The sequence below is a fragment of the Prionailurus viverrinus genome, chromosome A2, assembly GCF_022837055.1.
Source record: "Prionailurus viverrinus isolate Anna chromosome A2, UM_Priviv_1.0, whole genome shotgun sequence".
Classification (NCBI taxonomy): domain Eukaryota; kingdom Metazoa; phylum Chordata; class Mammalia; order Carnivora; family Felidae; genus Prionailurus; species Prionailurus viverrinus.
In genome coordinates, this window is record NC_062562.1 from 118,295,700 (window position 1) to 118,367,788 (window position 72,089).

The 72,089-nt window shown below is 44.6% G+C and overlaps 2 long non-coding RNA genes across 3 annotated transcripts; one reads left to right on the forward strand and one right to left on the reverse strand.

Annotated features, from left to right (window-relative positions):
- The first annotated feature begins 13,119 nt into the window (after positions 1 to 13,119).
- Positions 13,120 to 35,100, forward strand: LOC125161046 (uncharacterized). The gene is made up of 4 exons (XR_007150456.1): positions 13,120 to 13,254; positions 21,476 to 21,658; positions 29,795 to 29,892; positions 33,789 to 35,100. It is a non-coding gene; the product is annotated as an uncharacterized LOC125161046 (long non-coding RNA).
- Positions 16,920 to 29,228, reverse strand: LOC125161045 (uncharacterized). 2 transcript variants are annotated; one of them, XR_007150454.1, is made up of 3 exons: positions 28,946 to 29,228; positions 18,895 to 19,079; positions 16,920 to 18,106 (listed from the first exon to the last, which is right to left on the reverse strand). It is a non-coding gene; the product is annotated as an uncharacterized LOC125161045 (long non-coding RNA). The 2 variants fall into 2 exon arrangements; XR_007150455.1 differs by lacking the exons at positions 16,920 to 18,106; positions 18,895 to 19,079 and adding an exon at positions 26,131 to 26,865.
- Positions 35,101 to 72,089: the final 36,989 nt, after the last annotated feature.

Here is a 72,089-nt window from a genome sequence, read left to right on the forward strand (position 1 = left end):
TATAATTAGGAGTACACAACTGAGCAAAATAATGTAATTACGTCAGAAGTTTTGATTAATAATTATCAAACCCAAGAAGGGAAATTTTCCTGGAAACCATTTCTTTAGGAAAGTCAAGGGAAAGTTCTAGGGCCTTGATTAGAGGAAGGAGCCCAGATAACACCTTTTTGCTTGTTGGCTGTCTCTTCCTGCCGAATGAAGCTTCTTGAGGAGAGACTCTTTACTGTCTTTCACTGCTGTACCACATCGTCCAGAACTGCCTGGCGCATAGTAGGCATTTAATCAATGTATGTCATCAAATGAAAGTGCCCCTTTGGCTTCTCAAAGGCTTTTATACCCCAGGCAACATACTTCAGAAAGATTGGGGATGGGCGAAGGTAAGAGAAAGAAAGAGCCTTTCATTTGTAGAGTGAGTGGCAGAAGGATGTTGGAAAAGGATAAACAACCAGAGTCCACATGGTTCTGATGCAGGGCAGTTTTAGAAAATCACCAATAGGGAAGTTGAGAATACAAAATCCATTTTCACATGTCAATGCTCGAGTATCCCCTTTAAGGTCTTCATATACCCTCTGGGATGGGCAGGCCCCAGCCTTAAGATCCCTGGGGCTTTATAAAATTAATCCAAGATGTAATGTTATTGTTTTATTTTTTTTATACTTTAAGTGTTTCTTTATTTATTTTGAGAGGGTGAGAGCCTGATGCCGGGCTCGAACCCACGAATCATGAGATCATGACCTGAGCCGAAGTTGGACGCTTAACCTACTGAACGGCCCAGGCGCCCGGTAATGTTGTTGTTTTAAAAGAGAGCAGTGGGTGTGTCGGCAGCAGGAAGAATAAGGCAAAAAACCTCTTTCAATTGTAATCATTCCAGGCTGGAAACTTCTCGATCCAGGATCAACCTAAAAAGAAATGTTGGAAGAGAAATGTATGCTTTAAACTAATTTCACAGCAGAAAAACTTGGCAAGCATATATGTAGAAGGATATGGTGATCTCACCTTTCATCATGTCAAACATCTCAGAAGCCAACATCAGTGCAAACAAATTGAAATCATATTAACTCTTAAAGATACTTACACACACGTACACACACACACACACACACACACACACACACACACACAGCCTAGGAGCCACAAACCAATTCACACACTTATGGAATGGCCACTATGTGCCAGGAGTAGTGATAGGTGTTGGGTTGTAGCAACAAATCAAGCACATAGGACCCTGCCATGATGGAGCTTAGAACTGAAGCCAGCGTGGTCAATGGTTCTAGGTGTTGTACTACAGGTTATTTTCAATAAATCGTATTTCAGAAACAAAGAAACCTCATGATTTGCATTGGAGAGGAAGAAACAGCATAAGAGAGTAAAAGTTCCCTACAAGAGCCTGTTCTTTCTATCCAAATTCTATTCAAATTTTTCAAGGTAAGTTATCCACAGTTCATTTTATAGCAGTGCACCTCAAATGATGTCAAACTCAGTATTTGGGGGCTAGAAAGATGAACTAAGTTCAATTTTCTGTTTTTACAGGGTACCGATAAATCCTGGTCAACGGTTCACATCACATGGTTTAACAGCCCAAGATGGTCTTGCTTAAGCATCTTTGTTTTCTTTAATCCCCAGACACAACATCATGACACCCTAGCAAACCAATTCTCAATGGCCTTTCAAAAGCTGCATTAGTTGTCTTTCCTCTCCTCCAACACACACACACACACACACACACACACACTATTTCTTTCTCTCTCTCAGCTTAGGAAGATTGAAAAAATTGAAGGCGTATTTTCCATAGCACTTCAGCTCATGGTAATAACTTCAATATAAATGTTGACTCACAGGGAAACGGTAGCCAACTGGAATTGTAGCTTAAGAAACGAAATACAAAGCAAGACCTTATCTGCAGATACCAGTTCTTTTCTGTGCTGTTGCAGGGGTTTATTCTCACCGCTGAAATGGAACACATCTTTTTGACAGCATGCGGCACAATCAGGAAATCAATTCTAAAGGTTCTCCAATTAAGGGTGCCATTTCCACCAGTGTAAATGAACCCAGGTCTCACTCAAGACGTGACAGACACGAGTCCCCTCCCACAAGTGGGAGTGAAAATGGCACCTCCAGCCTCCTCTTGAAAGCCTCCTGAATAAATGTCTACAGTTATCCACATCCTTTCCTACAGACCTCCTCCCCTCAAGCCAGGCATATGTGTAACTGAACCTTTAAGCAGAGACATATGATGATTTTTAACTTTGATTAGGAGCTCTTGAAGATGATTGTCTCTTCCTGCTTTATCTTCTAGCAAGATCTCCCCTTCTTTAGTTTGGTCAAAAGTGGTTTCTTTTTAAAAAGGGCTACTCGACTTTAGGAAAACCTGCAAGAAGAGACTGAGAGTATTCCCACACCACAGAAAATCGGTAGTCAGCTGATATTTCATTGTCCTCTCGTCTCCAACCCTCCCACCATCAAAAAAAGACAAAAGAAACAAAGTTAATCAGAAATCTAAAATCTTATCATCCTTTTGAATTCGTCAGCTCTTGTACAGAAAGCGAAGAGAAAAGCAGGAAGGAGGCAAGGATGTCAGAGGGAGGGTTAACTACTCAGTCCTCCCAACCCCTTTAAAAAAGGTCATTTACAGAGTAAACATCAAAGAGAGCAAGCCTTGGAATGGAACCAGACTCGGGCTCTGCCCTGCCTCTTCTAGTGACAGGGGGTCGCTTTACTTCACTTGTCAAACCTCAGTTTTACCCAAAAAATAAAGACGTGAGGACAATGCCCAGCACTTGGTGGAGTGCTCAGTCAAGGCTGGTCGAAATGTTCTCAATAATAGTTATCAACCCTATCGACAATTAATCATGTACCAGGCACTAAGAATTTTAATCTGCTCAACAGTTCTGTGAGGTAAGTTCGATCATTATCCCTATTTAAAAAAAAAAAAATTCTTTTAATGTTTATTTATTTTTGATAGAGAGAGACAGAGCACGAGCAGGGAAGGGGCAGAGAGAGAGGGAGACACAGAATCCAAGGCAGGATCCAGGCTCCGAGCTGTCAGCACAGAACCCAACACAGGACTCAAACTCACAGACCACAAGATCGTCACCTGAGCCGAAGTCAGACGCTCAACCGACTGAGCCACCCAGGCGCCCCGACCACTATCCCTATTTTAATGCCTAGAAAGGAACAAAGATGTTACATAACTTGCCCAAAGCCACAAGGCTACTAAGAAACAAAGCCCACACTTGAACTCAAGCAGCCGGGCTTAGAGCCACACAGTCCCACAGACCTTTCTGCAGCGAATGATGCGCTCTATAATCTAAGCTATCCAGCACGGTAGCTACCGGCCACAGGTAGCTACCAAGTGCTTGAAGTATGGCTAGTGTGACTGAGGAATCGAACTGCTCGTTTTAATTCATTTTCATTCATCTACGTGTAAATAGTCACATGTGGTTAGTTGCTACAGTATTGGACAGCCCAGCTCAAGAGGATACACTGGTAGCCATCAGAGATTGGCACCTCCAGTGTGGGCATGAGACTCCAAAAAAGACAGTAATAAAATGGGGATTAATTTATTTATATATGTGGCTGCAATGCCGGAGAGGAGTATTATCTCATTATTGTTAAGTAATATACTATTGTCCTGGTCACATTCTATTTGACTTCTTCCCACGTGGCAAATTTACTTTTTCTCTTTAAATCACAAACGTATTGTATTGAACTAACAAAAAGTCAAACAACCAAAAGTGTATAACCTAGGGGCGCCTGGGTGTCTCAGTCTGTTGAGCGCTCGACTTCGGCTCAGGTCACGATCTCGCGGTTTGTGAGTTTGAGCCCCGCATCCGGCTCTTATGCTGACAGCTTGGAGCCTGGAGCCTGCTTCGGATTCTGTGTCTCCCTCTCTCTCTGCCCCTCCCCCCTCTCAAAAATAAATAAACATTAAAAAAAATTTTTCTAAGTGTATAACCTATTGAGTGGAAGTTCCTCTCTCGGCCACCAACCTATCTGAATCCCCTTCAGATCAGAACTCACGAACTCTGTTTTGAGTTTTTGAGTATATGTAGACATGAGTGCACATAAATGGATCAAAATAGGACCAACCTGCCCTTTTGTGTTCTACATTTTCTTTACTGAGAACTATCTCACTCATTTTTCCATGTTGGTTGCATATGTATCTCCCTCACTCTTTCCTAATAACTATTTCATTATATGGCTGTACCGTAACTTATGACCTGCTCTTCTATTGATGGACAGTTTGGTTAATTCTAAACTTTTGCCTTTAAAAATAATACCGCAACGGGGTCGCCTGGGTGGCTCAGTCTGTTAAGCGTCCGACTTCGGCTCAGGTCATGATCTCACGGTCCATGAGTTCAGGCCCCGCGTCGGGCTCTGTGCTGACCGCTCAGAGCCTGGAGCCTGTTCCGGATTCTGTGTCTCCCTCTCTCTCTCTGACCCTCCCCCGTTCATGCTCTGTCTCTCTCTGTCTCAAAAATAAAATAAAACGTTAAAAAATAATAATAAAAAAATAATAATAATAATACCGCAACGAGTGTACAATTGCCATGGAGTTGCAGCTTTGTGAGACTGCTCCCTAAAAGGGGCCAGCAGACACTTCTTTGGCCTACCCAAAAGACACCCCTCCCCTCATCTCTTCCTCGCTAACAGAATTGATTTGGTTCGGGGTGCACCTCAACACCTCCTGAGTCAAACGAGGTTCTGGTTGGAATAGCCAGTCACGTGGCCCCGTTCCCGCTGGTAGTCATTGGTGAATGGACATCCAATTCGATTCTGGAAAATAGCAGAAAGTGGCTGGGGGCCTTGAAAATACAAGGGGCTCAAGGACATTCTTCTGTCACTTCTCGAGTTGCTACAACCTTCGCACAGCCATGAGAGGGGACTTCGCCTGGAAACGAGGCAAAGAAACCGGGGATGGCAGAGGGGAAAGATGGAAACTCCCAGGATCCATAACGCACCGCACCGTTGAGCTGCTGAATTAACCAGCCCCGAAGCCTCCCACCTTCTGGACTTCTTCTAAGTGAGAGAAGTTGTTTTTCCTTTCGGCCAGTTGAGTTTGGGTTTATATTACTTGGTCAAAACTATCCTAACCAATACAAGTGGCATTGCTGGTGGAAAGGGCATGCGTGGGCTTTCCCCTGATAAGCACCCTTATGTCATTTCTGTTTAAACTTTTCATAGCATGAATGCGGGAAGGATCTCAATGGCTTGAATATATCTTCCATTCCCTGGAACAGGGTGTAGCTTTACTGCTACACTAGTCCCAGCATATCCATCAGTCTCCCCTGCCTTCTGATTCATACAGATGACACTATACTAAATATAAAATCAGAAATCTGGCCGGTCTAGAGATTCTTCTAGCCTTTTCATATCATGGTATACAGTAAATGGTAATATTTTAGGGTACATTGGGGTAAATGGGTAATGATACTCCAGGTCAAGGGTTTCCAACCCAAGGATTCCAGCTGCCCTAGGGCTTGCCTATCTCACGGAGAGCAGGGGAGAATGATATTGTGGCCCACCTGAAACCCATTAGTGAAACATCGGTTGTTCAGTGCTACTGTAGAGAGATTCATCCTGTTTCATTGATTCTAAGCACCATATTTTCCCACATTTTAATCTCTCTGCAATTAGGATGCCTCTTACAGCTTCTAATACCTTCTAAATGCTGTCAACCAGACAGCCGGTATCATCTCATTGACATTTTCTATCTGCATGAATTCGATCTGAAAATCTGTTGCCCCTTCTGGTAAGGTCAGGAAAGCCCCAGCATCATGGAGAGTCAATGTTTAAAGGGTACAGAGTTTCAGTTTGGGGTGATGAAGAAGTTCTAGAGATGGATGGTGGTGATAGATTGCACAACAGCATGAACATATTTGATGCTACTGAAGTGCACACTGCAAACATGGTTAAAATGGTACATTTCATGCTATATACATTTTACTACAATTAAAAAAAAAAGGCCCAGCAGCAACCTCGCAGGATGTCAGTGGCTTAGATGCAGAGACAATAGTGGGACACCCTTCTGAGAAACACTGCATCTTGGGGCAGCTGGGGTGGCTCAGTCAGTTAAGCATCTGACTCTTGATTTCAGCTCAAGTCATGATCTCAGGGTTCATGGGATGGAGCCCCGTGGATTGAGCTCTGTGCTGACAGCGTGGAGACTGCTTGGGATTCTCTCTCTCTCTCTCTCTCTCTCTGCCCCTCCCTCCAAAAGAAACACTGCATTCTGACTTGTGTTCTTCTTGGCACAGAGGATAAGACTATGTGAAAAAATTAGACATTGAGGATTCTGAATATGAAGCTCTAGGCATACATCAAGCAATTTGTTTCTCTGATAGTTTTTCTTGTTATGTATGCACAAGAGTGACAGGAGATAAAAACCTCCATTCTGGCAGTTCCCTATTTGACCAGCCATTTGTACCCTCCACCTTTCGCTAGGGAGGCTGATCTCTAGGGACTGTGTTGTGTTGGCTAGGCCCCTTGAGGCTGGGTTCCAATTGGGTTCAGCCAATGGGAAGCAATGACAGCAGCCTGGAGGGCAGAGGAGAGAGGTCAGTGTATTCACTCCCTTGCTCCCTCCCTGCTGGGCAGTGGGTTGTTGGCAAAGGCTGCACTCCTCCACAGGAGGCTATATTCTGTGTGGTCTCCCCCGTTCCTTCCCCGATCAGATGTGCACCACTTGCAGCCTGGGAGCGGTTTCTGCTCCCCACTGTGGCCAGCCCCTGGTGGCACTTCCCTCCTCCCTGCTCACATACTTAGTAAATATTCTCATCATCAAACCTCCTTCAGTGTCCTTACCTTGAAAGGGTGCTCTTTGTTTCCTGCTGGGGTTCTGACTGATTCTTTTCGAAGATTTATTTATTTTTGAGAGACAGAGCACAGAGGCGGGGGAAGGGGGGACACAAGATCCTAAGCGGGCTCTGCGCTGACAGCAGCAAGCCCCAACGAGGGGCTCGAACTCACGAACCATGAGATCATGACCTGAGCCAAAGTCGGATGCTCAACTGACTGAGCCACCCATGTGCCCCCTGACTGATTTTTTAAAATCTATATCCTAATAAATCTAAAAGAGACCTTTAAAAAAACAAAGATACATAAGCACTGTGTCATAGTATAATTGGGAACACTTTTTCTTTCTTAGTGGTACACAAATGATGAGGCATCTCACAGCCATTCGAAATGCCATAGAGGGTTAAAGAGATGGTTCCAATATTACACTCCCAGAATTAACTTGGGATTATAGCCAAGCAAGTTAAATATTTCGAAATATCATACACAATGCAGTTCGGCGCCAATTTTATTCCCTGGGTGAGTACCAGCCGCAAAATGTAAGGGCCTCGGGAGCAGGCTTTCTTGGAGGTTCTTATGTGCTGCCCCAGGTCAGCTGGTCTTCCTGCTCTCCTCCTACGCCCCTCCACACTCCTCCTGTGCGTCCCACTGGCTCTTATGGTATCTCCCTGCCTGACTCCAATGGCTTCATAACTTGCTAGAGTCCATCTCTAAATAATTCACCCTTCCCTTTGTTGCCAGAATCCCATTTCCTGAAAAAGCAGAGCTGGGCAGGCCATTTCCCTGCTCCAGACCTTTTTACTTGCTTCCCTTGGTTTTCAGGATGAAGTTCACATTTTTAAACACACCACCCAAGGCCCTTCATGGTCTACCCCTGCCATTCTCCTTAGCCTCCTTTCCTGTCGCTGACTTACCCGTGATGTTTCTGCCTGCCGCACGTAAGGACTTGCTAATTCCAGACATGCCTGTTTTTGCTGTTCCTTGGAACTAGAAGGCCCTTCCTGCCCTTCAGTCAGCTACCTTCACTCATCTCTCCCTATTCAGCTCAGTTATCACCTCCTCTAGGAAGCCTTCCTATTCTCAGTTGAGTTAGTAGTATCTCCCAGGGCCCCGGATGTCTCACACAACCCCAAACTGCTTACATCCAGGGGCGTTCACATGGTGGGAACGCAGAGGTTGTTGAATGCATTAACACAATTTTGTTCTTTTCTGCTTCTGTTGCTTTGCTTGTACCGTATCAACCAGGACATTTATTGAAGAAACTGCTGTTTTTTTTCTCAGCACTCAATTCTGCCCAGTGGCAAAAGTGACCAGTAGACTGAAAATAGTAAAATAATCCCCAAAGCAGTGTTATCTCAGGGCCCGGTAAACCAACCACACACATTAAAGACAGCCTGATGATTTGCATTCAGCTAAGACCTAATCGTGTTCAGTGCTTTTAATTTTGAACCTGGACTCCAGGCTTTGTACTATGTTGTAACCAATTAAGCAACTGAATGACACCCAGTAAAGTGTGGCTGCTCAGGTCACAGACTAATCCAGACTGCCTGGGTCTGTACCTTGGTTCAGCCATTGACCAGCTGTGTACCTTGGGCAAGTTATTTAGTCTCTTTGTGCCTCAGTTTTCTTCTCTGTAAGATGGGAATATTAACAGTACTGACCTCAGAGTAAATGATTTAACATATGCAAATGCTTATAAAGTGGTTGGCACAAATTAAGTACTGTGTAACTACCAGCTATTTTCAGTCTTTTCCTATTAAAATGGCAGAAAGAAAGGCACATCTGAGGAGCAAATCAGTCATTTCAGGCTTTCTGCTGTAGTGAAGCCATTGTTAGCTCTCCTAGTGCCTATTTAATGAATTCACAGATCACAATCATGAGACCTGTGTCTAATATTGCTAGAAGTCTGTAGAAGAGACATCATCTTCCATCTGGTTCCTCCAAGGCTACCAAAGTGACACGTATTTTTATTTCCTACACATCACATACAGCAGTGTGAACAATGAGTTCTGCCTTTTTCTCTTCCTGCCTACAGCTTTTGTATTTCTAAGGTTTCTCTGTGTCTGTAGTGATTACCCCATGAAAGCTCCCTGTGTGTACTGCCCACGAGGAAGAAAAATTTGAGTCAAATAGCGAGAGTTTAGCAAAACAGTGGTTCCTGAAATCACATGTGGACTGACGGTGGACTCCTCTGTCTCCTGGGTATCCTAAGGAATATGTGCCCCCTGCCCCCACTATTTGAAGAACATTGAGAGCTCCCGGGGCGGGAGGGGGGTGGTGTTCTTTGGAATTAACACTCTTAGAGACACCAGGTTCCCCAGAATCCTACAATTGTTGCTGAAAGATGGGATTTGACATTACATATGTGAGGAAGGGGTCAGTGACCTAATGATCACAGTGATCTAGTGATCTGTGCTTCCCCAGCTTTTCATGGCAGATTTTCTAGCATCCCTCACATTTCCCAATCTTTGCACTTGGAAAAATAAAAAATGCTTTAAAAATAAGTGGAAGACCACCAAGGTTTAGTGATAGATGCTTTCCAATGCACCTATTATTTGGTTTATTCACTTGAAATGTTGAAAATGAAGACAGGAGGGCCTGGGCCATGCAAAGTAGGCGCTGGTGATGGTGTCCTTTGGCCCGGTGACCCAAGTTCTAATAGCACCCAGCCTCCCCACTGCACCCTGTTCTCCCTTTCCTGGCATGCTCCCCACTTTCCTGTATTTGTATTGTCTGCCTCTGGCACAAGAACGACCTCCAAGGGGACCAGGACTTCGGCTTATTTCACTCACCGCTGCATCCTTAACACCTAGAATAGCACCTGATCCTCAGGGGGTGACGATGCACGGGCTGGTGACTGTCTATGAAGCAATGCAAGGTTTACAGTAAGCACTCCTGGACTGCCAATTGTCCCAGTTCCTGTTCATCACCATCAGTGCAGCATAAGCCAGAGCCTTCCTGTCTACCAGTCCTCTTCCTCACCAGTAGTCACAGGTAGGAGACAAAGCAGATTTCTAGGCGCACCACTTAAGCATAAAGTCAAACCAGACAGAATCGTGTCAGGGACTCCAAACCTTACCCTTCTTTGGCAGAGACTCTGACTTCATCTCTTTGCTTGATGACTGTTCTCGCCATCAACCACTCCTCCCTCCCCACACCCTTGGACAGCCACACGCATCCTCTTACAAAGTTGAAGTTTCCTTGGAGGTCGGTATTTTCAGAATACCTCACGGACACATTCAGCCACACCACTCGGTGGAAAGAATCCTTTTTACAAGTAAGCGTATCATACATTTCAAATGAATACAAGAACATGAGTCTGAATCACTTTATTTTACTGCAAAAACATAATTTAGCCATCTTTTGGGCGAAGGATTAAAGAACTAAAGCAAAACGGTCACGGACGGAAAGGTGGGAGAATGGGTAACAGCCACGTAGAAGAGAATACAGGCTGCCTTAGCATCAGGACACATCATTCCTGTGAAAAGCAACTCCTAAGTCCTACCATTAAGCTCTAATATTGAGCAACTGACTTACTCAACTGGTCTTTCCTCCATTAGTACCCCTCTCCCACTGACACGCCAGCTGGAATACAACCAAGTAAAAAGTGGCTTTTTCAAATGATATTTGTGTCACAGAGACACTAACAGCCAACCCCAAGGCTTCTGAAGCATCCTACGAATTACATCAAATGGAAGTCCCTCCTTCACTTGACTGTCAGCAACTTGACACAGGAGCCACTTCCTTTTTTGCTCATCATCCTGTGCCTGCCACCTAGCAGGCACTCTGTGAATATTTGTTGGATAAATGCCTTCGTTAATAAGGAGTTTTTGTGAGTCCCTGGGTTAATCAGCTCCAGCCAAAGGCTCATAAAATCAAAATAAGGCAATGTTGATACAACAGGACTAAAATTTGGTGCCAGTCACTGGCCCGTTGCACAGAGCAAGCTATTGAAAGGAACTCACCAACCAAAACCCACATTCCAGCAAGGATGAGAAGAGCAGTGTCTCTGTGTGAAGTATCCCTACTGCCCCCAAATGTAAATATCCCCCCACTGTCCTCCAAAATGCTTTCTTGGAAACAGTGCTCCCTTTAGATTAATGAAGTCTATTTTAAAAAATAAAAATGAATCAGACCTAAATCAGAAACAGAAGGGAGAACAGATCCCCAAACTCAGTGCTTGCAGGATCTCGCTTATCTAGCAGGTCCCTTGAGTAAAAGGACCACTACCAATGGTTTTTGTACAAATACATTTCCTTCTTCACGGGTAGAGAGTTTCAATTCCTGTAAGGGACTGAACACCCACATGCCAATTAATAAACCTGGGGCTCTCCTCTCCTTCCATAAGTGAGGCCAGTTTTTGGAGTGCCTTTTAAATAAACTTGCAAAGCCCAAAGTTTTGGGCCTTTTTTTAAACCCCAAACTCTGCAGTGAGGAGTCCACCAAGGTAAAATGGGAGGATTTTCATTCTCATTTACATGATTTAACTCCCGGGCTTCAAAAGAGTTGGCTAAGCTCCTGGGCAGCACTTGGACCCCTCTCTGGCCTCGCCCCTCCCCCAAGGGAAAGGCGCAGCGACGTGGCCACCAGGGCTACCCGACCCGGGCGTCCGAAGCCCTAGCGGTGATGGTGTTGGCGACCACAGTCTCTAGAGACAAAGTTCTGTAGTGCACTGACTTCTATCATATTCAGAGTCGGAGTGTCTCAGAACTTTGCCTCAAAAGACCAAACAGGCTGTCTTCCTCCAGAAGTTTCTGCCCGCAGGTGTGCTCCCCACCCCCAACGAAGACAAAGAAGAGTAACTCGTTAAAAGCAATTTAGCTCAGGATGCGACCGATAATGGAACGGGTCATTAATTATGGAAAGTTACTGCCGCAGTCAGCAAGAGCAAATGCCCGACAGAAATGGTGTTTTAACAGCCCGGTTCGACAAATTCTGGTTGCAATGTCACAGCAAACAGGCTGCAGTAATCACACACCCTCCTCCCCCTCCTTCCCACCCAGCCCAGAGTAGAACTCATTTCCCCCCCACCCCGAACCCCACCTCCTCCTCGGTCCTGCTATTTAAACTTTTGCAAGCGGCTAACTCACTCCGTCTAAACTTGTGGCAACTTTTACCTTCCCATCTGGAAAGTTGGTGGGGGAGGGGACCGCACGAGGACGAATTCTCGGAGCTGAAAGAGTTAACGGGGGAGGGGGGGGGAGGGGGGGCGAATACAGGCCCAGGAAATGTCCCACAGATAGGATACTCAGGAAAGCAAGGTTTTGCGGGACCGCCACAGCATCTCGCCTCCCCACCACTTTATTCCCGGTCTTCCCATAGCCCGCGCCCAGCCCCAGAACTCGCGTCCATGCAGTCCTCTCCCCTCCGCTCCACCCACCCACTCTGAGATTCTCCCTGCCCCGTTAGGCAGAAAGCTTCCCGTGGAACTCGTCTGCACACAACCTTTCCCCTTGCACACAGCCCCCTACTTGTAGCCCCCGCCCTGCACTCCCAGCCCCTACAGCATAGGAAACCACCCTCCTTCTTCACCCCGATCACCCCCTCCCCCTACGTACCGCACCTGAACAGCTGTTGCACCCGTGCAACAGGTCTGGAAAGTGTCTTCCCCACCTCCCCCCCCCCAAACCTCCCGCCACCGTCCCCTCCCCTACGTCCCCCCATAGCCCGGGCCGGAGGTGCAGTGGGCTGCGTCCCCTGGGCCGGGGTGCACAGGCGGCTGGTAAAGTGCGGGGCTCCCAGAGGCGCCTGGGGCTAGGGGCGGGTGGTCGCGCTCCGGCCGACGGAGGCCGGGGTGCCCTCCCGTGTGGCCCCTTCGGCGCCCGCCGCAGGCTCCCCAGCCTGCCACTCCAGCGCCGGCCGCCAGGCATTCCGGGCGGGCTCCCCCCTTCGCGCTCCGCTCCGCTCCCTTCCATCTTGACTTTTGCCGACGTGGAAATTTTGGGTTTGGAGACGACCTGCGCTCTTATTGGCTGCCGGCGGGCGGGGTCGGAGGTCACGGCTGCTCTCGCTATTCCGCGCCAAGGGGAGCCGCACAGCGGCTCGTGTCAAGTCAGCAGGTTCCCTCCGCCTCCCCCGAGGTCACGTGCGCCCCGGGCGGGCCCTGGAGCCGCCTCCTTATGCAAATAGAGCGGCCGCACGGGGCTGGGGGGGGGGGGGAGGGGGAGGGGGCGGGGCGGGAGTGGGCGGGGCGCACGGGGTGGGGGCGGAGGACGGGCCGGGGAGGGGCCACGTGGGGCGGGGCGCTCCAGGTGGCCACCTGGCTTGGCGTCCGGCCCCGCCCCCCTGCCCCCCCCCCCCCCTCCGCTACCCTGCTGCTTTTGCCGCCGGCGCTGACTACTGGTCCCTGTCCCCGGCCGATAGCAGTCGGCCTGAGGATCCCGCGTTTTGCAAGGTGCCTCGGAATGCCCGCTTCCTTTGGAGCCCCTTCCACCAGAGCAGACCCGAACCCAAACCCAGGTTGGACCCCGGGTCTTTCCTGGGCTGGGAGGAGGAAGCGGCAACGCTGCCTGCAGGGCAGAGAACGGAATGGAAACCCCGGGGAGGGCAGTTTCCTCCTCTGGCAGGGAGTTACAACTAATAGCGAGATTCCCGGTAAGAGAATTCTAGGACAAAGCAAAATCAAGAATTCATCGAGGTTAAAAGTATTCCCTTTTAATTAACTACCTTCTCCCGCCCCCAAATAAAAAGAGGCCAAAATGCTAACTAAAGTTGCCAGTTCTGGTGGTTGTTTTTTGTTTTTTTGTTTTTTTGTTTTTCTTTTAACATGTCTACAAGAACTAACCGAAAGGCCGGTCCGTCTCCACCCCGCCCTCTGCCTAGTACTGGACACCGGAGAGTGGAACCTGGGACACGTTCTCGTCCCCATATCTGGGTGGAGGTGTGACTCTGGGGAGCTCCAAATTCCCGGAGAAGTCTTGGGGCATGTAAAAAGAAACAGTTCCTGACGTGTTTCCCCAAGCACGCCAAAGGTGCTTTTCTAGAAAGAAAGGGAATCGATGAATGGCCACATGACCGGGATGTCTTCCCTCCCTCCCCCTTCCCCAAGGAAAAGAAAGGAACAGCAATGCAAAGGTAGAGCTCGGATTATAAATGCTGACTCTTTGATGGCTATTGCAAAATCTGCCAGCTTCTAGTCACCAAGAAACAGGAAAGGAGCTCCTTTTTTTTTTTTTAAATATAAAGACTTATCAGGATTGGCCTAGTTTTTTCCCTTTGTGTAAGAAAATATCTGTATCATCTTTATAATTTTTCCATTATAAATCTGACCGAATGATACAGAAAAACAAACAAAAAAAATTCATGGGAAGATTCTTACCTGTAAAATTACTCCCATCCTCTCTTCTTAATTTACTGTCTCCTTCTCCCCATTTCCCCCCAATGGAAGGATAAATCATTGCTCCTTCCAACTGTTTTATCCTCAAGGATCTTTCTCTCCACTCTCCTTTCTCTTCCCTCTCCACACTTTGTTGTTTATCTGACCCCTCCCGGGTTTGCAGGGGCCTCTCCCCGGCATTGTCTCCTCCAGCCCCCCACCCCCTCCTGGGCCAAGGCCTGCCGGCAGTGCTTGCTGGGCCTAGGAGTCGGTCCGGGCTCTGCCGCCTGTTCTGTTGTGTGCACTGGAATATTGATTTTTCAGTGTGTGTGCGCCGGCTCTGTAAAAATCAATATTTCAGTAGCTCGAGCACAGCCCAGGGCAGTGTAATGGAGCCGGCCTGCTGATGTAACGTGCGGGGTCCACCCTCGGCGATTGAGGTCAGTCAGAAAATGGCAGCGTGTTTTCCTATTTCATTGTTTGCTTCAGCGAGAAGGAAGGAGTGTGTATACCGTTGTGTACGTCACCTTCCAGGACAGAGTAACCTTAGTGCTGTTGGGTAACAGGCAAACCTTGTTAGAAAATGATCCACGCTTAGGTAAAAAGGTAATGATGGAAAACCTCTGGTTATCCGCTCTAAAAACTCCTACGTAAAACATTGGGGAGGAGGAAGTTGCTGTCTGCCATCAATCCTACCAAATTTCACAATGAGAAAAGAAAAAAGGGCTACTCTAGGAAAGTGCCAGAAGTTTGTCTTTTCTTACTAAGCATACAGATCATTATTAATCTGGAGCCCCTAAAATATGCTTCTGTTGAATGAGAACAAGATTTCTGGCATGCTCTGAAGGAAAAAAATCAATAATGGTACCAATTTAGGGGCTGTCTTCAAGGAGTCAGTTTACTGCCCCTCTGGAAAGACACTAACTTGGGGTTGGGTCAGGGAGTGCTGGCCAGACATGCCCCACCAAGGGAGCCCTTCCTAGTCTGTTCACCTCTCTGGGCCCCAGGAGCTTTATCTATAAATTACAGGGTTAGTCCAGATATCGCTAAATACTTGCTAGCTAGAAAAAAATGATATAGTAAAACCTTCAAAAACAGAAATGCAATTAAGTCAAGTATACACCACGGATAAGAAAAGTAGATTACTACTAGAAGTGTTGCAGAAATGAGAAGTATGTATTTTCTTGCTCTCGTGTATTATATTTCCTTTAAATTATATTGCAGCGCTATTTTGTGGAGGGTAATTTGGCCATTTTTTTAAAATGCACTTCTTTTGCCCTAGCATTTCTAAGCACTTTTTCTAAAGAAGTTATTAATATCACTAGAAAGATGTTTATCACTGCCAACTTTAAAATATTGAAACATTAGAAACAACCTAAGTATCCAATAATAGGGGATTTAGTAAATAACATATGGTAATGGTATATTTATTCAGTGGAACACAACTATTTAATATGGTAGTGCTGAATGGGTATTAAAGTAATGTAGAAGATTTGCATGTATTGAAATATATGTACTATTTAAATCTCTATCTATGTATGTCTATCTCGTAAAAGATATGGACTCTGGAGCCGGATGGCTTGAGTTCCTATCTCTACCACTAACTAGCTGTGTGTCTTTGGTCAGCTGTGAACGAGGTGTATTTGTTTCCTGTTGCTGGTCTAACAGATTGTCACAGTGACTTAAAACAACACGAATTTATTATCTTACACTTGGTCAACTTTTGACAATTGGTCAAAAGTCCACAATGGGTTTCACTGGGCCAGAATCAAGGCGTGTGTGGGGTTACACCCCCCTACAGAGGTTCAAGGGGAGAATTTGTTAGCTTACCTTTTCTAGAAGCCACCTGCATTCCTTAGCTTGTGGCCCCTTCCTCCATTTTAAGAGCACAGGACTCCAACCTCTGCTTTTTCGGTCTCATCTCCTCTCTGAATCTTACATTTCCACCATTTTTTAAAAAAGGATTCATGTGGTTTATTGGGCCCACCTGGAGAATTCAGGGTACTCTCCCATCTCCAGATTCTTCTTCACATCTGCAAAGTTCCTTTTGCCATATGACCTGACATTCCTAGGTTCCAGAGATTAGGATGTGGACATCTTGGCAGACCATTACTCTGTCTTCTATGTTGGACTAAAATCCAGATGTTGGCAGGGTTGTTCCTTTCTGGAGACTCTATGGGAGACTACCTTCTCCCCTTTTCCAGCTTCTATAGGCTGCCTGCATTCCTTGGCTTATGGTCCCCTTCCTTCAACTTCAAAGCCAGCAATGGTAGATCAAAGCTTCCTCAGATTGTATCACTCCCACACTGACTCTTCTGTCTCCCTTTTACACATTTAAGAACACTTGTGATAACATTGAGCCCACCTGAGTAATCCAGGACACTCTCCCTATTTTAATTAGGATTAAATATAAATTAAAATGATTTAATTATTTTTGTTAGCAACTTTAATTCCATCTGCTACCTCATTTCTCCTTTACCATATAACATAACATATTCATAGGTTCCTGGGATTAGGATATGGACATCTTTAGGAGGCTGTTATTCTGTCTACCGTACTCAGGATAATCAGCATATAATAATGCAGGTGATAATCTGCATCATGAGGTTGTGAAGAAGATCAAAAGAATCAGTGCATGTGGGGGCACCCGAGTGGCTCAGTCGATAAAGCGTCTGACTTTGGCTCAGGTCATGAACTCACAGTTCATGGGTTCGAGCCCCACATCGGGCTCTGTGCTGACAGTTCAGAGCCTGGAGCCTGCTTCAGATCCGGTATCTCCCTCTCTCTCCTCCTCCTCATGCTCTGTCTCTCAAAAATAAATAAATGTTAAAAAACTTAAAAACAAAAAGAATCCATGCATGTAAAGTGTTTAGAACCATGCCTGGCATATAGTGAGCACCCCATTACTAATTAGTCTATGGTAAGCATTCCATAATAAATATCTATCATAGTTACTGTCTGGAAAGGAAATGCAGACTGTGAACAGTAGTTGTATCTAGAAGGTGGGATTAAATTTTTACGGTCTTCCTGTTGCTCGTGTCTGTTTTTCTTTTTTCTACCATTAACATATATTGCTCGGGGCACTTTAAAAATTTTTAAAGGAAACAAGACAAATGAATAAAGGGAGTTTTCATGGTATAATGAGAAAATAATTTTGATTTGGGGCTAAAAGTTTCAGGTGTTCGGGGTGCCTGGGTGGCTCAGTTGGTTAAGCGTCCAACAAGAGTTCAGGTCATGATCTCATGGTTTGTGAGTTTGAGCCCCGCTTCGGGCTCTATGCTGACAGCTCAGAGTTTGGAGCCTGCTTTGGATTCTGTGTCTCCCTCTCTCTCTGCTCTTCCCCTGCTCATGCTGTCCCCCCTCTCTCAAAAATAAAAATAAAATATTAGAAAACATTTTTTCAGGTGCTCCTCTCAGCACGTCTGCTATCACAAATTGATCTTTGGCAAGTTACCTTACCTCTCTGCGTTTGTTTTCCTCATGAGCCATATGAGGGTAGATGAACTGTATATTTTGCAAGCTGCATCCAGTTCTTTGTGTATAAAGAACGCCTACAAAATCAGTAAGAAAAAAAAGCCCTACAGGGGGGAAAAATGGATACAAAGGAAAAGCAGGCATCTCACGGAAAAAAACAAATGGCAAATAAGCATAGGTAAATATGTTAAGCCTCATTAGTAACGAGGAAATGCAATTTAAGTGAGATATTCAGTGAGATACCATTTTATAGCCATTAGATGAGCAAAAATTCAAAAGTCTGACAACATAAGCAATTGGTGATGATATAAATGAATTGCAATGTTTACACAGTGCTGCTGGGAGTATAAATTGGTACAACTACTTTGGAAAACAATTTGGCGTTACCTTGTATCGCTTATCATGTAAAGGTGAACATTCACATGCCTGGTGTCCAGTGTTTCCACCCAGAGAAACTCTTGTACATATGTGCCTCCTGGTGTGTCTGAGAATGATCATAGCACCGCTCATAGCATGGAAACACTGAAAATAGCCACAGCAGAATGGAAAAATTGTGATCTATTCTCACGATGGATTATTCTAGCCATTAAAATGAATGAACTACAGTTCCTCACATGGCTATGAATGAAGCTTAGAAACATGTTAAGTAGGAAAAAAACAAATTCCAGGGGAGTACAAGCATTATGAGGTCATTTTTATAAATCAAGTAAGTACAAGCAAAATCAAACAATGTGCTTTTTCACAGATTCATAATAAGTGATAAAAAAAAAAAGCAAGGAAATGGTAAACAGACAATTCAGGACAGTGATTACTGGTGAGGGGGGCAGAGGGAAGGAGGGTAGGAGGATGTATCTGGTAATGTTCTAGTTCTTAAATTGGACAATGGGCTCCTAAGTGTTCATCTTATTATGCTTCGTAACTTGTACACACGTGAGATATATATGTTTTGTATGTATTAGATTAAAATGATTTTTTGGGGACGCCCGGGTGGCTCAGTCAGTAAAGTGTTTGACTTCAGCTTAGGCCGTGATCTCACGGTTTGTGAGTTCAAGCCCCACATGGGGCTCACTGTTGTCAGCACAGAGCCTGCTTTGGATCCTCCGTCCACCCCTCCACCCCTGCCCCTCCTCTGCTAGCTCGCGTGCACAATCTCTTTCTCAAAAATTAAATAAACATTAAAAATAATAATAATTCGTGGTTGGTGCTACCACTTAGCTTAGATTTCCTTTCAAGCTCTTAAAAGCAAACTCTGTTGCAGATTGGCTATTTGCAATCCTGCTGGTTAAACAGACTTCTTAACAGCCACCTACCTGTATCTGGGTTTGTGCAACAGTTGTTTTCAGTTTACGCTCCATATGAACCTCATATTCTTAGAGATCCATACCCCAACAGGGATTTCATGCCAGCAGAAGCAGTACCTCCAGAAATTTCTTGGAGCTTGTCTTCTGTGTGCCCCGGGAGCCGGCCATATTTTGTGTGCCTTCTGCAACAGGAGCTGAGATAGACAGTCTGTAAATTTCTGGTCCAGCCCAGGTGAATTTGTTACTGCCCTGATTCATTACGCTTTTGATTTCGATGTTGAAGAATCACATTCCCTGTTCCCTTGACCTGCCTCCCATCATTTCATAAGGTTGGTCCATCTAGTCATGGTCTAAAGGGGCTTGGTCTCACCATCCTACAACAATCCTGGCATTGCTGTTATTTTTGACTTCCATCTTTGATGCCACAGCCCCTAAAGAATAAACCAGCTTTGTTGATTTGTTTTTCTGTTTCCTTGAATGAAGCACTGACAAGCACTTATCAGAACTCAGGGGACCTTCAATGTCCGTGTTTCCAATGAGAAGATTGGCTTGCATAGGGTCTGCCGAGTGAAGCTGGTACCAAGTGTGGGTAGGAGGATGGATGTGAGTGGTCTTTGGGGCAGCAGTGATACCTGGCATCCAGATGTCAACACTTCCATCCATCTTTGGGTGTTGGACACCACAGACACATCCGTTGGGTGGAGTACTGGTTTTTAAGATGCACTACCTAATGTGAAGGGGCCCCTGAGTCTTTACATACTACTTTGTGTGAGATCTTCAGTTTGGGAGGCAAAGATTTTTTTTTTTTTTTTTTTGCGTTTTATCATGAAAAATCTCCAAAATATACAAATATACAAATGGGAAAAAAATATAAATATACTCTATAAAATAGATATAAACATTGTATAAAGAGTATAACAAAATCTATTACCCGTCACCAGTTTCAATAATTATTAACTCATGAATACTCTTGTGACATTTGCTCCTCCCACCCCCTTCACGATTATTTTGAAGCAAATCCCTAATATCATGGGGTGTAGATGCTGTGAATGCATCATCATGATAAGCAACCTCAAAGATCCCCAGAGAGTATCATTAATGGTAATAATGAGTTCCATCCTTTTTGTAACATTATCATAAGCTATGTCTTTTAATCAGTTAAGTCATGAGAGGCCAAAGTCCTTCACGCTTAAGACCACCTTTAACTTCCTGGGGAGGGCTCGCTCGGATAAATTCGACATATGGAAAATCACTTTATAGTTGGGACATGGAGGGCGATAGAACAACTTAACTCGGTTAAGATTTCTATTTTTTCAGTCTCACCAACAGCGTACCAAAAGAGTCAATGAAATAACATCAGGTCTATTAACAGTAGTCTTAGCTGACCTCTGTAATCCATGCTACATAAAGTTATCTTTCTAAAGCCCACCTTTGCCTATAATTTTAGTAAATTTGAGTGCCCATTGTGTGCAAATTATTAGGCACAGGAGGGGATTCAAAGACAAATCAGATATGGCTCCTGTTCTATAATGAAGAATTTGTCCGGTCTTTGTCTTTGGGCTCCTGGGAGGGGGTTTCTAAGTCCTTGGAATTTGCCAAGCGATAGGGGTAACTTTGTTATCCACGGTGGGTCTCAAGATGAGAGACACTTGAGTTTATGATAAACAAGATGACTCAGGGTGGCTGGCTGGCCATGATGGAAAGACCAACCGTGTAATTAGAGGGTTGGGTCTTTGATCCAGATGGTATCCACCTGATCTCCAGGGAAGAAAGAAGGACTTGAGATCGAGTTCAATCATGTGATCAATGATTCAATTAATCACACCTGAATAATGAAACCCTAGTAAAAATTTTGGACCCCCAAAACTCGGGTGAAATTTATGGTTGGTGAACCCATTAGTGTGCCCAGGACTTAGTGTCCTGAGTCCACACTAAGAAGACACGGAATCTCTGCGTTTGGGACCCTTACCCTATGTGTCTCTTCATTTGGCTAGTCATGATTTATATCTTTTTTAAAGCTGTGATCATAAGGACAGCACTTTCCTGGTTTTGTGAGTCCTTCTAGTGAATTATCAAACCTCACGGGGGTCATGAGAACCTCTGAATTTGTAGCCAGTTGGTCAGGAGTGCAGGTGGCCTGGGGACCTCTGGCAGGGCTGCTGGTGTCTGAACCTAAAATGGGAATAGTTTTGTTGAGGATTGTGCCCTTCACCTGTGACATCGATGGTAGCTCAGGACTGCACTGCAGTATTGCAGCTCCTACCTTCAAACATTCACAGATTAGTAGAGAAGAGAAGACATAGATGCAAATAAGATTGCAAGTGCCATGCAACAGTTACAGATGTGCTCTGAGAAACAAGAGACAGGAAAAAGAACTCAGAACTGGGGGTACTGGAGGAGGCCTTGGGGAAGAGGATAGCCCTTGCCTGGAGCCTTGAAAGATGAGTCCGATTTAGACGTGTAGAAATTGTAATAAACACTTCTTGAGCACTTACTCTGCATCAAGCTCTGTTCTGCTGCTTCACATATAATAAATTATATAACATACGTAGTCCTGTAAAGTTGCACTAATATTATCTTTCTCTTACAGCACAGTACACTGAAGCACCCGGAGATCAAACACCTTGCCAGAGGTTGCATAGCTAATAAGTGGAGACCTGAGATTTGAACCCAGACAATGAGAGTCTTGAACAACTACTCTTGACTGCCTTTCAAGCAAGAGGAAAGAACATTCCAGGAGGAAGGCATAGCAGAAACAGAGGGGAAAACAGAGGTATGAGCAAAAAAGGAAAAGGAATAATGTCAGATAGGTACTTTGAATGCCAGACTCAGGGCTCTGAACTTGACTCGGAAGCATTGGGACATCAAAGGTTGTTTTTCATGGGATTCTGTGGACTTTTAGGCACTGCAATCATGTAGGGAATTACCATTGAAAGCATGTTGTGCTCCTCCAAAGCAGGAAGCTGCTCTTCCCCTCCTAAAGAACAAATCACTCTCTCCCTGCTGATACTCCAGTTGTGATGTATAGAGTGGAGGCTCCAAGGAAGAGCCCCTTGTTCTCACTTTTTTATTAATTTTTTTAAATGTTTATTTATTTTTGAGAGAGAGAGAGGGAGAAGGAGTGCCGGTACGCACGCGGGTGGGGGAAGGGCAGAGAGAGAGGGAGACACAGAATCCGAAGCAGGCTCCAGGCTCTGAGCTGTCAGCACAGAGCCCGACGAGGGGCTCAAACTCACAAACCGTGAGATCGTGACCTGAGCCAAAGTCGGACGCTTAACCGACTGAGCCACCCAGGTGCCCCACTCGTTCTCATTTTTTAATATCCCATGGCAATTGGCTTAATGTACGCTGTAGGCACACAACGTATTTGCAGAGTGAGTAGATATTGTACTAGATTGTACTATATCAAGTTGCTGATAGTTGACCCATTTTGACCTAGAAGGATGGCAATTATGGTGTCAATTTATTTTAAGACATAGCATTACAATTATACGCAAAGACTGATCAGTGTTAAAATTCAAGTACATTACTGTTGAAGGCATTAAAGTAGGCATTAGAAATTTTATATAAGGGACTATCGTTTGGTTACAGTGTGATGCAGAGCTTAAACTAGAATATGTATATATGTGTGTGTATATGTGTGTGTGTGTATATATGTGTGTGTATACATATATATGGGTACTTATGTGTGTATATATATATATATACATTATACTATGAATATATTCACATATATTCATAGTATATTCATAGTATATATTCATACAATATATTCATGGTATAGTGTGTATATATACACGTAAGTACCTATATATATACTATGAATATACACACACTATATAAAAGTATGTGTATATATATATATATATATATATATACACACACATAAGTACGTAAGTACATAAGCACATATACATACATATATAGTGTATATATACACATAAGTACAAATATCATACATATATGTATGGATATTATACATATATTAGCATATCATAGAATATATGCATGTGTGTATATATATAGTGAGAGGGAGACACACACACATAGGAAGGCCTATCCACAGATTATTCTACAAGGATTGTTATTCATGCAATCTGATCTTGATGTCAGATCAGAAGGGGAAATTCCACTCAAATCAGATTTATAAACGTGAGGTGAAACTCAGTACAGTAGATCAAAAATGAAGTGGGAGAAAGAGAAACAAGAAAATTAGATAAACTTTATCCAATAGTCGATGTTGGATACAGTGTTTCAGAGACAATTCTTTCTCAGTGGGCACGAAGAGGTCATTTTTAGCTGCCTTCCACCAAGAAGTTCGGAAATTTTAAAAGTCAGGTATATATCACGTTGGAGATGATGCCATCAATCAAAGGGGAGAGATGAGCTGGTGTCAGTGACCCTCCTAAAGCGACAGAGACCTGCCCACCTGTGAACCCTCTCACTGAGCTCATGACTGTTTCTGCAGAGGGTCCAGTATGAAAGCTAAACCCCCAAGGGTGGCCTTCGTCTGTGCAGCTTAACCGACAGAAGTGAACTAATGACCCAGATGGCATAAGTAAAGTCTGGATGCAGTCCAGGCTTTGCAGCCACCCCCAAACTTCCAGTGAGGTATACGAGAACCACAATTCAAGGAAAAGGGGAATTAAAGCAGATTTAAAGTAGAATCAAAGTAGAAATCCCAGTCAAGATCCTGCCCAGCAAGTCTGTCTGTATTCAGCGTGTTTGTTTAATTGAACGGGAGATTGTAGAAGGCCATTTATTCCTGAAAGCAGGTCAGTCCTGCTTGTTGCTTGCTGTGCTGACTCTCCTAAAACAAATCTACCGGTGGGAAAGATTTTTCCTAAAGATTCTCTGCAAAACAAAGTGCTCTAAACTAAATATTCAATAGAGATCATTATGTCCAAGCCAGCGGAAGTAGAAAAGCTGGGCTAGGTATGTAATCATCTGACTTTCGATTTGCACACAAAGGTGCTTGCTCATAGCATCTGAAAGTATGGCCAAATTGAAGTGCAAATGTTCCCCTCCCCCCAGTTAAAAAATATTGATCAAATGGCATCAGGTGAATCTTACATTTACAAATCACTGGGAAATTCTGTCTCAAATCTCAAGCTATTTAATTTCTCTAACACCATAGTCAGAAAAACCCAGCTTCTAATCTTTTTTTTTTTTTTTTTTTTAATTTTTTAAATGTTTATTCACTCTTGAGAGAGACAGAGACAGAGCATGAGCGGGCACGGGGCAGAGAGGGAGAGGGACACAAAGAATCCGAAGCAGGCTCCAGGCTCTGAGCTGTCAGCACAGAGCCCGATGCAGGGCTCAAACCCATGAACCGTGAAATCATGACCTGAGCTGAAGTTGGACTCTTAACTAACTGAGCCACCCAGGTTCCCCCCAGCTTCTAAACTTTAAATTTCATAATCAGTACTGATTTTGCCCCTCAGATGTTGATCGTATAAAGTGAAGTCTACCGGGTAGCTTCCTAATACTCTGCTAACGATGTAGAAGCCCCTTTAGTAGCACCTTTTGCAAATCAACCCCCACCCCCAAGAGAACCATGCATACAGGTACCCTCAACCTCTCTTGAAATCCCTCAACTTTGTGTCCCATGAAAACAGCAGTACATTCCCATAGAACTGCTCTTCCTTTTCTCCAGGCTCTCAGTTTTCTTTATGAGGGAGGAGAGATGGGGGGAATCAGTTCTCCAAGCTGGGGTGTCTTGCAGAGTGAACAGCCTGCCCAACACCCCAGTTGCTCAACCTTGTTTTGTTCTTTCCCCTCCCTTTTGTTCCCCTGCTCTAACATGAGGGAAGAGCCTGTTTTCCCAGAAGCCCCTCTTGCCAGGAGACCTCAGAAAACCCAAGGACTCGGGAAAGCCATATAGCACAGACTTCTAGAAAGAGAGTCTCATACTAAATTCTCAGAACCTTCTCCCCCAATTTTCAGTCTGCTTAGTACCTCATTCCCATTGAAGCTAAAAGGTCTGGACAAGTATTTGTTTCCCTGGCCTTTATAGCCTCCCTCCCCTCTTTCTTGTCTCTGCTCTACAGCACTTTAGTGATAAAATAATGACATGGCTACCCTTCTGGAACTATGCCTGGAACTATATGAAATAACACAGCTCCCCTCTCCCCCTCCCCCACACCCTCAGGGCTTCCGACCATCCCTTACCCTTCTTCTGACCATCTAACATGCTTACGCAATGATCTTTCTCCCCCTCTCCCAGAAGCTATAAGCTCCCCGAGGGCAGACACTTGGTCTTTCACCCCTGTCTCCAGAGGCCAGCATACATCCTAGGCATTCTATAAATAGTTGTCAAATGAACGAATCAATGTGCTTGGATTAGATGATATAAACAAAGACAGTGAAGGACAAACTTGCATAAAATAAATTTTCCAATACTTCCTCACATAACAGTGTGTTGAATATCCAGTAAAGGGTTATAAAATTACCCAACAGGTATTCATTAAAGCTATCCAGGACATTCTAAACCTGCCCCTCAATAGTAGAGGAAAAATGACTTTTGCTTTCAGAAATAACACTGTAGCCTGACGTTCTTTGTGGGATTTTTTTTTTTTTTTTTGAGAGAGGGAGAGCACGAGCAAGCGTGGGGGAGGGGAGGAAAGAGAGGAAGACAGAGAATCCCAAGCAGCTGCAGCCAACAACCCAGAACCTGACTTGGGGCCTGATCGCACGAACTGTAAGATCATGACCCGAGCCAAAATCAAGAGTCAGAAGCTTACCCGACTTGAGTGTGAGACAGACAGAGAGTGAGTGGGGAAGGGGCAGAGAGAGAGGGAGACACAGAATCCAAAGCAGGTTCCAGGCTCTGAGCTGTCAGCACGGAGCCCAATGCAGGGCTCGAACCCATGAACCGTGAGATCATGACCTGAGCTTAAGTCAGATGCTTAACCGACTAAGCCACCCAGGCACCCCAAACACCTTTTTATTTAAAGCATATAAAATACAGAGTCCTATCACCAATTCAGTGAGTTTTTTTTCTTTGTATGTCCCAACCACCAGCAACCTAAAATACCTCTTAAAGTAATTGTATTATTTTTGGAGAAAAGTCACCTTCACCAGATATCCTATGAATGGCGCAAATGGCTTTTTAAGCAATATCTTTTTAAAATGTTGGCTGCAAAATCAGATGGTACTTTGTTAAAGCCTCCAAACTAGTCAGAAAGTTTGTTTCTTTTAAAAAAAAAATGAAAGAAGAGAGAAAGAGACTCTGCTGGGACCTCATTTAATCTTTCAGAATGATTCACTTTTTATAATTTTATTTCTCCATGTATTCTCCATGTCACAATACAGTGTTGGATTCAGTCAGGATCAAGGAATCTCTTGTTGAATCAAAAGCTGACGCGTGCATTGTAAATGCAGCTCAGTTCAAATTTATTAACCTTGGCATCGGGGATCACCCTGCTCTGGATTCAGTTTTGTCTGTTTCATGTGAGTCGTGCTATTGGAACGGGTACCGATCCTCAGGCTTACTTCTCCTCACCGATGGGATTTTGATGGCAAGATCCAATGGCACCAGTGGAGGACAGCCTTTGGCACGATGCAGAACCCCACGTGTTCCAGTGTTCTGTTCCCCTCGCTTGGAGTTCCGACTTTCTTTTGGCTGACCAGGCACCACTCGGTCGCTTTCCCCTTTACACTTCAGGAACACTTCCAAAAAATCTCCCTACAGCACCTAACACAGAGTTTTGGGACCGATAACTCACACCCAGGACGGCTGCCAGTCCATACAGCACCTTGGTGTCACTTAGAAAAAGGCACCCTTTCTCTGGGTGAGTCAGGGAGAGATGGGCTAGTACCAGCCATGCATTTTCAAAAAGTTCAGGGAGAATAAATAACAGGGCAGAGGACACTCACCTTTCTTCCTCTTCAGCCCGCACCTCCACCATGGAACAGGGGAGAGAGAGGTCAACAACATTTTTTGCGAGATAGATCTTGTTAACAATAGTGAGGGTTTTCCTGTAAAGACCAAATCTCTTTCAGAGTAAATGAAACCAGGGCAACATTGTGCGTGAGAAACATTTTTTTTTTTTTTTTAGAGACAAGTCACTTGATTTTCAAGTGCAGGCTTTGTGGGCTGTCAGCCATTCGATGATCTCTTCCTTTTTAAGAGTTGGTCTTGGACATTAGTCTTTCAAAGAGAACCAGAGGAAAAATGCCACGGTGCTTTCTTCATGTGCCCGAGACCATCCCCAAAATAACCTGATCGTTTCTCCCTCCTGCACACTCTTTTGGAGAAGGAGGGAGACTGGGCGTTGGGGCACGGGGATTGAAGTGTGAGGAGGTGAAGAGAGACAGGTGCCACAGGAATCATCACAAAATCCTGGTGAACAGTCTGGATGAGCTGGAGCACTGGATGTTTCTCTCCGTGGTCTTGGCCACCAGGGTGTCCTCTCTCTGGAGAGTCCCTTTCTCAGTAAGCTAGAGGCTCATCCTGACAAGGGGGAGCTCCACATGCCTTTCCACTCCCATTTTCTTAACCACACTCTCAGTTCTTTGATGATATGTGCTACTACATGAACTGGTTGACTATGGGTGCCTGTTTCAGGGAGTCTTAGGTTTGAACCCCAAGAGATCATCTGTCTCAGTGTTTTCAAGCCTCTTTGACAATCACCTTTAGTAAGAAAAACATTTCGCATCGCAACCCTGTACACAGATAACTATGTAAACCTAGACCTAACCGAAACAGACATGTTTGGAAACAATATTTAGTCATACCACGTGTAATCCACTCTAATATTTTCTATTCTATTCTGTTCTTTTTAAAAAGTGCTGATCACAACTCACCAGATTGATTTCGTGATTCACTAATAGGCTGAGGCCCAGAGGTTGGGAATCACTGATCTATTTTAATCCTCTTAGGTTATAGAACAGGAAACCCAAGTCAGAAAAGGTTAAGTGATCTGGACAAGGTTACACAGCTACTGCCTGGTGGCAGAGCCAGGATGAAAATCCAGGTAGTGAAATCGTCTAACTCAGCTCATAGTTAATAATAAGCACTCTTGCAGAACAATGAGCAGATGCTGTGCTAGTTGTGTGAAGGGTGTGTGCTGTGAAAGAAACACGTAGATTTTGTTTTGATGGTGGAAAATCAAAGTCACTCAGGGGAGAACTAAATAGAATGTCATCCCCAAATCCTCACACACAAACCATTTTCAGTTGCAAACTCAAGTGTCTAAAGGGCTGTCTTTCTGTATATACAAATACAGAGAGAGAAATGTAAATATTTTATTATATATATATTATATAACACATACTTATTATAAGCCTAGAAATATAAATTATATATATATATATATATGTGCATATATATATATATATATATATGCTTGTTTTACAAATGTTTTAAATTACGTCTACAACTTGGCTCCAGTTTGCTGGCTCATATAAGCTTCCCTGCACTGACTTCTATAATGCAAGAGAAAAAAAAAAAAACAAACACAAAAAACCTGAGCAACCAGTCCTTCCAGCGATCTCTAGTTAAGCCTGGTCAAATAAGGGCTAGTGTGCATCTTTGTGATCAAAGAGGGCCTCTCAGAGATGAAGGGACTCTACTGAGGTATGCACATGAGGGTGAGGTCCATCCAAGACTAAGAGCCACCTAGCAACAGTGCAAGACTGGAACAGCCTGAGCAAAGCTCAGCAACCTCACAGCCCGTCATTCTTGGGTGGTTCACTCACAGCTGCACCCATAGTAACCGCCGTTGACTCTGACCTTATTACCCCTCCAAGAGTACTATTTCCATTAAGATGAATTAGTCATCAAAAACGAAGCTCTAAATTTTAGCAACCAGCATGCTTTCCTTCCATAAATGCATGTATGTCTTCCTGTTCCACCTAATTTTATCCTGTTTAAAAAAAAAAGTCCTCTCAGCCAAAGCAAATCCTCTCTCTTCCTCCTCACACACCACCCCCCTCCCCATGACCCCACCCCCAGCCAGCAGCAAGGCTGATCTCCAACCTGCACAGGATACAAAACTGAAGATGCAACATGCTGACTTTGCTCATGGCTTTTTTTTTTTTTTCATTGATAAGTTACCTGTTCATTGGTTCCTGTGTCAGCTGATGAAAGCAGCAATGACCTTTTCCAACAGTCGGCCTCTGTCTTTACATTGGCTTTCTGCACTTGACTGGGAGCCATGAAGATCACCTTTAGGGCACCTTTCAACCTATTGCTGTGAAATGGCAACAGAACAGAAAATGAACCAGCAGTAAATGGACATTTGTGGATACACCGAGGAATAGATACGGGCACTTTTAGCTTGTGCATGTGAAAATGTCACAGGTTGTTTCTGAACATGTTCCAGCTGGAGGCAAAAAATGCTTTGGGGTAAACATATGGGGCACATGTGCAGAAGCACTGAAAATTAGGTATGAAAGTTATATATGCAAAATTACCACAGAAATTCCTGCTGTGATCATTATGAAACTGCCTGCGAGTGTGGGTTTCTGGCTCACCTTCCAAGCTATCCAATTCCTTGCATAAAACCCTTAGGCAACATTATCCCCACTCCCTTTAGTCTTCTTTACCTCAGCACAGCACAGTAAATGGCATGCCCGTTCCAACCCCTATCTGCTAGGACAACCGTGTAAGAAATGATTCCTTTCCGGGGGGGACAGGGAGAATGAATCAGAGGATTTGATTATAACCTTTAAAGATCAATTTTTAAAAATTGGTACATTTCAGTGCTTTCTAAAGACAGGCATCTTTAATAGTAACTATGTTTGCTTTGGCAGCACGTGGTGACTTTTGCAACAGGCAGCTTCCTTCCATATCCGTATTTATGGCAAATATGTCAGAATGTAATCCATTCCTGTATCCATGAAGAGATCAACAATTACAAGTTCTTGTTTCCCTCTCATTATATTCCTTTACTTCTTTTCAAAGCATGACATAGAAATTGCCATGAGATGGAGAATAATCAGTCGTCAGAAGAAAGTAGAAGACCAACTCTTACAGCTGAGTAGAAGGGAGGCATATGTAAGGTTTGTTTCATTTCTCATTTCCTCTTTGAGTGATGCAACGTAACACCACAATTCAATGTTATCAAGGGGGTGGCATTTCACAGGAAGGACTCCTAGCGTGGCGGATAGAAGGTTCCGTAAGCCAGATTTGCTACCGATGATGCTAGCAATTCAGTGACATTAGAAAAAAAAGTCAAGTATTATTTCCAAAAGGGATAGGCACCTTTGAAGAAATAATATTGCCTTTTCTTTGACTTTCATGCTCCAGTTCGTCCCCAACAGATAGACGCAGTGAAGAACCTGTATCCGTACCCAGAGCAACATGTTTCCTTTAATGTCAGTCCCAGGTGAAATGAAACTAGCCAGGAGGAACATGGCAGTCTCTCTGATTTTAGTAATCAGTCGTTCTCAAAAAACCAGACCTGTATTGTTGTTATTCCAGCAAGTTGGCCGTTTACAAATAGATCATCTCCAAAATTTTCATTTGTATATTTGGAATAGAGAGTGTCAGGTATAGGTGCCTATATATGTATTATAAAAATGATAGGCTCCCAGACCAGCCATACACATCTCTTTCATTCATATTATGCCAATGGTGTTGGGAGATTCAAAGAAGTATGAAGGGTTCAAAGAGTAGTAGTCTGCTTTGGGAAGATAATCTGTGGCATAAAATCCAAAAACAATCACCTTATGAGTTCTGCTACTTTCAGGAAAGAAGGAAGGAAGGAAGGAGAAAGGGAAGGAAGGAGGGAAGGAAGGAAGAGAGGGAGGGAGGGAGGGGGAAAGGAAGGAAGGAAGGAAGGGAGGGAGGTAAGAAAAGGGAAGAGAGAGGGAGGGAGGGAAAGAAGGAGGAAGGAATAATCATATCAGCCATGGTCCAGCCAAGAAACAGAAACCACTCTGAGTATTTTGGTTTCTCGGGACACAACAAAGCTGAGTGGCTGCTAGGAGGTGGCAAGGCAACCCAGAAATTACAACAGCAGAAACTCACTGCCACCCTTAGAGTAGAGGGTCAAAAGGAGAAGATGATGTTACCAGAATCCAGAAGCCAGATCACCCTGTGGAAGTTGGAACCACAGTGTGCTGGTCCAGTGGGGGCTGGATCCATGAAGGAGCTGCCGTAGATGCTATCGGGGAGGCATTTATGGATTCAAGAAAGGACAAGGAGAAATACCATGGCTTCTCCCTTCCTCCCACCATCCAGTTCCCATTAGTGCCTCCCATTGACCAAACTCCGCCAGCAACCAGCTGACACAAGGATCCTAGGACACTCAGCCTGCAGGGGTCAGTCTCCTGCAATATAGAGTAGAGCAAGGAAGGGCAAGACATGGATCTGAGGGCTCAAAGACCAGGCCTGGCGCACTAGCCAACTAATTAAAAAAAGCGGGGGGCCAATCTACCCCCAATTCCAGCATATCCAACAGGAAGGGGTTGCTTATTAGCTCTGAGAACAAGGATTAGCTCTGAGAACAAGAACGATCCACATGAAAAGTCAGATGACGATATGACAAAAATAACACTACCAGGCATCGATATGAAAGATGCCACAAGAGGAACCTGTGACACCTGCGAGATGAATGAGCGTGAAATGGGAGAGACCATGTTGGCCTGGAATTGACTGGGTTCTAGTTCAGAGAGAAGGAAGATCAGGATGAAATCAAGGTACCGAGACCAACAGGTGTTTTACTGGGTCGAACACTGCATAGTCACCGTCAAAAGATAAGTGAAACCCGACGAAAGGCATTGGACTCCTCAGTGGGCACAGGGGCAGGTGTGACCTGTGGTCTTACCAGAGGGCTGGCCTGGAGGCAAGAAGCCACACTGCAGGGCATTTAAGGACTAAGTGTATTCCCGTTGTAAAGTTTGACAATGAATGGAAAGACAGGCTTGCAGGGTGGCAGGTTTCCCCAGAGGATCTGGTTTGAAAACAGACGGAAGAGAAAGTAGAGACTAACACCAACAGCCCAGAAGCCTGCCAGTCTCCCCCGCAGCCTCTAAGCTGCTCAGAGACAGATTTGCACCTCATCTGTCTTAGAATTCCCAGAGCCTTGAGCAGTGTCTGGCACACAGTAGGTGCTGATCGCACAGTGGTGAAATGAATGAGTGGGCAGACATGAAACCCAAGTAAATTGGGATTGCAGAAGGCCCTAGAACGTGTTGAAAATTGTCTGAAGTGATGTGGCAGCATGGGGGCCTGCTGGAAAACCCCAGCGGCAGCCAGACCAGTGTGGGCAGCTGCAGTCAGAAAATGAGATGGTTCTTTCTGAGAAAGTACAAAGTGTCGTAAATATCGTCGACGGATGCAAATGGCCACAGCTGCACAGCAAAGCAAGGAGTGTGCGCTCAGCACAGAACACATACCTGCCCACCAAGTTCTTCCCAGCTGTAGCCTCAGCTCAGAGCGGATGGGGGCTGCCACCCAGAGTGGGGACCCACTGAGTGGGCGCAGGATAGTCCCCGTGCTCTTAAGGCTTTGTAAAGCTGTGCCTAAGGAGTGTCCCTGAAGAGCCTGTGCTTCCAACATTACCTGGCTGTTAAAGTGTCCCAAGCACGGAGCTGGTTTCAAAAATAAATTAAAATTAGGGGCGCCTGGGTGGTTCAGTAGGTAAAGCGTCCGACTTTGGCTCAGGTCATGATCTCACAGCGTGTGGGTTTGAGCCCCGCGTCGGGCTCTGTGCTGACAGCCCAGAGCCTGGAGCCTGCTTTGGATTCTGTGTCTCCCTCTTGCTCTCTGCCCCTCCCCCACTTGTGCTCTGTCTCTCTCAACAATAAAAAATTAAAAAAAACTTTTTTAATGATGTCAAGAATAAATTAAGAAATGACCGATATGGAAAGTCATCACCTAATGTACAGCATCTTTAATGTAGGAATTTTTAGTGTGACTGTCTATCTCCAAGGGTACCAGGCTTTCTCTGTTAGAGAAATGCTTTAGCTTTAACAGGGGTAACAGCAACCTGCGAGTGCTTTCCGATTTGTATTGCCTCCTAAAACCTCTCACCAGGGCCAGGATGAGGGTGAGGCTCCTAACAAAACCAAGAAGAAGACAGTCCTAATTACTAGTGTTTTGAGAGAGAGAACCACACCCTATTAGTGTTGGTTTCAAGTTCCCTGTCCCATAGGCAAGAATCTAGCCTTGTGCCTGCTTGACGCACAGACTCACATATTTCTTTTTTTTTTATTAAAAAATTTTTTTAAGTTTATTTTTGAGAGAGAAACAGAGCAGTGGGGGAGGGGCAGAGAGAGGGAGAGAGAGAGAATCCCAAACAGGCTCCGCACCGTCAGCACAGAGCTTGAAGTGGGGCTTGAACTCACAAACCGCAAGATCATGACCTGAGCTGAAACCAAGAGTCAGATGCTTAACTGACTGAGCCACCCAGGTGCTCCAGATTCAAATATTTCTTTTTTTTTTTTTTTTAATATTTTAATGTTTTATTTAGTTTCAAGAGAGAGACAGAGTACAAGTGGGAGGGGCAGAGAGAGAAGGAGACACAGAATCCAAAACAGGCTCCAGGCTCTGAGCTGGCAGCACAGAGCCCAACGCAGAGCTCGAACTAGTGAACCACAAGTTCATGACCTGAGCCGAAGTCAGACGCTTAACTGACTGAGCCACCCAGGCGCCCCCAGACTCAAATATTCCTTAAGTGAAATAATCCCATCAGAGAAGTTATAAAAATTCTCCAAATTCAATTTCGAATGAAATTAGAGACTACCAAATACATTTAGTTATAATAATAATACTACCAACAATTAAAATGTATCGAACATAAACTAAGCTCCTGGATCCATGCTACAAAACAGTCAACACACTGCCTCGCACACCAACAATTCACAGTCCACATTTAGGACGCTGCTGCTGGATGTAACCAAAGCCTCAGTCTTATTTTTATTTATTTATTCTCCACTTTCTTCCATAAAAGATTTGAGGCGACCTGCAAGAATACACACGTCAAAAGAAGACTTTGAAAGCGTTTTCGTTTCCTGGGGCCAGCATAACAAAGTACCACAAGATGGGTGGCTTAGACAATGGAAATGTATTGTCTCACAGTTCTGGAGGCCAGAAGTACAAGACTGGGTTTTGGCAAGGTTGGTTCCTTCTGGAAAAGCTAGGGAAAGATCTGTTCCAGGCCTTCTCCTTACTTCTGGAAGTCTCTTGGCTTTTAACAGCATAACTACTGTCTTCACATGGCATTCTTCCTGTATGCATGTCTGTGTCCAAATTTCACCTTTTTATAAGGACACCAGTCATATTGGATGTGGGTCCCACTTTAGTCCAATGTGACCTCATCTGCAATGACCCTGTTTCCAAATAGGATCATATTCTGAGGTACTGGGGCTAGAACTTCAACATGAATTTTGAAGGGATACGATCCAACTCCTCACAAGAAATAAAAATGAAGAAAGCATGGAGAAATTTTCAGGAAACAGAATACACACATTCATCTCTTCACCATCCTAAAAACCTCAGCAAATTAATAATAAATAATAGAAATAATAAAAAGTTATCAGTCCACAAGCAGAAAGTGGCTCCAGGAAAGACCCGAGTATGTAGGTGATGGAGGACGGTTAGCAGAGAGACAGGAGAGGGAACTGACTTGGCAGGAAAGGATGAACAAATTCTAAATAAGTACAAATTATAAATACAGTGAGGAAATGGTGAGATGAATTTGTAAAACACGGTCTACCCATAGAGCAAGCATCAATTACATTCTGCAGACAAACTATCTGTGTTTTTATAGGCAATTGTTTGCACTGCTATCAGTTTTCTGTATTTTAAGGAGTTGTAAAATAAGTCTAGTCAAAGATAAACAGGGGTGTGCATTCCTAGAACATCACATAATCCCAGACTCTTGAACATTCCTTTGCAAAGATGTCTGGTAATTGCTTTTGCCCATTTGAAAGTCTTAATATTTTTCCTTATTTGTAGTTGGGGGCTCACCAGCGTCTGGAATCCCATGTCATATGGTCTTGGGTGATTATTCAGTAGTGGGTACAGATTTGGTTTGAGTCCATGGGAGCCAAAGCAAAAGGGGAAACTGGTTATATACCTTTATTGGAGTGCCCAGTGGGGCTTAAAATATTTGAAACTGAAGAAGTTTCATTTCATTTTTAATTACTGGCTACTTTTTTTATTTGAAGAAAAGAAGGGATCAATTTGCTTCTGTAGTCAGCTTCCTTTGTTTGTGAGAAAATTATCAAGACGATTCTTTTATTTATACAAAAGTAAAGCAATACCCACCCATTGTTTTAAAATACCCTATGAGTGGGGCGCCTGGGTGGCGCAGTCGGTTAAGCGTCCGACTTCAGCCAGGTCACGATCTCACGGTCCGTGAGTTCAAGCCCCGCGTCAGGCTCTGGGCTGATGGCTCAGAGCCTGGAGCCTGTTTCCGATTCTGTGTCTCCCTCTCTCTCTGCCCCTCCCCCATTCATGCTCTGTCTCTCTCTGTCCCAAAATAAATAAACGTTGAAAAAAAAAATTAAAATACCCTATGAGATAGCCATTAACTCTGAAAGTGGTTAGGTTAAGCAATGTGTCTATAAAGAGAACTTGAGTGGCACCTGGGTGGCTCAGTTGGTTAAGCTAAGCCTGACGTTGGCTTGGGTCATAATCTCCCCGCTCATGGGCTGGAGCCCTGAGTCAGTGTCTGTGCTAAAATTAAAAAAAAGATATTTTCATTGTGAGAGAAAAAATTGCAGTAAGTCAAGGATCTCACTTGTGCTAACAAGTGTATTTCGTAGTAGAGCTACAAATACAATCTAATTAATGAATGTATCAACTGTTTCTTCCTTCTTTTGAATCATTAACATTTATCCTGGCCTGTAGGAGGAAGCGTTTTTCGAAGCTGACATTCAGAAAAAGAAAAAAAAAAAAAAGATCAACCTTGTGTTTTGATTTATTCCTCTACACTTTTCTTGTGTCTCGTCTCCCAAATTTACAAAGACTCAGGTTTGTGGTCAGCCTTATTAAGTGCATAAAGGGAAACAAGAATGTCGGGTGGGAGTGAGGGAAGAGAGAAACCGGTCTCAGGTGTGCAGGCTCAGGACACAAATTTAGACTAGTTGAGAAAATGGGGACTGCAAGCTGGAAAGTATTTCCTTTCCCTCCTAAATGATGAGTGGGCAGAGGAGGAGAAAGGAAGGGTGGTGCCATGTTGATTAGGAGAGGAAGGCGATCATGAGATGGGTTTGTAGGCATTGCCAGATGCTTGCCGATGACACCTGTGTCTCTCAGCATCAAGAGGCAGGGATGTTGTGATGTTGCACCCCCAACATCGTGATTTCACTTTCTTCTTTCTGCTATATCTGTTTTAATTTGCTAGCCCCGTTTTAATGGTCAGGGGATGCATAAATGAGTATGGCAAGCTTGTAGCACCTGAAATGATACCTCATCAGATTGAAAATGGAAAGTCCTCAGTCACTGTTCAGAGAAAAATGTTTCTGGTTTATTTCTTGCAAAAGTTTCACCCCCTTAAGTAGATTCTGAATTTCGTCATTGTAACCATAATATATGAGAAGTTAACAAACCTAGTACTCCAATTTTATCAGTCAGAAAATGTCACCCAGAGAAATGACATGTAAGTGATTGTAAAAGACTGGAATTTCTCATAGAATTCTAATGGTTGATTCCTCTTATAGTGAAATTTCACACTGAGAACTAGGATCTGGGAGTGCCTGGGTGGCCCAGTCGGTTAAGTATCCAACTCTTGGGGCGCCTGGGTGGCACAGTCGGTTAAGCGTCCGACTTCAGCCAGGTCACGATCTCGCGGTCCGTGAGTTCGAGCCCCACGTCGGGCTCTGGGCTGATGGCTCGGAACCTGGAGTCTGTTTCCGATTCTGTGTCTCCCTCTCTCTCTGCCCCTCCCCCGTTCATGCTCTGTCTCTCTCTGTCCCAAAAATAAATAAACGTTGAAAAAAAAAAATTAAAAAAAAAAAAAAGTATCCAACTCTTGATTTCGGCTCAGGCCATGATCTCACAGTTTGTGTGATCAAGCCCCGCGTTGGGCTCTGCACTGACAGCACAGAGCCTGCTTCGGATTCTCTCTCCTTCGCTGTCTGCCCCTCTCCCATTCGTGGTCTTCCTCTCTCTCTCTCAAAGTAAATAAATAAACTTAAAACAGAAAAAACAAACAAACAAAAAAAAAACAGAACTAGGATCTGAGTCCTAGCACAGATTTCCAGAGATCTTATGCCCAGAGCCTGAGAAAAGTCAGCCGTCACACGATACTCTTGCCTGTTCTTCATGTCCCTTACCTTCTCGGTATCAGTGACTTCAGTCACCTGTGTGATAACTACATGTAAGCCAAAAATGCAAAGTGCTCTCAAAAAATTCCCATTCATGCTCTGCCTCTGTTTCAAAAATAAATAAACGTTAAAAAAAATTAAAAATGTATATTGATTTAATTTTAATTTAATATTAAAGTCAATTTAATTCAAGTTTACTTTTTTAAATTATGCTCTCTTGAGGCCACTGAACTCTCTTGAGTCCTTCCCCCTCCCCACATTCCTTAGCAGATTTTGTGGAATCTGAGACTGAAACAGAACAAGGTTGCTATGGGCAAGTTGGGAGACCAAAAAACCCACACCTACTGTGTCAGATAAACCTTAAGGTGACCCCAATAGGTCACCTCCCTTGTCTAATCTCCTGTGACTTGCTTGTGACCAATAGAATATGGCCACAGACTATGCCCCTCCCATAACTGGAGAAAGAAGCCGTCTGGAGCCACAGAAAGAGACTCTCCCCTACAAGCCTTGAAGGAGCAAACGTCTACACTGTGAACTGCCTACAGGGAAGACCACACGGCAGGAGACTGCAGGCGGCCCCCAGCTGGCAGCCAGTAGGAGGCAAGGGCCCTCAGTGGACAGGAATTGTGCCAACAACCTGAATGAGCTCGAGGCAGACTCTTTCCCAAGCCTCCAAATAAAAACGCATTCTGGCCAACACCTTGATTAGAGCCTTGTGCGAGTGAACAGGAGATCCAGCTAAGCCGTGCCTGGACTCTGACCTATGGAAACTATGAGATAATAAGCGTGTGTTGTTTTAAGTTGCTAAATTTGTGGTAATTTGTCACACAGCAATAGAAAATAAATACACCAGACTTTAGCTTGAGTCTTGTTATAGGTTAAATTGTGTTCACCCCAAAGATGTTGAGGTCCTAAGTCCCAGTACCTGCGAATGTGACCTCACTTGAAAAGAGAGCCTTTGCAGATTATCAAGCTAAGATAAAGTCACTGGGGTGGGCTTTAATCCAATCTGACTGATGTCCTTTTAAGCAGGAGAAACACAAACACACCTACAGAGGGCAGCCACAGGGAGAAGGAATGCCTGAGTCTACCAGAAGCTACAGGGTAATGGCACGGAGCAGATTATCTTTCCGCAGTCCTCAGAAGGAACCAACCCTACCAGCCCCTTGATTTTTAGCTTCTGTCCTGCAAAACTGAAAGACAAAACATTTCTGTTGTTTCAGCCACTCAGTTTGTGATACTTTGTGATGGCAGCCTGGGAAAATAATAGTTTTCAAAGGCAGGAAGCTGGGAAAGGCTGCTTTCCCATCACGGATGGGAAAAGACTAGAAAGGAGAATAGAATTCATCCATCCATCCATCCACCCATTCAGTAGACATGGAGCCTCTACGTTGCCGGCTGTTGTGCCACGTGGGCCCTGCGTGCTATGCAGTGGGGTTCTGAGATCAAAGCACAGCCACTACCCTCAAGACGCCCGTCATCTAATGGGGAGGGTATAGAAAGCACAGTTCGGGGGGCGCCTGGGTGGCGCAGTCGGTTAAGCGTCCGACTTCAGCCAGGTCACGATCTCGCGGTCCGTGAGTTCAAGCCCCGCGTCGGGCTCTGGGCTGATGGCTCAGAGCCTGGAGCCTGTTTCCGATTCTGTGTCTCCCTCCCTCTCTGCCCCTCCCCCGTTCATGCTCTGTCTCTCTCTGTCCCAAAAATAAATAAAAACGTTGAAAAAAAAAATTTAAAAAAAAAAAAAAAAGAAAGCACAGTTCGGTTTGACATGTGCTAGAGCAGACTATGAACGTAGCTTTATGGTGCTTAATCCTATCTGGAAAGAGGGAGAAGGAAGGCTCCCTGGAAGAGGGACATAAAAGGGGAAAAGGAAGAAGAGGAAGAAAGAGGGTACTCTAAAGACAAGGAATCACACATAAACACGTGTGAAGACGTGAGAGAGCACAGACATTCCAAGTACCGCTCCCCAGGTCAGAGCAGAGACTGCTTGTGGGCACAAAACCAACCGTGCTGCTATGTGCTGTGCCAAAGGATCCGAACTGCATCCTGCAAGTTTGGGGAGCCACGGACGAGCCTCACAGAAGTCAGAGTCGGGTGGGATTGTGACATAGAGTCCCGAACCACGGCCGTGGCAGAGGGGATGAAGAGGAGAAGGCCCCTTTGAGAGAGTTGTGGGAGCCAGAATTGACGAAACTTGATGAGTTGTTGTGTTAGAGAAAGGAGGAAAAGAAAGGAGTCCAGAATGATTCTGCATTTCTCTTGCCGACCAGGCAGGTGCTGGTAACTTCCCTAACCCAAGGAATATGAGAAAGAGATGAAATTAGTTGCCACCCCAGTGACCACTGCCCTCCTCTTTGCTAAGAGAACCCCAGCTTTGTTCACCCTCCTCTAAGGGGCCATGAATTCAAGGAAGGCTGGACCCCTTCCCAGTGCACAGGCAATAAATCTTGTTACACTTAGACCCACACTGTCCAATACCAGTACCACTGGCCACATGGAGCTGTAGCTCACTTGGAATGTAGCTAACCCGAAGTGAGATGGTCTGTGAATGTAAAATATACATTCGATTTCAAAGACTTGGTATTTAAAACAATGTAATATCGGGACGCCTGGGTGGCTCAGTCGGTTAAGCGGCCGACTTCGACTCAGATCATGATCTCTCAGTCCGTGAGTTCGAGCTCCGTGTCGGGCTCTGTGCTGACAGCTCAGCCTGAAGCCTGTTTCGGATTCTGTGTCTCCCTCTCTCTGACCCTCCCCTGTTCATGCTCTGTCTCTTCCTGTCTCAAAAATAAATAAAATGTGGGGCGCCTGGGTGGCGCAGTCGGTTAAGCGTCCGACTTCAGCCAGGTCACGATCTCGCGGTCCGTGAGTTCGAGCCCCGCGTCAGGCTCTGGGCTGATGGCTCAGAGCCTGGAGCCTGTTTCCGATTCTGTGTCTCCCTCTCTCTCTGCCCCTCCCCCGTTCATGCTCTGTCTCTCTCTGTCCCAAAAATAAATAAACGTTGAAAAATAAATAAATAAAATGTTAAAAAATTTTTTAAAAATTAAAAAAAAAAACCAATGTAATATCAATAATATGTTGTATTGGGTAAATGTTGAAATAATATTTTAGATATGTTGGAGGGCAATATAAAATATAGCATTAGAACTAATATCACCTTTTCTTATTGTTGTTTAATTTTTTTTTTTTTTTTAATATTTGTTTATTTTTGACAGAGAGAGACAGAGTGCAAGGGGGGGAGGAACAGAGAGAGAGAGAGAGGGAGACACAGGATCTGAAGCAGGCTTCAGGCTCTGAGCTGTCAGCACGGAACCCATGAACCTTGAGATCACGAACCGAACCGTAGTCGGACCCTTAACCGACTGAGCCACGCAGGCGGTCCTTCTTGTTGTTTTTAATGTGACTGACTGCTAGAAAGCTTAAAATTCTATATGTGACTCACATTATATTTCTACCAGACAGTGCAGGTTTAAGCCAATCATGGTGGTCTCATTCCCTCACCAGGTGAAGGATTGAAGATGGTATATGAATGTAATGCATTTATGATCAATGAAAATGGGGGGTGGGGTGGTTGATGACAAGGCTTCTAGAAGGTTCTCCACTCTCTTCAGATGGAACACAAAACAGGGTCAGAAACATTCCTTTTTCTGCCATGGATGTTGATGTCAGTGTGCTGCCTGGAACAATGGCAGCCATTTGGGGACCCTGAGGATAGCTGGCTTAAGTAAATAAATCAGAGTCTAAAGATAGAGAAAAACTATATCCTTGATGACATAAATGAGCCTCTCATTAACCCACAGAATTTTTATGTTAAAATTATATTTTTTATGTAAAATATATTGTTAAAGTCAAATTTAAATGGGTTTCCTGTTGTTTGCGGTCAAAAGCATTCCATCTAGTGACAACAGTGTCAGAGGCTGTTCTCTGTGTATGTTATCCCTCTTCTTCCTGTATATTCAAGTTTTTCCTCTGAAAAATAAGGAGAAAATCAGATTGCTATTTGGATAGTTTTGTCTTACGTTTATTTATTTATTTTTGAGAGACACAGAGAGAGAAAGGGAGTGGAGGAGGGGCAGAGAGGGACAGAGAATCCAAAGCAGGCTCCGAGCCATCAGCGGGGAGCCCAGTGTGGAGCTCGATCCCACGAACTGCGAGATCGTGACCTGAGCCAATATCAAGAGTTGCACACCTAATCGACTGAGCCACTCAGGCATTCCTGGAAAATTCTTTTGTGTTCTATTTCAATATGCCATCATCTTTTGTGTCTGTGGCTGAAATGGTCTTGATGGGATAACACTTTTTCTGAGTAATACTCCACTTTTTTTTCTTTTTCCCTTTCTTCCCCCCCCCCCCCAATATGTAAATAAGGAGTAGACCCAGGTCAGGCAATGGAGTATAGATTTGTTTCTGCAGTAATTCCTGTGCAGGTACCGTGAGCGCTGTACGTGGTGGGGAAGGAGCCACTTTTCTGGACAGCTGCCAGACTCCAAACCTTTCAGAACGTGGTAGCTATTGTCTCTGGAAGCAGCTTGATATGGTTTCAAAGAGAGGGGGGCTGTGATCACCACAGCCTGCCTGCTGCGTTTAGGGAACCAGTATTAAAAATCTAAATTTCACAGATCTCTTCTCTGGCACTTGATTATGTATCGATATGAAGATTTTAGTGTTCATGACTCTGACCCACCATGCCATCTCTTCAGCTGTCCTCCCCAAGGTCCAAATATAATAAGCACCCAACGTCAGAAGGGAGAAACTGCTGGGAATTCTGGTCAGTGCCTGAAGCAAGTAAGAGAGACAAGGAAAAGAAAGAAAGTGTTTTAAACAGTTGTTGGCAGCAGAGACATTTGTGAGCGTGAAGCAGCAGAGAGAAAACAGAAGAGGTGTGGGGACGGAGCGGTGTGGAAGCTGAAAGGGACCTTTGAGCTTTCGGTTCAACTCCTTCCCTTAAACATGAGGTAATGGGGCCCAGGGAGGTGCTCTTGGCTGCTTCCTTCTGCCTTCTACATGCACAGAATTCTGGCCACGACCCGTCCTCTAGGAAACATAGGGCTGTGGGCATGGGAGACACCGCAGCCCTGCCCTCCAGGGGCTCCCGACACCAGCTGTGACAGAGTCAAGATCAAACCCATGTTAGGGCGATTTTGTTTTTGTTCTTACTTTGCTTTGTTTTGTTTTCCTAAGTCCCTGCCTCCCTCTATTCCAGATATGAATCAGTACTGGCTCTCAGACTACTTCTGCTTTATGTCTGTGCTGATGGGGTTTGGTGACCATTAGATTAAGAAAATAAAGCAGTAAATTCTTGCTCATATGTTATTCTGGGGAAGCATGCTGTTACCCTGTCTCTCTTTCCCTCCTTCCTTTCTTCTTTCCTGTCTTCTTCTTTCCTTCCTTGCTTGTTTCCTTCCTTCCAATATACATTATTTCCTTGAGCAGATTTATTTACCATTTTTACCATATTTACCGTATTTATTATTTACCATTTACCGTATTTACTATTCTTCCTAACCTTGGGAATGACCAAGAAACATCTTGGTTGGAATCATGAATCCAAACAGAACTACCACAAGCATAAAAGTCAAGGGACAAGTGCCATCCACTGACCCTTCTCACACTCCTGTCGGGAATTTTTACTTCAAATACAGCTATTCTCTGGAGACATAACAAAACTAGACAAGTTTGCATCTTGTGTCTGTTCCTGGAGCCTGGGAGGGTAGATTGAAGTCAGAAGAGCAGAAGGGAAGGAAGACCCAATACATTTGGAAGGACATCCAAAAAAGATGAGGCAAGAAGAAGGTCAGCTCTGGTGGAGGACTCCTTCCCTACCCTTAGAATCCAAAGCCCCCCCTCCCAGCCTCAGCCCCAGGCAGCAACAAAAGGCGGGTCTAGAACTCACTGAAAACCTGTCCTGCACACCAGCAGAAGAGCAGGATCCGGAGGGCTGACTGAGCAGGGCAGGGGCGGGGCCAGTGAATAAGGGAGAATGGAAAGGATAAAGGCGACAGGGAAGGAGAGAGAAAGGGTTTTCTCTTGAGAAGCTGCAGGGAATCCTCTGGATCTTCTGTGCCTCCCTCACCACGTGGCTCTCCAGCAAGTCCTCCAGCAAGGCTCTCCAAAGTGTTCCAAAGCCATCAGCCCCTCCCCCACCCTCGTCCAGTGCACCACCATCAGGCAGGAGGGCAGAGCCTCCTAGAAGGCCTCTGAGCCTCCACCCCTTCCTGCTTAAAATGCGTTCTCCCTGCGGGGCGCCTGGGTGGCGCAGTCGGTTAAGCGTCCGACTTCAGCCAGGTCACGATCTCGCGGTCCGTGAGTTCGAGCCCCGTGTCGGGCTCTGGGCTGATGGCTCAGAGCCTGGAGCCTGTTTCCGATTCTGTGTCTCCCTCTCTCTCTGCCCCTCCCCCGTTCATGCTCTGTCTCTCTCTGTCCCAAAAATAAATAAACGTTGAAAAAAAAAAAAAATGCGTTCTCCCTGGAGCAGCTAGAGGGACCATTTAAAACCAAAAATCAGATTGTGAGGTCACAATTCCACAGCCCCAGCAGTGCTCTGGGGGGCATCCAGCCCAAGTTCCTCCCTAACTTTCTCCATTACCACTAGCTCCCTCACTCACCCATCCAGTCCTTGCTGGCCTTCTTTCAGGTCTTTGCAGATCCAGCTGCATTCTCCCCTGAAGGCCTCTCCGCTTGCTCATCCCTCCTGCCTGGAACACCATCCCTTCAGCACCTGCCATGGCTCTCTCCTCCTCATCCTTTGAGCCTCAGCTCAGTCAGTGCTCCCAGGGGTCCTTCTCTGACCACCAGCCTCACTCTTCATTATGCGCTCCATCATCACCACCTGAAGTTATCCTGCTGATTCTTTTCTTTCTTTCTTTTGTAATACCTATTTTTTTTGGTCTGTTTTTCCAACAAGGTTAAAACTATCTTGTCTGGGGCTGTCCCTTCTGCCTAGAACAGAGCCTGGCACAGAATAAATGCTCCATAAGGGCTTGTTGAATGAATAAGTGAGTGGATGAAGAGATGTGGGGTGGTCTCAAAAATCCAGAAGGGACACCCCAGGCTAGGGTCGCCTAGATTTTGTAAATACAAACCCAAAGAGCCCCTGTACATTTGAATGCCAGATAAATAATGAATGCATGTAATACTAAATGAGGAGATGTCCCAAATATTGCACGCGTTCACTGTTTATCTGAAATCCAAATGTAATTGGGGGCCCTATATTGTATATGGCAGCTGCACACCAGAGCCATTGAATGGCTCATGAGAATGGAGTGGAACAAAGTAGACCCTCTCAACTCTCTTCCTTGTAGACCCTCATGTGTTATAATAGACATGAAGTGATGTTCAACGCTGTTTTGTTCTTTCTTCTGGACTGTGTGTGTGTGTGCTATTTGGCTAATAGTAAGGTGGTTTTGGTAATGGATTTACCACCAAACCCTCCCACCCTAAAGGGTACAGGACAGAATATGGAGCACTGAACGAAAGAGCTACAGAGCAGATACAGCCACAGGAAGTTGTGGCTTCTTTCATGTTGACACAACAACCCCAGGCACATCTTCTCCTAGAGGAGGGCTGTCCTTGCTGGAATTCTTTCTCTCCTCACAGAGAAAAGGAGTTCTGAGGTCATTTTTTTTTTTTTTTTTTGCAAAAATGGAATAATTCAACAAATCAAATGTTTTCTTGGATTTTGTGATTAAAAGAAAAGCTCACATTTCTCTCAGAAACATTTCAGTTCTTTTAGTCTCAAAAATACCAAACTTTATGAGGAAACCAAATTATGTACATTCCAGTATTATCCTCTTGTGTCCATAAAATGGTTTCAGATGTGGAAAGTGCATTTAAAAACTTGCATATATTTCAATTTCCTCCAAAAGTTCCTGTCCAAAGAATGATTTTCCCCCTCATGGCTTCAAAATGGCTAGAAATCGTGTGGATCAGAAGGGGCCCGGTTGCATGACCTCCAGGAGGCTGTGGAAAGGCCCTCAGGGTAAAAGGGCAAGAGACATTTTTGCATATAAAACAGGTTGGGTCAAGTCCCTTAACACGTTAAAGCAAAGCCAAGCCAAGCCTGAGATGCTCTGCTTTGCAATGTTTAAAGGGTTACAATACATTCAGTTCACTCCTAGAGCCAAGAGCACTTAATCTGGGGCAGCCCAGAGTCTTTGTGTGTCTTAACAAATCTCACCCAACTTGGGCCCCTGGGTGGCTCCGTTGATTAAGCATCCAACTCTTGGTTTTGGCTCAGATCATGACCTCACGGTCCTAACAGCGAGCCCTGCATGGGGCTCTTGCACTAAGTGTGAAGCCTGCTTGGGTTCTCTCCTTCTCTCTCTGCTCCTTCCCTGCTCATGGTCTCTCTCCAAAAAAAAAAAAAAAAAAACAAAAAAAAACCCTCACATAACTGAAAAATACCTTTACTTCATGAAAAATAGAATATTGTTAAATATATACTGGTGGGTGTTTTGTTTTGATTTGGTTTGGGGGCCAATAAGGCAGCTAAGTAACAAGTGTTCCTTGGACTAATGCAGCCATTGCCAAGGCCTTCAGAATAACGCGTACATTTTATCTCATATACTTCACAGTAATTTTTGCTTTTAGTGTTGACATCCCCTCCTTGCAACTTTGTGGATGGGGCAGATGCCTGATAAATTTAGCGAGCTGCAATAAATTCAAAGCAAAGTGATCTAGCAATAAGTTCCTCCTCCCCACAATCACCTGTTAGATGGAAACCAATTCAGTATTTTAGTTCAGCTGGAAATTGAGGGAGATACAAAGGTGATGGCCCTCATTCTGTTTACCCATTGACCATATCAAACATCTGCCCTGTCTCCGTGAACATCATTATGCATTTCATATTCGTTTTTCTTAACACACCCCATTTCTAAAAGAATCTATGGTGGTTGTAACACAATGAAAATATATAGAACTTTTTAATGTAAGTATATAAAATACACAAAGATATTTTTAAAAAGCACCTAATCATTTTTTTGTTCTTGGACGCAAATACATAGAACTCTCTAGAACACAGTCTTAGTGGTGGGTTACTCTATAAAAGACCAGATTAGCCCACTGGTTAGTATTGACAGTAGGGGGACCTCCAAAATCCAGCCTTCAGATGCTAGATGAATGATACAAGCAGAGAATGGACACATCTTTAAAAAATAAGACTTTACAAACACATGCAAACATGTACCGTTTTTTCACTGCAAGAATGATATGCGGGGTTTCTGCTCCACAGTTTCATAGATAATAGAGTCTGCACTTTTGTATTCTTGGCAAAGCCATTTGTTACCATTAACTCACCTCAGTTTTCTCATAATAGCTAACATTTTCCCCAGCAAGCCCAAATCTACTTCTGGCTAACTCCCCTGGGTAAACTGTGTAAGTATACCACAGGGCAAAGTACATTCCTAGAAAAAGTCACTTCAAGTTTTGTGAATGGAAATATAGCTTTACATGTGTGTGCTGAATTGAGGAAGAAGATTGGTAGGGAGTCTACTATTTAAAGAAGCCCGTCGGTGAAGGTTTTTTTAATCTGCCTGTCATACAATTTTCTATATTTTATTTGACATTAATTTTTTTCTTAATTTCTTAAAAAAAATTTTTTTTCAACGTTTTTATTTTATTTTGGGGACAGAGAGAGACAGAGCATGAACGGGGGAGGGGCAGAGAGAGAGGGAGACACAGAATCGGAAACAGGCTCCAGGCTCGGAGCCATCAGCCCAGAGCCTGACGCGGAGCTCGAACTCACAGACCGTGAGATCGTGACCTGACTGAAGTCGGACACTCAACCGACTGCGCCACCCAGGCGCCCTGTCTTTTTTTTTTTTTTCTTAATTTCATAAGTAATGCCCACTGTTGTAATAAGTCAGAACATCCAGAGAGGTACAAACAAAAAGCAAATAATGTTCCCACCAGCTCCCATGTCACCCCAGGTGATGAATAACTGACAGTTCAAGGTGGATCATCCCACACTTTGCTCAAAAATATATATACAAATACATGCCTGCACTTACTGAGGGGTGGAGGAATTTTCATTCTTGCTTTCACTCTTTTTTTTTAATGTGTATTTATTTACTTTGAGAGAGGAAGAGAGCACGTGTATGCATGGGGGAGGGTCAGAGAGAGAGGGAGAGAGAGAATCCCAAGCAGGATCCACACTGCCAGCACAGAGTCTGACGTGGGGCTCGATCTCACGAACTGTGAGTGAGATCATGACCTGAGCTGAAATCAAGAGTCAGGCATTTAACCAGTTGAGCCACCCAGGCGCCCCATTGTTTCTATTCTTTTTATTGAAACAAATTCTATTGTATACATTATCCTTTCTTTTTTTTCCATTTAACTATATGGCACAACAGTGCTCCCAGTTAAGTGCTCATGGTTCTAGCTAATTATTTTTGATAACAGCCATAGATACCAAATATTCCACATATAAATATATAATGCCCCTTTAGATGGACATTCCATTTTTTTATTTTCCGTTGCCTTTTTTTTTTTTTTTTAACTGTCGCAAACCATGCTGCAAGAGGCATTCTGGTACAGCATTTCCTATAGGACTAGCAACTCTTGTACTTACTTTCCAAGTTCATTTTGCCTATCAGTTTTCCTTAACATAATCAGAACTAACTTAACAGAGCATAGAAATATCTTGGAGCAAACTAGTGTCTCTCCTTAAAATGCGTGTTTTTACGTCGATCGAGCCGAGCGCCCACAAACTGCCAGCCAGCTTTCTGTCTCGAACTGGTAGGTAGAGCAGCTGCTCCTTGCTGGAGGCAGAAGTGTTTGTCCTGCCAGGCTTTGACCATCCCCTGGCCTTTCCACACTGGGAACAGTTTTTCCCCATGCACAGGCTCTGTGACCTGTTAGTGAACTTCCACTCTTCTGGAGACATACAGAGATGCACGAGAAGTCTGAACACTCAGCCTCAGGACCATGTTAGTAATTGAGTCCTTTGTAAAACTACAGCCTATTTATTCAGATAGGAAGGTGAGGCTCCAGCAATGGTTTGCATGTTTCTTGTGTGCAAACATGTAGGGTGGTAGGTGGCAAGAGAGAGCTACATGGCTCCAAAACACCTGACTTTGAACCTCTATCACCCCAGAGAGTAATCCTATTTCTTATTATTCTGGCTGTGATAGCAGAGTTCCAAGGTTGAGGAAATAAAAACAAAGGGTGACCATTTAAATTTGAATTTGATAAACCACAAATAAGTTTTTGTTATTTTCTTATATATGTAGCTCTATAACAGTTTACAATAGTACACAAGACATGCTTACGCTAAATAATTATTTGTGGTCGATCTGAAATTCGAACTTACTGGGTGTCCTGCATTTTACCTAGCAACGCTGTATGATAGAAGAAATTTTCTCCCTGCTCCCCACCTGGAACTTTCTTTGTTTTTTTTTCCCCCGAGTCAGAACCACATAGCAGAAGGATTCACCTTTCTTTCCTTGGCCTCTCGGTTTCCCTGCAGATTCGGGGGTGTTCACACCTTGAAGCCAGCTCCTGTCAGTATAGGGCAAGAATCTAGTCCCAAAAATCTTTACCAAGCACTGAGCGTGCTGGTGTTTACCTTACAGCAACCAGCCTTACTTTCTGGGTTGAGGGATCTCTGTATTCCCAAGCTCCTCTCTGACTTTGACCATGAAAAATGGCCACTCCCTGACATCTGTCTGAACTTGCTGGATGGCATACTTTTTGTATTCTCTTATGTCTTCTGCATTTCTGGTGTCTGCAGGACCTTCATCTTCTAAAACTTCTGAAGCAGCTAAGATTGTGTAGTCAGAAGATCCAGTTTTGTTACCTACATTATATAAACGGGGAAAGTCCCCATCTGAGCCTGTAAACTGTATGTAAATGGGGGTTGGGTACAATTAGGAGATACTCAAGATATTTCTGGCTCTGACACTCTGTGGTTCTAGGGTCTTCTTCCCTCCAGATCCAGTTGTGCTGGCCACAGTCCATATCTGAGCATTCCTCTGAGCCCAAAGCCTGCCTGCGTCCCAGCTGGACACTCAGTTTTACTGATAAGAACCATTTCACATGGCTGTTACGGTAGGGTGGACAATCCCTGTTCTTCTGAACATTTGGCTCAGCTAACATCATAAATTGCCAGCTTTTAAAACCAGTATAGTGTTTGACCAAGGAAAACACACAACTGTTTGTCAGAGATGGTCAGCGCAAAACTTCTCGATGGCATAAATCACTGTGCTGTTTCCAATCACGCTATTTACATATGAACACAACTGAATACCACACAGCTGCAACAGCTCTAAACTAGGTCAGTTTTCACTATGTGGAAATCTTTGTAAGAAAATGTTGTGACCCTGAACATAAATGCATGCTCTTTTAAATAACGAGGTAAGATGTGTAAATCCACATGAACAACGACTGGAAGAGAATTCAAAAGAAAGTAAACCTGTTTAAAATTCAGGAATTGTTAAAAAATAAAATTGCTCACATTTGTAGTGGTTTTCATCACACCAAATACTTAAAAATAGAAGTCTTGTGGTGAATATCTAGAGAGGTCAGCCTGCTGAGGCATTTCAATTCCTCACACCCTGAACCTTCCAAATCACAGGACTATCTGTCTTTTCTACTGACATGCGGAACATTGTTCAGAAACGTGTAGAAGTTTATACTCTGCAATGAGCATGTGAAACACGTTCATCCTGGGAACTGGAGAATCAAACAAATGAATGGCCCTTAAAGATGATCTGGTCCAGTGTTTTGTAAACTTGTTTCTCCTGACCTGCCATGAATACTTTTCACAAGAGAATACTTACCCTTGCTATGTGAGCCCATCTGATATTTATGTCCTATTCTAGCCCATATTTTAAAAGTGGCTGTGACCCACCTTATTGATCTCACTGTCCACTAATGGATCACAACCCAGTTTGAAAAACACTAAAAATAATCCCAGCTCCCTCATCTTAAAAATGGGAAAATCAGAGGACATTGTGGTAAATGACTTGACCAAGGTGAGTTCAAGGTAATCATACAACCATGAGAAGCCTCTTCTGTTTCCCACTTAAGCCAGAAAACAGTTCACTCCAACCAGCTTGTCTCCCATTATCTGCCAAGTAGAACAACTATTTTTTTTTTGTTTATTTTTTTTTTTTTGAGAGAGAGAGAGAGAGTGGGAGAGAGAGAATCCCAAGCAGGCTCCACGCCATCAAATGCAGAAGCCCAATGAAAGACTCGAACCCACGAACCATGAGATCATGACCTGAACTGAAACCAAGAATGGGATGCTCAACTGACTGAGCCACCCAGGTGCCTCCAAGTAGAGCTACTTTCGATATGACATGGGCCTCTCGAGGGGGAATAGGGGTTATATTAGTGGAGGAACGTTGTCCTTACATCCACACAGAATTCTCTGAGATCTCAAAACAAAAACATAAAATTAGGTGATTTGGCTAATACCCTCATATCTGCCTCTCAGGGCTCTCTAGACAAAGAACAAGTCTGTTCTCCTGATTTCATTTGGGCACTCTTGGCTCCTGGCACAGAAGTGTACTAAAAACTCTGAATGTAATCTTTCTTTTAGTGTTTGTCTATGTTGCAATGTTTACATGTGTGATCTCTAGAAACTTTGCTGCTGCTGTGCAGCCACTGTCTCAGCAGATGAGCTCACAAACGATCACCCAGCAATAAGAAGAAGACCTGGCATCTGTACAGGTTGAAATAACCACCCCCAGAAACCGGGTGTGCAATCCGGACTCAAGCAGCGGTGGAGATCTGGATTGACAGGACCCCGGAAGGCAATGGTCTGTCCTCCAGCTTGGGCTGAAGAATGACCACAGTGGGCACTACATTGCCAGTCAGACACCTGAAGCCCCACGGCTTAATTGTTAGGCCTTTGTGTCAGCATGACTTTATTGTTCGTTTGGTGGAATTATGGCGCAGAAAGATAAGGTCTTAAACCAATAAGATCTTCCAATACTCATTAATCTGAACAACAGACTGCTCAGCCAGCTGTCTTCCTAGGACAATAGGTGATTCATCTGGGCAAACAGCCTACCTCTCAGGACAGTAGGCCACTCAGTGGGCCAAAGCTGCTTGCCTCTCAAATCACCATTTATACACAGTCTCATTACGAAACTCTCTCCTGTCTGTTGCAATTTTATCACAGATTGCGCCCGATTCTAATTTGATTCCCGAATTTAAAGACCCACCTTAAACCACTGAACTCAGACCCAAAACTATGAGTATTCTCCCTCTGAGATACTACTAACACCTCACTAGGGTGATGCTTTTCCTCGTCATAGTAAATGATAAACTCAGCTCTGTTTCATCAGTCGGTGATTCTGGTGGTTTCACGGGAGAGTCAGCAGTTGGTAACCTATATGGTTTCAATGAAGACAATTTAATGGAGGGACTCTGCACAAGTGAGGGCAGGATTACTGGAATAAACAAGGGATGGTGAGGCACCCAGGGTCCAGCAAGAGTGGGAAGCCATTGTCATCCCTAGGTCTCAAGGGACAAGGAGAGAAAATGGTGTCACTGGAAGCCAGTGACAGCGGGAACTCTAGAGCAGTGGACTACCCAACGCAAACTGGAGTCCTGGAAACACACATCCACCGTCAGAAGCGAGGTGCATGTAGAAAGGGAGCAAAGAGGAAACGCTGCCATGCCTCACTTCTCTTACCCTTCAGTCGACTGCTGGTTCCTCCCATTGACCAAACCCAAATGGAAGCCAGCAAGTGGCGGGGGGGGGGGGAGCTGATAATGCAGGAGTCAGAGCAGAGAAGGGAGTAGAATGGGTCTGTGTGAACAGGGGGAGGAGCTAGAGGGGTGAGCGAATGGACCATAACCAGTACATAGCACAATGGATGTGTGCTTATCGAATAAATGAATCCAGCAAGTTACCTAGGTTTAATGTTTGTTAATGAATGAATAAATGAGTTATACTGAATATACATGCTTTCTACTTAGGCCTTTGTTTTGTGGCTGGGGAGTGGGGGGGCCGTCATAATCAGTAAGTGTCAATTTCGTTCCTTTGCTTGTAACTTCATCCTAAGCCAAGATCAATAAGGAACTCAAAGAAGAAGGAAAATTGGACCTGTTTTAGAGATTTCATAGATACTGTCTGTGCAGTAATTTGACTTTAAGCATGGACTTACGAGCTGCAGCATAAATAATTCTTCACCCCACCCCCTAAAATATCGCCAAACCAAGATTTTGTACCTAGGAAGCTAACCATAATTGCAAGAGCTACCCAGATCACATTTTCTGGAAGGAGTTGAAAAGGTTAGCAAATTTGGAAATACCACCAAATAAGTTGCCAAAATAATCCTTTTGTAACGGTCTGTTTTGAATTATATAGCCTAAAAGAATGTGAGCTGATGAGAGTTAAAGCCAAGGAAGCAAATTAAGTTTTGGAGCTATATGCCATGGGATAGCTACTTCCCAGTACAATTGCTAAGTACCTCTAGTTCTGAAACCAGATCGACCTGGTTTTGAATCTTTGGGGAAGGTACTGACCTCCATGCCTCAGTTTTCTCATTTATAAAATGGGAGTGATATTCCATACTTCTTTTGGCAACCAGCATTCGTTCCCCGCCCCCCTCCGCCAGCTTTCAACGTTCACCCATATATCCGAGGACTGAAAGATTGGTAATTACATGTCCCAGACTCCTCTGCTTTCATGGTTCTTGATTAGACATCAATTCTGACAATGATCTGTATGACCTCGTGCAAGATTTGGAAGTTCAGGCTTTAGCAGATGTGATGTTTTGCAGCAACTTGTAGGTTTTCCCTTTCTAGTTACCAGCCTGAGTGCTACAGGATGGCTGTGACCATGGGCAGCAGTTTCCTGTAATCTTTCTGACCTGGGAAGTAACTTCTTGTGATGAGCCTGCAGTGGCAAACCTTAAAGCTACCAGGTGCCACCGGTGACTTGATTTGCAGCCTCAGACTTTTCAACTTCTTTCTACAAACCTCAAATTCCTTCTGTTAAATCCTTTCCTACTTGAAATACCCAAGGTGGTTTCTGTTTTTCTAACTGAACTCCGAGTGATATCTACTTGAGTGTAAGTTTCATGCTCAAGAGGTGCCTTTTGCAGAAATGATCCTTGAATTAATCACTGCAGGGGCCGTCCTTTGGCTTGCGCGTAACTGTTTGTGGGAAAAGTTAGCAAAATTTGTTTGTGATCCTGTTGGCCCTTTAATTGAAATCATTTATTTGGTTAATATAACCATTTCTAACACCTTAATTATAGAATCATATTATGTAAAAATACAAGCTGAACTGGGTTTCTTGGTAAGAAAAGTACGATTTATAAAATTCAAACATATATTTAGAAATCAAATGAAGGTTTTACTTACCAAGAGCCACTAATAGCCATTCCTTCAGACAAAACCTTTTACTTTGAATGATTAGTCTGCTCAGTGGGAACATGAATACTTTACATGTTTACTGTTCTGCCATCTAGTTTGATGTGTTGTACTTATTAGTAATTTTTATATTATTTTCATTAAAAACAGATGAAAGTTGGACGATTTGTTACAAACACTGCCATTCTTTGCCAGTTCTCCTAAAATGTAGTAAACAGAAGACGGCCTCTCTTATACCACATCCCTCCTTCCCATCCCAGCACCTCCTTTAAGTACTACCTAGTATATATATTTGAAAATACTCCATACCGTATCAGTGAGGCACCCCCACCCCTCCTGGATGAGATTGTAATCTTCTTGAAGGCAGGTTTATCGCTTTTGGGAAATTCCTGGTATGGTGTTTTGCGTGCTAAAAATATTACTGAGGAGGCCACACGTGAGATTTCAAAGAGAACCAGCAGCTGAGCCTCCAGCAGCGCTCCCTTTAGTGCCTGTGTTTTTCAAAGCTAAGTCCAGTCCTCACTTGCCTCAAAAAATCTAATTAATCTTATCTCCTAACTAATGAAACTGACTACATGGCACTTTGTAAATATCCAGGGTACTCCCCAGAAGGTAAACAGCGGCAATAGTCAAGATCAAAGCCTCGAGGTGCTGCTATTATGGTTTGAGGGTCATGCCTGCCTGGGAAGAACAATAAACACAGGGTGGCTTTGATTGTGTCCCTCTCAACACAGAACCTTCAGTGGCTCCCCGTTGCCTTCACAAGCCCACCTTCTTCTGGTGGATTCACCCTCCTTGCCCCTGCCCTCTGGTCCCAGCCTACTCTCCCAGCCTTACCTCCCACTGCTTCCCACCCCCATGAACAAATCCACCAAGCATGCCACACATAGCTTGTGGCCTCAACACATCCTCCCTTCTCCTTCCTCTCCGCTCACCGTCGTGTGCATTCCACATTCCCCAACGTGGGTCCCTCCTCTTCTCCACCCACAGCACAGGAAGAGCAAATAATCTCTCTTACCTACTCACTAAGCATTTTACATATATTATCTCACTTAATCCTCCGAACAACTCTACAAGGTAAGCTTATTCCCTCCATTTTATGGATGAAGAAATTAAGGCAAACACCATGGTATTTTCGGGCTGCATGACTCAACTCTCAGATAGTGTTTACAGCTCACTTGGTCTCCAGAAGAAAATTTGGCTCATTTACTCCTAAGATAGACAAAGGAAATCTGTAAGGTTTCTTGAGCAAAGTAGTTGGTATATTCAAACTTCAGTATCATAATCTCAAAATTACAACAATGTATGTGATATCAAATACTTCAGAGCCCATAAGCACATGAAAAGATATTCACCATCACCAATAACTGGGCAGTGCAAATCACAACCCTAATGAGGTAACACTTCACACTCATTAGGATGGCTATTACATTAAAAAGAAAAAGAGAAAGGAAATAACAAGTGTTGATGAAAATGTAGAGAAGTGGAGATCCTTGGGAAGTGCTGGTGGGAATGTAAAAGGTGCAGCCGCTGTGGAAAATAATATGGCAGCTCCCCCCCAAAATTAAACACAGAATTACCATATGATCCAGTTACGCCACCTACAGGCATATACCCCCCCCAAAATAAAAAACAGGGAGTCAAAAGATATTTGTACCCCCCCCCCCGGGGTTCATAGCAGCATCATTCACAATAGCCGAAGTTAGAGCTCAAAGGTCCACCGGCAGATACATGAATAAGCAAAATGTGGCATACACGTACAATGGTCTGTTATTCAGCCTTAAAGAGGAATGAAATTCTGACACCTGCTACTACACAGACGAACATTGAGGACATTATGAGAGGTGAAATCAGCCAGTCACAAAAGGGTAAACATTGTGAGATTCTACTCATGTGAGGTATCGAGAATGGTCAAACTCATAGAGACAGAAAATAGAATGGTGGTTGCCAGGACCTGGAGGGCGGGGGTTGGGGGGTGGGGAGAGAACGGGGATTTATTTTCTAAAGGGCACAGAGTTTCAGTTTAGGATGGCAAAGAGTTTAGAGATGGATAGTTGTGATGGTTGCATAACAATATGAATGTTCTTAATGCCATTGAACTGTACCCTTAGAAATGGTTAAAATGACTGATTTTATGTTAGGCATATTTTACCACAATAAGAAATACTTTATGAAAAATGCTACATACCATGCGTTTGGTCCTTAAATACCCTGTGAGGAAGTAGAGGAGATTTTAGGATCTTTTGTTGCAAAGGCATGGAAACAAGACTCAGAGGAATCCACTGACTTGCTTTAGATGTGCCTAGGATCCCCTGGGGACTCTGTCAATGCAGAAGTCAGAGTCAGTGGTCTGGGAAGGGCCTGAGACTCTGTGTTTCTCACCTGTCCCCTAGCAATGCTAGGGATCTACAGACCACAACCCTGGGTCAGAACCAGGAAGCAGCAGGGCTGACATTCAAAACCTGATTCTTGAGGTGCATGATAGAGAATTCTTTTAACTCTCAAAGAGTCTCTCAGAAATCACTCCACCCTCACAAGGAGCAAAAGAAGAAAAGTCCCACTGAGAATACAGATCCTCATCATTTCAATGGATTAATTAACTCAGATATTTCCAGAAGACCATAATCAGATTCACCTGTTTTTGTGAATGCTCTGGACACACAGAGAAAGCCTAAGTTACACCCTCCTTTCAATCTTACACACATTAATTTGTTAAAAACGCTACTTGTATGTTAGCTAAAACTATAACAGAAAATAATTTGATTGCAAACTAGTTAAATTACTTAATGAGATTATTTGTCAGAGATATTTCATATAGGGCAGAAGTTCTAATCCCCAGATGCACATTAAAAATACCTTGTATATACATTTTTTACTGTTGATGCCCAGGACCAATCTCTAGAGAAATGATTCGGTTGGTCTGGTGGTGCTGTTTTAGCTTCTCAAGTTCTACAGGTGACTCTAGTATGAGTCAGGCCTGGAAACCATTGACCTAGGATGAAATAGCAACCCCAATTCAAGATCTTTAGTAAATTACATTAGTCTCTATTCTTGGTTGAGATTACAAGGCATCAGAAGAAAAGTCTGGTATATTTTGTTTACTACCTGCAAATGCAAACAATATATTTCAGACATTTTACTGCGTCTAAGTTTGTTTAAGGAGCAAACTTTATGCAAAATAAGGCAAGACTGTTAGCGATTGTATGTCCCGAGGAACACCAAGGTTAGTTTGAGCATTATTAAACTCCCAGTTGGACCCACTAGTCTATTTGAAATCATGGTTGGGCTTACCAAACCTAATTCAAATCCCTGGCGACTTTACTTTCCCTGTTGACATAAAACTTACCACCACGGCCATATTGATGGTCCCCTTCTTGCTGATTACCATCATTCATATTCAGCCATAATTTGGGTATTGCCAACCAACATTTCCAGCCAGGGACCCTTCAGAATAATGTATATAAATTGTGCCTTGTTGATTACAGAAGATCTGTTGGCCCTTTAGGATGCTGACATATAGACGTGAACACAAGTTTGCACGTTTGTATTTCTGATATTCATAAAATTATAATTTATAACAATGAACAGTTAATGCTTTTTTAAATCACCTTCATAACGATGAAGCAATAGAAGCAGGAGTTTTAAATGGTCAAAACCATTAAAAGAATGCAAAGTCCTAACGTTTTTCTTTAAATGATTTCTAGAAGGAAAACATTACTTTTCTTTTATACCTGATACCATTTCATTGCATTTTTGCCACTTGTATGATGAAAAATGAAACTGCCAAACTGTAATTATGAAATCAGAAATTATAATGTAATGAAGCAGTGTTTTCTTAAGATATACGCTATTATTATATTACATATATACTTATATATCTTTTCTTACTTTAAGATTTCAGGAGTCCACTAAGATTAGCACAGTTGATTTCTTGGGACACGTTTCTCGAAGATAAGCTGGCATTCACAGAGTAGAACACAGTTGTTAAATAAAGCACAGGGTCAAAGTCTCAACCCCTGTCATGAGGTGACTGTAGTTAATACTCTTTATTATGAGTAAGAAGCTGCAACTTTTCCCATGGAAAACAAGATAAACCAGGCAAACAGTGCACAGGTGTTGACCTGCCCTACTCCCGCTCAAAATCTAGGAACGAGGCAGGTGACTTCATCAGAAGGCACCTTCCTCACGCAGGGAAGTGAAGATTGAGTTTCCAGGACATCTCCAAGACCGATTCATTACCAGGCATGTGTCACGAAGCTGCTGTCCTATCACTTCCTTTGTTCCTACAGAGAGGGGAAAGCTAACAGTCATGGAAGGTGGGGGCTACAAGATGGTCTAGGCCTATCCTAAGAGGTCCAGAAGAATATAGGCCACATATGCTATATAACAAGAATAATATTTTGAAAATATTAATGGTGTGGGTTTTTATTCCACTCCCACCTCACATTCCCTGTGGACATTCCATAGCTCCAGGAAAGGGGAAGAGAAAATGCCATTCGGGAAAAAAGCAAGACTGCAATCCCGGGAGGTGGATGTGCCAAACAAGATGGGGAAGTTAAAAAAAAAGGCTTCCGGTTCTCAAAGAAAGTCAATGGAACAGAAGTGTAGGGAGCAGACAGTCAGGCCCATGGGTTCTGCCCCTCCTCGCACTCTGGACAGAAATCCTGGCATGGGACAGAGCTGGGCTTTAGAAAGACTGGGAGGAAACTGGGCTGGAAGACTTTATTACTCCACTCTTCATGGGGAACTCCAGGAAGTGACTCCCATCCCCGGTATCACCGTGCCAGTATAGCATAGGCACAGCAAAGCAAAAATAGCAGCCCAGCAAAGCTAGGCTGAGAAGCGTCCTGAGTGAGTGTTTCTGCCCCTCCCTTGGTTCCTGTGTGGTGCTGAGGAGTAGACAGTACACACCTGCCAATGAGCTGAGGTGTTAAGGGATGAGTCAACTCCATGAGAGAGGTCAACTTGAGATCAAAGTTGAAATTGAGACAGGTATGTAGAGCCAGTGAGAGCCAAGACGGAGAGCTCAAAAGGCAGCAGGCCCAGCCAGCTAGGATTGGGATTGATGTTAGGGTTAGGGTTGGTACTGGGGTTGGAGTTGGAGTTAGGGTTAGGGTTGCTGTTGGGGTTGGGGCTGGGGTTAAGTTTAGGATTGGGTTAGAGTTGAGACTGGGGTTAGGTTTGCATAGGGTTAGAGTTAGCATTATGCTTGTGGTTGGCTGGGGTTGGGGTTAGGGTTTGGGCTGCACCTGTTGTTACGGTTCGGCTTGTGCTGTCGTTGCATTTATTTTTGTCAGGGGAAGGGTTAGGTTTAGGGTTAGGCTTAGTGTTAGAGTGGGGTTGTGTGGTTTGGTTCAAGGATAGGGTGTGGGTTGGTGTTCTGGTTGATTCAGAGGTAGTTTTGGGATTAGGGTTAATGTTGTGATTAGTGTTAGCATTAGCTTTAGGATTCAGTTTGGCCTTAGGTTTAGGGTTCGGGTTAAGGTTGAGGTTGGGGTTCGAGTAGGGCTGAGAATAGCTGCATTGTTTCTGCAGCGACAGAATCAGCAAGTTCATTCCATGACGTAACCTATGGTACTCTGTCTACTAGGCCGGAGTTCGAACCCAGAAATATTGCCACTAGGTCTGATAATTTTTTATCAAGGAAATCTATTCTATGCGTTTGAGAGTAATTAGCAGTATCACTGACCTCTACCCACTAGATAGATGCCGGTAGCTCCCTCATATTTTGTGGTAATCAAAAATATCTGCAGACATCAGCAACTGTTTTTGGAAGTCAAGATCACTAAAGAATTAGAAACACTGCACTAGGCCTGGACACTCCCAGGTGTCAGGGAGGAGACCCTGACAAACTGAACATCCATCCCAGAGACAGCTCTTTCACATTTAGACCTGGCGTAGGAAGAAACGAGGACACTGTCATTGTCAAGTTTAAGGAACCTGCTCTTCCACCTCACCCACCCATCCGTGGGCTAACCAGCAGAGTTGAAGCCCAGACCAATAGGAAGTAAAGGAAAATAGAAAATATTGACTCTGGGAAGTGTAGGTTTGTGCTCCATTTTATAGATTAGGAAACTGAGTCTCAAAGAGGTTAAGCAACCTGCCCAAGGTTGTACACCAGTTAGTAGCCAAGCCTGTATTTGAACCCCACGGAGGCTGCATCCAAAGCTATATCCATCCTGATAAGCCAAGCTACAATTCCGTCTTGCCCACAGTGCTGGATTATAACTTCGTACGTATCAGCATCAACTCCATAAGCGATGAACTCCTATGGGGAAGAAATGATATATGCCTGGTTCTATACCAAGCATTTCATTTGTGCTCTATAAATATTTGTTGAATGAATGAATGAAACCCTGCCCTCCACCCTTGAGTTAAGTAGAGTTATTTTCCAAGGCCAGGCTGCACCTGGGAAAACAAGAATGGAGATAAAGTCTCCGCGAAAGTTGACAATTGCAGGACCAATGTCCTTTCTCAGAAGGTCCTTGAAAGAGGCAAGAAAATACATGGCCGGCTTCCAATCAACAGCACTCCTGTGTATGCCAAGAGATAAGCTCCATAAACCTGCAGAGATGGGAGAGATGGGATGACGTGGGAAGAGCCGCACAGGAGATGATGGAGCGTCAGCAGGGTTTGGGTTCAACTTGGAAGGACTGAGAATGAATGGAGAAGAAACTCTAGGGTTGAGCTGGTACAATAAGTAAGAAGAACAAGGAAAAGGCAAGAGTGAACAGAACAAGAAGTCCAGGCTGGGGGAGGAGAGACGGGTCTGGCATAACGAAGAGCTGATACTGAGAGAGAAGGTTGGGAGTGAGGGTGAGCGGATGGGGAACCAGACAAAGATGTTCGAGGTTATACAGGTTTCTGAGTAACAACAGCAATGATCATTGACACTGACCGGGGCGGGGGTGGGGGTGGGGGGGTTGCCCCAGATAAGCATCACTCTGAGCACTTTACAGAGATGACCTTATACAAGAGAGGTTGATTTCCCACCTGAGGACACCTGGAGGAACTCAGACCCTGACACCTTATGTTAGGAGCTCCGGTCACATAATTTATAAGTGATGTGGGCAGGATGTGAATCCAGCTTGAGGCCTCAAGACCCATGCCCTCAGCCACCGGGCTACCGCACTTCCTGGTATGTGATGTGATGAAGGCAATTAGCCCTTCACTAAAGAGACGATGGGTGCGTCAGGGTCCCTCCTTCATGTCCTCAATTTGGGTGATAGTCATTCATTCCATGGGGATGGGGCCTGGGCCATGGCAGGAAGAAAGATTCAGGATACACTAGCGAAAGCTAGGGCTTAAAAGCTACTTGCTAGATGACTCCCTCTGATGTGTGTAAGATACAATTACTTCACAGGCCATTATATACGAAGCCTCTTCGTTCCTTGCTTTTCTGCATGACTTTTGAATGTTCCACTTAGATTTAACACCACCAAGGGGATGGGGAACGTGCTTGTATTATCCCCCTCCTTTTTGCAACCTCAGCCTGGCACCACCCTCAGTGAGCATCTTAATGATGGAATCGTGTGGCCACTGATTGTAAAATGTAGAGCCAGCGTGATTCTGGTCCTTAGAAATGCCACCAGCTTTGTGGCTGGTGAAAACAAGTGATCTGTGTGTGTGTGGTGGGGCAGGGGGCGGTTGGAGGGTTATTTGTGTGTTTTATTCATTCATTTATTCTTCACTCATCGATGTCTGTCGAGTGAGTACCTGCTATGCACCAGGCACTGCTCTAAGGGGTTGGGACACATCATGGAGAAAACAGAGACCTCTGCCCTCATAGTCCTGGCATCTCCAAGCAAAGACGGATGATAAACATAATAAATAAGTAAATTGTATCGTGTGTTAGAGGGCAGTAAGTGTCTTGGGAAAAAATAGAACATAAAGGAAGGTAAGAGAGACCAGAATGGGAGTAAGTGAGCCTGGTAGGATTGGGGAAAGAAGGAGCAAGTCTGTTGTACTCAGTGCTCAGCAAGGAGGCCAGTGTGGCTGGAGCAGAGGGAGCATGAAGCCTGAATGTGATAGGAGACAGGTCAGGTGGAATATGGGGCAAGGGGAGAGGGTACGTTACAAAGGGGCTTGCCAGCCTTTACTCTGAGCGAAATGGGGAGCCCCTGCCAGGTCAAAAAGCATGGGAAGAAGATGATCTTTCTTAGACATAAGGATAGCTCATGGCCAGCAAGGGTAAGCTGTTACAATAATCCAGGGGAGCGATGGTGGAGGCGAACGCCATAGTAGTCATCTTTTACCCAGGATAGCGCCTGTCCAACGTCGTTCCAAAAATAACTGATGGGGTCAGAGTCAACCAAAGCAAATTCTTCATGATGAGTCAGCATGGGGGAAACCAGTACTGGGGGAGACATGACACACTGTCCTGCACTGTGCAAATAGCGACAGAACGAAGAATCACACGCTCAATTCCACCCGGTTATGAAAAACAGCACTCCACCACCCAGACCACAGATCAGGCAGGCAAAGCATTAACACCTGCATTATTGAAACTTCTGTCTCTTTGGCCCTGCTGAAGACTGTGTAGGCGATCAGCGTTGTCTTTCCACTATCCTGGAATCTTTCTTTGGATACGACTCCAATCCCTCCCCAGATGATTCCTCCCCTTGTGTGAAATGTCTTGGTTCCCAGCAAACTGTCTTACTCTGGGGAAATTCACTTGATTCTAACCAGGTTGCTTTAACTAAACACCTAAGGTACAGTTTCGCTTAAACCACATGGGAACTATTTTGCATTTGTATTGTATTTTTTGCCAAGGAGTCATTGCAAATGCTTCTTTGCATTTTCTTGTTTCCTGCAGCAATTTCTTCGGCTCTGGGGTCTTAGTTACAAAACATTTTATTAATTGTAAAACTGGGTTCTTTTGTGAAATTGGGGTGACCTTGTGTTAAAATACTGACTGGTGATGGGAACATATTTCTTAGTTTTAAACGAAAAGTCCACTCGATTCTGGCTCACATGGAGCACCTGTGACCTACAGAGCTGAGCATGTAGAGCGTACATGGAAACACACTTTTTATTTCCCACCTGTTTTTGTGCTCAATGAGTTCTCATTCTTTGATTATTCAAAATTCTTCCAATTTGGCTGCTCCTCTGGAGTTAAAGAGCCTACGGTCTTCTTCCTCTTAGCTTCCGAGGAAGAGGAGGGAGGACTTTTAGCACCTCTGCTCTAGTTCTGTACCCAGCTTCCTATGCAGGTGAAGCTGGCCGTTGGACGAGAGTGTGGCTCTGATTGTTTGGGAATTCACTCCTCCTGTGCCAACCTGGCTCTGCAATGCCATCTTTGAGCACCTCAGCTTATCAGTGAAGGCTCCAGAGAGCACCCTATGACTCCCTCATGAGCCCGCCAGTAGCCCCCGTTTCCAACAATGGAGTTTGAGGGACCAGTGAGGATTCGTGTGTTGAAAGAGCAGCTCTGGCATTTGAACAATGTTTATTAATCATCTACTATATGCCTGGACTCTGCCTTCAAGGATTTACTATCCAGTGGCTCTGGCAAGCTACACCAGATCACCCTTACCTACTGGGCAGGACATCAAAAGACTCTTTCTACAAATGGAGCTATGGAGCCTCCCTGGACACACAGACCCATCCCTGCAGGGCTGCCTACATATCAGAAATGTCCAACATGGACTGCACGGGGGACATTGCCTTCCATTCTATCAATGATGCAATGAGTAGGAAACTTAGCTTCATAGCCATGGTCCAGAATACGAAGTCTGAAGTCAGTCAGGTTGAATTCAAGCTACTGCTTTGCCATGTACTTGTTGGAAAGCTTCAGGGAATCCCCACACTTTGTTCAGGGCCTGGCACATAACAAACGCTCAGGTAACACTCTTTATATTGGGTATCAGTTCTATTTTACTGCACAGTAGGGAGCAGCGTCTGTGGTTGCTTGATAGTTGGGGTGGGCAGAACATGGTCCTCATGATGTTTTAAGACATGAAATTCACAAAATCCTCCAGTGGCCAGATTTGCTCTGCCTACCCCCAATGGTACCAACCTCAGTAGCAGGTAAGGCACGGACGTCTGAATGGAGAGCTGAGGCCACATATAGAACAGCTGGAATGTCATTGTTGCTGCTGCTGCTGCTGTTATTTTGAATTGAACTTGAGTGTTGTAAGGCAAGACCCACCTGTTCTCTGAGCCCCACACTCCCTGTAGCCCCACCCAGAAGCTTCAACGTTAACTTTCGCACCTTGCTCAGGAGATTTTGGAAGTCTGGCCACCCCTCACTTCACTGAACATTCAGATGTGCCATTTAGTGGTGAAGAATGTCTACACGTCAGACTGTAACACAACCAGGGCCCTTTAAAAGTCCCACCGCTTTGTCCACAAATGAGGATTCACTTGCCCACCTTCTTGGCTCTTAATGAAGACTTTGGTTTGGTTCTAAAGTGTGAGTGACATTTGGACTGCGGATGTAACACCAAGAAGGGTAGGGAAGGGTCTCCTACCTACCGATAAGGCATTTTCTCCGTGGTGCGCGGTGGACCTGAAATCCTGTTAGTGATTTTTCTCCAGACCTGGATAAGAGGCCATTCTTTTTGTTCATTCTCCTGTAGAGGCCGGTTGATGTCTTGCCAATGTAGCAGGATGCTTCCCCGCTCCAGATGGGCAGGAAGCCAAGAAATGCAGTTTTGTGTTTGTCCAGGCACAGATAGTTGAGGAAAAGCCCTGAAGCAAATGTACAGTTTCTATCTCTCCAACGCCTGGTGCAGATAGAAAGTCTCTTATTTCTTAGCAACAGGACAAGCCCAAGGCAACATTCAGTTCAACACAAGAACCATGCTTTTCCAAATCTACAAGGTCCTACTATGCATCAGGTTCATTCAGCCAATAATGTCGGTGATCCTCACTAGGCAGTGCTGCTTTCTTGAGCTGTCCCCTATGTCCCTTCTCCTGCTTGTGATCTGGGCGACTCTGGGAGAGCAAAGTGATTTTAACACCAGCTTATGTCCAACCTGATCTGGAGGGGAAAACTGCTGCTAACCACAACAGAATAGCAGGTCACTTGACAACTGCCAAAGTCAAACAGAAAGAACCTTTGCATCATCAGAGCTCTCTTCTGCACAAGCCCACACACAAAAGAACGTGCTTTCTAGTTCATAAAATAAGACTTCAGTGAGTCAACGGGAAAGAAGAACTCACTTGTGAATTCAGATTGTACCTAGTGATTGTTTTTTTTTTCACCAAGCCCCTAAGTTTGAATTGGATAAAGAGTGTGACTCATGAAAAAGGTTTCATTTAAGGGATTTGGGATTTTGATTTTAAATGTATGCTTATGGGTATGGGAACGCTATGGGGGGATAAAAACGTATAATCACGGGTAAATATTCAGATCAGAAACCCAGAATGCATTCCAGCTGTACGGTTCTTGTTGTTGTTGGCTGGTTTTGTTCTGGGGGTAGGGGGAGTGGTGCAGTCTATCCAAACTAGCCCCATGTAAGTACACTTCCCTCAGGATTTGTGTTTTTAGCATAACAAATGCTCATACATTTAGAAGTGAGAGTTAAAGGCTGTGTCTTTATTTTGTTTAGCCAGGTGTTAGTTTAATCCTCCGTTTTTTCCACTCTGGCCTCCTAACCTCACCAGCGGTGAGCGTCGAAGAGAAACCCTTCGTTTTTGCTGGGAAACTCATAACAACATCCGGTTCAGCAATGCTCACGAGTTTCTTCTGACAGAGGCATCGACAGTTTCCATTCCTTGCCCAGCCCTCCAGGACATGCAGGTTTGGTTGGTTTCCACTCGTTGGCCTGATGGAGAAATGGGAAAATCAGTTAGGAATTAATGTAGATTGTCGGGCTTGGATGAAGACACCAGGCAAGGGCCATGTTTGAGTCCGCCTTAGTCCTCGATGTCTGATGGAAATTTCCAAGCTACCAGCCTCTTTGGCACAGGTCTGACACCGCTCCCCATGAACACTGCCTTCTGACTGCCATAACGTCAACTCGAAGGCAGGGAGGAGAAGCCAAAGAGAGAGAGACCCAGGGCGTCGAAAGGGGTTTTCTGGAAGTGTCTCCTCTCAGTCCCTGATTTGAGACCTTGGCCTCCAAGTCTTCATTTGAAGGCAGGTAAATGAGACCATCCCTCATGTTCCTTCATTCAAGATTGATTCCCTCTTATGGACTCTAAGGCCTCAGAGGCCAGGCAGGGCAAGTAACAGTATCTGTGCTTTGGGGTTCGGGGGTCAGGAACCCTAGGAAGGAGGTCTGGAGGCTGAAGGGTGCAATTGCCAAGGAGGACACAGAAATGTGACTTTTCTTCAACTATAAAATTATAGACTGGGAAAATGAATACCTACTCTGGATTGGGGTGCCGGTGAAGTAAAATAACGTATAAAGTATATAGCACTGTGCCCATATGCAACAGGTTCTCAATGGTAGACGATGAAATAACGAATAAGTGAATAAAACTTTCGAGGGAACAACTTAGCCCAGGGCCTCACAACTCACAAGGAGCAGATCCAGGCTATGACCTTGCATTCTCTGATTTCAAGTCCAGTGATCATCCTGTTGATGATCACACCTACTCCTTAGTCCCCCAAGCTGGGTTGCCTGTCAGTTAACTGTGGTCATTCTGTAGTAGAAGTTCCACTTAGACATTCATTGCAAATTACTTGATTCAAGGCAAGGAATTTAGTCTTAATGGTGGATTTACTCAGGTGGTAGGCAAAAGTGTATGATGTCCAAATTGCATTCAAACCACCTACACCTTCCTCCTGTATTAGGCCCAGCATCCATACCTTCACTATTGCCATTGAGTATTTACTGAGAGCTGACTTTGAGTCTAGAGCCATGCCCAAGGATATTAAATCTTGCATCAGGGTTCATTAAAGAAATGTAAGGCAAGGGTCCATAGGCAGTGGGTGGGATGCGACAGGCAGACACATTAAAGAGAAAAGGAGCATTGCAAACATTACACAAAGGGCCAAGGAGAATTTGACAAGTCAGTACTGTGCTAACACCAAGAAGAGAGAGTTCCATGGGGACTGAGAGATAAGCTACAGCTGTATCTTGAAGAAAGTTACTGGAAGGAAGAGGAGAGAAGGACATGTTAAAGCAGGAAGAAGCTTACATCAAAGACAATTCTCTGCTCACCAAAAGTGTGTTGATACTTGGAGTTTTCAAGCATTACCTACATTTTCTTACATACTGGTTCTCATCATAAGGGCAACTGCATCAGAATCATTTGGGGAAGTTGTGGTATAATAAAAAATACATTTGGTCTTTGTCCCTGGTTCTTGGCACAGAGCTCCTAAAACTCTTGGAATTTCCTGAGTGATGGGAGCATCTTTTGTTATTCATTAAAAAACCCTTTCAAAAATCCTTTGAACCATATTTGAGTTGATGCTAGCAAAGCAGCTCTTGGTGCGCCCTGAGTTTCAAGGGAAGGGCTGAACACAAGAGGAAGAGCAAGCACATGATTAGAGGGTTGGACTTGCAGCCAGGGAGGGAGGGGCGGGGCTTGGAGTTCCAGTCCGATCACAAATGGCCAATGATTTAATCAGTTGTGCCTGCTAATGAAGCCTGGATTAAAAAGTCTTGAATGGTGAGGTTCTGGGATCTTGGAGGTTTGTGAGCACATTCATGTGCTGGGAGGGTGGCACACCCAACAAGGTGATGGAAGCTGTGTGCCCCCTGCTCCTTACCTTACCCTATAGATCTCTTGCTAAGTTGTTCCTGAGTTGTGTTCTTTATAATATAGCTGTAATTGTAAGTGTAGGGCTTTCCTTTACTGAATTATCAGAACTGAGAAGGTGGCGGGAGGACATAGAAAACTTTGAATTTGTAGCCAAGTCAGACAGAATTTGGGTGGCCTAGAGACCCTGCAACTGGCCTCGGAGATGAGGGCAGTTTTGTGGGATTGAGCCCTTAAACCTGTGCATTCTGACGCTAGCTCCCAGTAGTTCATGCAGAATACGGGGATTGGTTGGGGAACTGGTGCTGATAGATAGCACAAGGGTATTTATTAAAATTCCAATTCCCAGGCCCAGAGTAGGAACTGTTGAATCAGACTGTGGGCGGGGCCAGGAAAGCTCCCTGGGTGATTCTGAGGCACGCCAGCTTTTGAAGACTACAATCACAGCTTCTGCTTTGGCAGCCTCCATATCAAACCAAGAGTTTGTCCTGCCAAAGGCACTAGGCTCCAGACTCTGGCAATTAACCGGCTTGCCAACTCTACTGCTTACCTGGAATTGGAAAGGCTGAACAACAGACGCTTGTACAGTTTTGGGCCCTGCCATGTCAAGAATCACCTGAGTCAGGTCAGCCCACATGGTCCCCTTCTATGTGACTTCTTTGGCAGTGGGCGGGTGGGGGGAGGGTATATTCTATGACGCCAACAGGAAAAAGGGTGGATCCTTCAATTTAGTCCCTTCTCAAACGCTCTCTGGGTTCGAAAGACCCTCACCAGCCCTGACCTAGCAGAACTTCCATATCTCTGAAGTGGGGGCTTGTGTCAAGAGCCTGAAAGTGGCTGCCCCTCCCTGGAGGAATGCCCAGGGGCAAATCCCTTGTTTGGGGAGCCCGTGAACACAGACTCTCACCTCCGCATGGCAGGCGAGGGTTTCCTCGGGCTCAGGAGCCTCCCTGGGCCTGGAGAGCAGGGACATAAAGACATCAGCACCATCAACCTGGACGCACATTTTCTTTTCTTTTTTTTAAACATTTATTTACTGTCAGAGCGCGAGTGGGGGAGGGGCAGAGAGCGAGGGAGACAGAGCATCCGAAGCAGGCTCCAGGCTCCCAGCAGTCAGCCCAGAGCCCGTTGCAGGGCTGGAACCCGTGAACCGCGAGATCACAACCTGAGCCAAAGTCGGCCACTCAACCGACTGAGCCATCCAGGCGCCCCCGCACATTTTCAACATAGAAAACTATCAAAACAAAAGTAAAATACACAACAGAAATCATCTGTAATCCCACCACAAGACAATGACTATGGTGGGTCCTGTATTTATATCTCCTTCCAGTCTACCAGCGCACATTTAAAAGCCACGGCTGAGATCTGCGTTCATGTTCATAATTCGTTGCCTGGGCAGTAAATAGAAAAGCGTAGTTTTTTCCTCGGCTTTCCTCGGGGAAGAACGTGCCGTGTTCAGTGTCCAACAGCCTTTGTTCCTTCTGCCATGGAAAACTCACTCTGTCAAGGAAGGTTTTTTTAGTTTTTCTTGGCTTCTTAATCATTTTATCACCAAGGCAATACCTGTTCATTAAAAAAAAAAAAAAAAATGCAAGCAATGTGAAGATGTTTGAAGTCTCTCCCCATCCCCTAATTGATGTGTATGGTCCCAGATTCTTTCTTTTTCATATAAAAACATATATGCCCTGTACCTATATTATTTTTAATCTGCAAAAATGGAATAATGATGTGGATTCTGTCCAATGACTTGCTTTTTTAACCTCCCAATCTACTGTGGATACCATACATGTTTTTAGCAAGAAAAGAGAAAGCAGAAATAAAAACTGGGCTAGAATGCAAAAGCAGCCTCTTCAATCTGGACGCCAGGAAGAAAGTCTGTACTGGGTTTGCTATGTTAATTGAAACCACAACCCAAGACTATTATATACTTTGTCCTAAGTATGGGATTGAGAAATGTAACTATGTGGGTTGCTATTTCTTAAAGCACCCAGAACAAATAATAAATGTATGGAAAAGAGGTCTAAGAAAAGGTTTACATAAGTCTTAATCATATACCATGCTTCAATATGGCATCAGCCTGAAACTTTACTTTCTTTGTAACAGAAAGTGCTGCTAGAAAATAGGAAACGGCCTAAAACACAGATTTACCTTTTCCTTTAAAAAAAATACAAAAAGAATCAATTAGTTCCACAAATATATACTGAGCATCTATGTGTCAGACACGGTGATAGGAGATGGGATATATCAGTGACTAACGGCCAAAGATTTATTCCTCCACGCCCCAAGGTCAGGGGAGAGCCGTGTGATTGATACTGACAGTTAACTCTTGGCATCATTAATAGATAAATTATGTAGTGTGCTAATGTGCGCTCTAGCAGGGGGAAGGACAGCCGGAAAGGTATTGGCAGTTGGTGCAGGGGAGTGGGGCAGACTGGGGCATTAGATGGCGCCATCAGACTCGGCTGCGTTGAGAGGATAGTGGTCAAGCAAAGCCCTGCAGAAGGTGAGGGAGGGGGCCAAGCAGACACCTGCGGGGAGACAAAGCTGCCTGGGTGTTCCCTATGAGTTGAATTGTCTCCCCCACTGCCCTCTGAGAAACAGTGCGTTGAAGCCCTAACCCCCAGCACGTGGGAATGTGACCCATCTGGAAGTAGGTTGTTAACTTGATTGTTAAGATGAGGCCCTAACCCGATGACTGATGGGTCACTCAGACCCACCCTCGCATGCTGAAGAGCTCTGACGAAAGCTAAAAGGCATCTGCACGATATCGCAGACCACCCTGAACTTAGAAGAATGCTGAACCCTCCCCTAACTCCAAATCTAGCTAGGTAACTGCTGGAACCAACTCTAGGATGTCTGTGTGCACAGACACCCCCTCTGGGGCTTTGCACTCATGTTTTCTAGATGGTCTGAAAAAGAAGATCAGGAAATTCTACCATTGCTAAGTGTTTGGTGAGATACGTATGAAGATGATGAAAAATGAAGATGACACAATGGTTATGATGACAACTCCTTCCTTCCCATCTCCCAGCGATTCCCTCTGCAGGCACCGGGGTCACATGTGGGACGCCTGGTTCACAGAGTCCGCTGCGGAGCACAGACATGCGCATTGATGGCTTTGGCGTCGCACCTGCACGGCGTGTCTCCCAGAGGTCTGCAGCTAATGCTGGGTACTAGACTGCAGACGTTGTCGCCTGCCATACTTGGAGCGACCAGCTGTCACCCTGCAAGTGCAGGAGGAAGTACACAAAGCACCATGGAAGAAGCACCTGAGCAGAGAGGAGAGCCAGGCTGAAAAGAAGAGGTGAGCCTGTCAGATACCGGAGACACGGTGAGGAAGGTGCTGAAGAGGCAGCCCAGACCCTGACGAACTTCTACTCCAGGATCTGCTGGAGATGCTTTCCTGGAAAGCCCTCCTCTTCCCCCTCCATGGGATGGGGACCCTCCAGTGCCCCCTCAGCCCCTGCCACCCCGTTCACTCGAGGACCAGACCGTGGACCTTTCTTGCTCACTCTTGTATTCCAGCACCTGGGGACGGTGTCGGGCACAGAGCAGGTGCTCAGCAGCAGGGTGCCGGAGAGCAAATGAGGGGCTGAACGAGGTGATAACAATGGGCGCAAGACAACGAAGCCAAGAGCCCAAAGAGAGGGCTGCAGCAGTGATGAGAGACTGACTCCTAAATCTTAATTTTGCATATGTCTCAGTAGGAAAAGCAAAGCAATAATGTAAGAGATACTTCCCAGGATAAGGCTTCAGAAAACTTCTAAAAGAGAGCTCTCTGGGTTGCTTGTCTGTTTGTTTGTTTGTTTGTTTGTTTGTTTGTTTTTACCCCTGGCATCCCCAAACTCACGTATTAAATCTCGGGGCCTCAGAGCATGCTTGCTTCCTGCTTCCTTTCTTTCCATCCTTTCTTCTTTTCTTTCTTCCTTCCTTCTTTTTATCTTCCCTTCTTTTTTGCCAAACGTTTCTCAAGAACCTACTACGTGCCGAGCGTGAAGAATGGAACCAAGGATACAGTGGTGGGGAATACAGCCCCTGACTCAGAAGAACTCGAGGTCTAGTTTGTGTTCATGAGGAGACCCCATCCGATGCTGAAATAACAAGTGACTACAAGTTAGCACGGCACAGCTTAATTTCTCACTTCTCCAGAGTCCTACGTAGGCCAATAACACTCTCGCTCATCCAGGAACTCAAGGATGCGGGCCTCCTCCACATTGGAATGTCATCATCTCACACGGCTTCCAGAGCCATGAGGACGCAGGAACAAGCATGGAGGTGACACAATGGTCTTCTTCTGGGCCTGGGACCAGAAGTGATGTGTTAGTCCCGCTCACAGGTCACCGGCCTGAGGTAGTCACGTGACTCCGACCTAACTGCCAGGGAGGCTGGGAAATGTGGGGGCCACCACATGGATATTTCCTGGGTGGCAAATGTCAGTGCCACACTGGCAAAGGACACAGACGAGGAAACCATAATCTCTATACAATGTGTTGAGGGCAGGGGGCGAGGTATACACAGGGCACTAAGGAGGCACAAAGGGCCTTCATCTCGACCTGGGAAGGGGCAGGCGAAGGCTTTTCTGAGGAGTTGAAACTTTTTCTTCTCCTTAGTACGTTTCCGGACCGACGGCGTTAGAGCTACTACACGAAGACCTAAAATTCAAAGTGTGTGCCATTTCTTTTTAGAGATACATCCTGAAATATTTGCGGACGAAATGACATGGTGTCTGGAGTTTGCTTCTAAAATTACTGGGGGGTTGAGTAGGTGGGGGAAGAGCTAAAACAAAACAGGCAGTTGCAGTTTATTAAAAATTGGTGAGGCTTGGGGATGAGCACATCAGATTCTTTATTCTATGCCTTCCACTCTTATTTATGCCTCAAATTTTCCATAATAATTTGTTTCATTACATAGCCATTGGGTTGCCGACAAGTATAGAGTGTCTTCTTACAAACCACACTGATGTCACCTAAATTTTTAAACACGCTATTGTGCCA